The sequence below is a fragment of the Macrobrachium rosenbergii genome, chromosome 5 (assembly GCF_040412425.1).
Source record: "Macrobrachium rosenbergii isolate ZJJX-2024 chromosome 5, ASM4041242v1, whole genome shotgun sequence".
Taxonomy (NCBI): domain Eukaryota; kingdom Metazoa; phylum Arthropoda; class Malacostraca; order Decapoda; family Palaemonidae; genus Macrobrachium; species Macrobrachium rosenbergii.
In genome coordinates, this window is record NC_089745.1 from 53,859,289 (window position 1) to 53,931,377 (window position 72,089).

The window sequence follows — 72,089 nt, forward strand, 5'->3', positions numbered from 1 at the left end:
GCCTGGCGACTGCCAAGTTTCAACCATGACAGCTGCCCTGGGTGTTGGCCTGATCCCACATTGATTACATTAATTGAAATGAAGCATAGACTTATGCAGCCAGTTGCAATATTAGGATATTAATTCTTCATAATCCTGCATGTCAGATATTAATATCATTGAGAGATTAGGCCTCACGCGTCAATTTCTTATATTCTGAAACAATGACAGGATGTAAAGTCGCTCAACGTATTCTCTGTAGAGAACATCCCGTTTCTGTGGTGCCTTTTCATCGACCTAAGGTTGATTGGAATATATATTTATCATCATAGGGTTTCTCGCCTAGGCTAATATTTTATTTGCGCCCCAGGTCCACCAGCTAGGAGATCTGGGGTGAGCAGTAGTCAGTAACTCTCATTGGGTGACATTTCAGGTTGAAATGCATTATGAACACACAAACACACACACACACACACACACACATATTCATCATAATTGTAAACTGTATAGGCTATATGTTGTCTTTCTAAACAATCATGTTTTATGTACAACTAACGAGTTATTTATGTTATATGTCAGACATTGTTGATCACTATGTTCTCTGTGTGAACCTGTCCTGTTTTTGTAAGGAATTAGTTTGACCTCAGGTCATCTGTAAATCTTTGTACCAGCGGTCTCCGCGCGCTACGCAGACGTCTGCCTCCCGCTTTATTAGCAGCTCGTTTTCATCAATAAACCAGCAGTACTTTTCTTCCTGCTCATTATTATCAACTTCTTATTTTTATGGCAATGACATGGCTACACGTCATTTTCTTATCACTAATAGTTTTGTAAGGTGTCAAAGAAACGAGCAGGTAAAGGTGAGTCCGCTAATGGCTCCGGGATACTCCGGGGTCACCACTGTAAGGTGTTACAGATTTATATTGCGGCCGACTGACGCCGGGCCGTGAGAGACAATGGAATTGACTGTGATGTCGAAACAATAAACAATAATATGCAGTGAACGAGTACAAATTACAATACGAAATATACAGTTACAATATAGATACAGTCTTGATGCCTGTGGAATGAAGAAACAGGTGATACACATGTGTGACATTCGTATAAATACCATAAAGTAAAAATGATTAAAATGCGTGACCTGGCACGTTTTAGGCGTGACTAATCACCAAAGAAAACAAGCTTTTCTTATCACACTATCCTGGCGCCGAATTTGATTTTTACAGTTTTCTACCCACATCTGTTGGAAATAGTAGCTTTTAATTGATATAGTAATTTCAACTCCACGATATACAGTGTATGTGCATAAAGTGGAATGTACACGTATAAGCAAGTGCACATGCACATACATGCGTGGATGACCATAGTAATTGTAACGCCACTTATACCACAGAGAATAAAAGTAAAACTTGCGGGCACGTAGCCGATGGCTCGCAGATCAATCATAGGACTGTCTCAGCCTTACACACAACTATCGAACTGCTCTCAAATGCCTAACCCATGAAGGAGTTGAACAACAACATCCATATAAAGAGAACACGAATGAAATAGTTGGTCAGTTTTTATTCAGTGAAAATAATACTGAAATGGAAAAAAGAAATCTTATGTATGAAGACGAGACAACAAAATAAAAGAGGGAAATGTCCAAAACAGGGAAAAAACCACATGTGCTACTGAAACATCGTTGCAAAGGCAAAGCCTCAACTCTGACCATGAATCTAAGAATGGTCAATAAGCACAGAGGTTGTAGAAAGATGATGCAAAAGTAAAAGGTGGAGAAACTGGATGAGCAAAGTTATGAGTATGAATAAAAGCCATAAACATGGTGAAATTATTCGTATGAAAAAAATTAAAGAACCCGGGCTCCCAGAATAAGTCTGTTGGGAATGAGCCTAGTTGCTATAGAGGGTGGGCTTTGTTGTTGTAGATTGAGCCAGCTGACAGCCAGCAGCACGGGCACTTACTCCTGTAGCACCCAGGAACGGATGGTAAAGTAGATATGATGTGGGCATGGATTATCATCGTATGCGAAAAAGATGGGTCACAGTTTCCTCGAGTTGTTCCGCCTTGTAAAAGAACAAGATTCGAGAAAAATATGTTGGTCAAAACAGCAATAAAGTACAATAAAGGTGGTATTGATTTCACGATCGTAGTTATATAATAATTTCAAATTTAATGTGAACAGCTTGGCTTAAAATACATTAGTTACATGGACAAAAAATATGGTATTGTACACAAATTTCCGAAATAGTTGCCCAAATTAGGTTATACATATGTTCATATTTATACCTGGAGATCTAGTGCCATACATGACTAACAGTTGGGATCGTCCTCGGATGCAGCCTGGTGAATCATTTTCAGAAGAATCGAGAAAGTTCAAGAGGCATGAGATACAAAAGGCAGCCATATGCTGTAGAGGGACTATTGTTATCAACTCTGATTATTATCAAATTGTTGATCTGAAAAGCTTAAAAGCTGTTTATATTTAAATAAATTATACTAAAATAAATAAATTTAGTATTCTATGAACTGTTCTGTTATTAAAAATTCGATATGTTCGAACACATTTTTATACGATTATCACATTATGTAATTACGTAAGGTACTATTGGAAAAATACTTTTCTGTTTATTTTAAAAAGAATAAAAAATATACTTTATATTGCAGAAAAAATAATACAGATTAAAAACAATTTGTATAGATTTAAACATATAGCTGCCCTTCAAGTCTCTCCGAAAATTGTGGATACAGCTTTGTGTGCGTTCGCCTTCGCCCCCTGAACCGCATTGTTTTGACAGTAAAGGCGATTCGCCTCTTCGTATTAAAGTGACAAAATGGTGAGTATTTCTCTCATATTTGTCATGTTTTTGTAAAATCATGTAAATTTTATGTAGTTTCGACAAGAATCGGCGATTTTTTAATAATTTTATCCGTTAGTTGCCTAAATAAATGTAACCGAAATTACAGAATGCAAGAGCGCCGAACCACTGAACTGAAGTCTGCAGTCACGCGTTTTCATTTATTTTTAGGCTGTAGCGTAATGCCGTTTGGTTTACGAATAATTGAAAGTAAACATTGAATTAAACTCCTCGGAACTTAACCTGGGTAGATGACAGGAACGTCATCTCGATCGCTTGATTTCTTATCACCGTAAGCCGATTGCTCTAGCTTAGTCGAATGATGACCGGAAAACACCCAACCAGAGCTCGTAGTGCACCGCATGCATTAAACTAGGCCTATCTTTTCAAAGAAGGTATAACCCATACTATTGGTTTTATTATTGAATTTATCAGTTCACGTACAGGGATACATCCTAACCTAACAAAACCTACAAGAGGGAGCCGGGCTCTTACCTGATGGATCCCAAGAGAATTGGGAACGAATGCAGAGGAAGGTGTTAGGGCTACAATAGAAGCCATATCAGAGGGAATATAACCTAAGCCATATCAGAGGGAATATAACCTAAACTAACCTATTCCTTAGCGGGGTTAGTGCCATCAGTACACCTCACACGGTGCACTGTAGCCTAACTCCTTTTCATTCCTTTTACTTACCCTCCGTTTATAGTACCTTTCTTCCAACTTCCTTTCCACCCTCCCGTAATAGTTGTTTTATAGCGCACTGCGGGACTTTGCTCCTGTTACACCTTTAAAACCTCTTACTCTCAATTTCCCTTACAGCGCTGAATGAACTCATAGGTCCCAGCTTTGGCATTTGGCCTAAACTTCATATTCCATTTCTAACCTAACCTAATCTTGGATGCAGTGCCTTAACCTGGCTTGGGGGTGGGGGGGACAATCCCAAATAAGTCATGACCCCTTTCTCTGCATTCTACTTGAAAATTGGGACAAAACCGATTGAGAACCACTATAAAATAAACTACAAGGAGGCATGATTTGATTTTATGTATCGCACCATAGGGTATGTAAGTTATCAATTATTGGTAACTCTAAGTATTAGCTCCGCGCCTGTTTTTACCTTGGAAACTGGTTTTTTCTACACTTTTAGGGCTTCTGATACTGGCTGTGGGTTTCTTTGTTGTCAGCCAAATGGAATATCCCTTCGCCGTGTTTAGTACTGGCCCGGGGGGCAGGGTTACCCATACGCTAACAAATTATTGCACTTGCTGGACGGGATATGAACCGTTCGAAACAGACGTACCCGTGTTCTGTCTTATGAAGATCGCATATGGAAACCCCTTGTTGGACGGACTTCAGGGGTTAATTACAGGTTAATTACATTCGTCCAACAAAAATTGAAGGTAAATCCATAATTAGCAACCAAAAAACTATAGATAAAGTCAAGTTAGAAGGTAGTCGCCACCGCCGAGCTACTACTTACTTCTACCCAATTATTTTATTTTAGAGACATTTGGACAAGAAAATAGTATGCTAGAGAGTAGGGCAAAATGTTGGTTATGCTAGGCCGAGCCAAAGTTATAAAATCCATATGTTATAGAATTATGCCAGTGACTGTTGGTATGGACTCTTGGTCATAAAGCAGCCTTTTAAGTCCAAATGCCTCTCTTGTCTATACAAATTTAAATATGGATGCCAAGAGGAAAGCTAAATGATCAAGATGATTTATTTTCCACATCAAGTAAGATGAAGTACTGAACACTTGTTTGCAGCAATAGTTTAAATTAATTTAGCCCATATGATAGACACACTGTGCATCTAGAACCAAAACATGGTGGAAGGCATGAAATTCTCAGGAAACTAGTAGAAGAAATTCAATTAATAGAGAGCATAGTTTAAGATAAGATGACAATGTCCATAATACTGTATGTGAAATAAACCTGTTTTTAAGAGTTCTGGAGAACTACTGTATGCTGGTTATGGTGAGGTGAACATTCACCATTTTCTTTTAAAATTGGAGCAGAAAAGCTCAAGTTATGGGTAATCTAATTTTTACATTGTAACTTTCATGACTATTTCAGTTTATTTTTGAGGCAGTTGTGGTGTTTTGTAGATGACTCGGGTTTCCCCAACTCAGCTGTTTAGGGGAGCAATGCCGTCTGTGCACCTCACACGGTGCACTGTAGGCATTCCTTGAGGTTATTTGCAGTGTCCCTTTGGCCCCTAGCTGCAACCTCTTTCATTCCTTTCATCTTGCTATCCACCCTCTCTTATCAATTGTTTCATAGTGCAACTTGAGAACTTTTCCTCCTGTTACACCTTTCAAACTTTCTGCTCTCAATCTCATAGGTCCCAGCACTTGGCCTTTGGCCTAAATTCTATATTCTATTCTGTTCTATGCCATGGTTGCTTCACTGCTCCATGGCATGCCTCAAAATGGTGGTAAGTGTGGTGAAGTAACAGTTACAATTGAGGCATGTTTGGTTAAAGCATAAACAAAGTATATTATGCTATAAAATAACAAACATTTAGCCCATTCATACATACTAAAAAATAAGTTGTTAAGGTTTATTTGGGCTGTGAGATAACCATTGCCTCAAAAAATTGATAGGTGATTGTTTTTGTCATTTCCAAAAATTATGTATTTGAGCCAAAAAGCATTGATGTTCAGTCCATCACCCTTGTAAAGTTAAGTATACCGTAGTTTTACCAGACCACTGAGCTGATTAAGAGCTCTCCTAGGGCTGGCCCGAAGGATTAGACTTATTTTATATGGATAAGAACCAATTGGTTACTTAGGAACGGGACCTACAGCTTATTGTGGAATCTGAACCACATTATAGCAAGAAATGAATTTCTATCATCAGAAATAAATTCCTCTAACTCTTCAACAGCCGGCCGGGGAATTGAACTCCAGCCCATCGAGTTACAGTCCGCAGCTCTACCAACTGACCCAACAAAGAGCTATCACCCTTGTAACTAGGCACACTATACTGTTGGCTACGTGGCTAGTAAATTTCCTCATGAGGTTAAAATGACAATGATCTATTACATGATATAATAACAGTGATCAGTTACATGCTAAAGACATGAATCACAAAGCTGGTGTTGGAGGCTATTGCATTTTATATACTGTAAGTAACTTACCAAGTAACTATATAGCTATTAGTTTCACTTAACCTTGGCAGTTCTAAATTTTGAAGTTTGAGGTAATGTGCTATTGTTTTAGTGTAGGTAACTAGACCCTGCCCACTACCGGAAAGAATAGGTATAACAGTGCTGAAGAGCCCAATTTGTTTCTGCCGGATAACAAACGTACATGGTTGGTTGAGCAGTTCTGATTTGAATTTCGCAGGATGGTTGTATCTTTCTCCTTTGTTGAAGTATTCATTCATGTTGGTAGCTTGCCATTTATTAGTTTAGCTAGTATTTATTTAGACTTTTGACTTATTATGTCAGATTCTAGCGTGTCTAGTACAGTATTAGATATTGCAGCAAAGGCTAAATATTGCTCGCACACTTTTTGTTGCCATTGTAGAGGGCAAATTTGCTCGTTTGAACTTAAATAATACGAATGCAAAGATTGTGATCAGGGTAAATGGAAAGCTTTGGAAGCACATCTAAATAGACTCCTAAGAGACAGACAGAGAAAGACGGCTGCTAGAGCTGAGGCTAAAGGTTTAACTAGTCAGGTTTCTACTCTGAAATTGGATATTGCCTCTCAACCTGTGCCTTCTACACCTCTACCTGTGTTCCCCTATCACCAACCCTCTGACTTTTCTTCAAACTCCGTTGACCAAAAGTTTGGTCTGCTTGTTAACACTGTAGCCCAAAATGGGTTTTTGGTTAAGACCCTTATGGATCAGTCAAGCATAATTAGTATTGGTGCAAGTGCAGTACAAGTAGAGGAGGTGACTACTCGTCCACCGATGCTCCTAAACAAAGGTCTGGGAGGAAGCAAGCCGGAAGTCCAAGGGAGGTCAGTGGGGTTTGCCCACGGGTAGTTGCCCCCTCAACCGAGCCTTTTGATTGAACCCAGGACTCAGCAGATCGCCACTGAAAAGGTGTTCATACGGATGTGCATGCTCTGTTGCCCAGTGATTTGGACACCAGTGTGGACAGGGGGCTTAAACGATTTTCAAAAGTGTCAAGGCCATTGAAAAGGCATGTTCCTTCCTTTGAGCATGCTTCCCCACTCCCATGTAAGATTCCCAGGGAGCGAGCACAGTCCTCTTCCCTCCTCCAGATTTTGGGTTAGTCCCAAGCGGGTTGTGCATAACACTATGGTGACAAAGAGCCAGTCTTTGATGCAGCATTCCTCATCCAAGTTGTCCAATCGCCCAGTATCCAAACGTGCAGTGTTAAAGTGTTCTGTGTCCAAACACCCAGTGTCTAAATGCTTAACTTTCAGTCCTGATCACTTTGATGACAGTGAGCCGGTCTTTGACATGACATTCTTGGAGCCGGTCTTTGACGTGGCATTCCTCATCCAGGTTGTCCGAGCGTCCTGAGCGTCTGGTTTCCAAACATGTAGTGTCCGACCCTTCTGTGTCGAAGCGCCCAGTGTCTAAGCACCCAACTTCTGAATGCCCAACTTCCGAATGCACAGTATCTGAACACCCAATGTCCAAGCATATGGTGTCGGATCGCCCTGTGTCCAAGCGATTGGGTTACAAGCACTCAGTGTCCGTACGCCCAGTTTCTGAGCACCATGTCCTAGAATTCTCACCTTCGGTGTGCTTGGCACCAGAAGCCAAACATTTGGCGCCAATGCCTGCCATCATGAAACCTTCGTTGGAACCTATCCAAAGGCAGTTGGATAACATCCTTAGACTTTTACAAAAGCAACCTGCTGCTACATATAATCAGGCGGACTTAGCTCCATCTCCCATTACATTAAATGTGGAAGCCAACAAAGAAGCCACTGATCAAGAACATCCTACGTCAGCGTATTTGGCACTCTTGAGGTACTTCCTCTTCTGCTATCTAACTTTCTTCTCTCCACGGGGCCCTGTCGTCACCTGGTTCAGCCTTCATGATGACAGCCAGTAGAGGCCTCATAGTTGGTTGGCAGGAAAGAGGGAGCTTGGTAAAGCGGTTTTCAGTGCACCTCCCTCTTGTCTGTCGCCAAGGGGGTACTCGTCCTAATTTACTGGGGAAGTGCCTTCACTTCAAGTTTCTGCCGCACCCCAAGGGAACTCCTACTTCGGAGTATTCAGTTTCCTAGACTGGACATTTGGGGTGTTGGCCAAGAAAATAGAAGATTGTAGTACACTTCAAGACTTGCTTCGGACTGCCTGGGAGTACTCTTGTGCGGGGATAAGGCCATTAAGGATGGCTCCCAGGAGCTGGCCACCTTATTCTCCATGGGGTTTCTTAAGAAAAGGGAACTATGGTGTACCTTTACCTCCAAAGGTGTTAACAACTTTCAAAGATTGGCTCTCCTGTTTGTGCCTTTAGATCAGTCAGCTTTATTCCTAACAGCAACAGTAGAATAGATCACGTCGGACTTACAGAAGAAGTCGACACAGGATATTTTGTTGCAGACGACAAGGGGTGCCAAGGAACCAACCGGTGGCATTTCGGTCTCATTCAGCATGAGAACTATCTCCCTGTTGCATCAGCAGCCCTCTCGAGGGTAATTTATTGTTGACCATTGTTGTTGATGCAGACCACCAGTTTTTGTTTCCCTTATCCCCTAGATCTAGTGAGTATGGAAGGGAGACACCCCAGTGGGAAACAGGGTTCTTGAGTAGAGAAAACAAAAACCAGTCAATTACGATAGCCTAAATGGTGAAAAATGTATAGTCCAAGACCTATTTGCAAGATAACTTTTGTCTAAGCAGTTGAAAAGAATATATCGTTTGTGTGCGTAATCAGTAACGACATAAAAAAGCATGTAAAGGATGATGTGGCAACGTGGAGTTACAGTGACATCATAACCTAACCAAGCCTATAGCAGTAGGCTTAAATGATAATCTGTGCTTTCAGTTATTCAGTTACACTTTGCAGAGTCAGCATAATAGGTCATAGACTTGATCTTCAGCTTTTCAGATGAGTAAAAGGAATACACGTATATACAGTGTAACTAGACATCAGGTTTCAGATGAGTAGAAGGGGTTCACGTATAACTAGAAAGGTATTGGACCTCAGGTTTCAGATGACTAGAGAAGATTCATTTATAATTAGAGAGCTGTTAGTAAGTGGGTGAAGGTACTGTATTGCATTTTTATCAGTTTTACTATGTACATCACAAAGATAATCTCTTCATTTGCTGTATATCTTATTTCTTTTCAGCAACCACAAATCATCTTATTGAAGGAGGGGACAGACTCTTCCCAGGGAAAACCTCAGCTTATTTCAAACATCAATGCTTGTGCTGCAGTTGTGGATGCTATCCGTACCACTCTTGGCCCACGTGGTATGGACAAGTTGATTGTGGATTCTAAGGTAAAATCATTTTAGTGTCATAGATTATTGCTTTTCATGTGTAGCCAAGTTTGAGCATGAAATTATTTTTCTCTCAATATATTAAGTGATATTTCAAGATAAATTTTTCTTACAGATAATGCATTCTCTAGTAATCATTCAGACATATCAGTTAAAATTTTATTTTTAAAGTCCTACTGTAACTTTATTGTACACCGGTAAGTATTTGAGACTCAGGGTTCAAAGAGAGATATTTTAGCATATTTTATTTGGTTTGCAGGGACAGGCTACGATCAGTAATGATGGTGCTACAATATTGAAGCAGCTTGACATTGTCCATCCAGCTGCTAAGACATTGGTAGATATTGCCAAGTCTCAAGATGCTGAGGTAAAAATTACAGCTTTGGATTACTTTTAGTATTAAGCAGTAATTCAGTTCTGATTATACTGTATACAGTGGATTATGTATTTATTTCATGCCTATGGCCTTTGGAGGCTAGTAGAATAGAAAGTTTGGTTAATAAAATTGATTAGTACTGTTTGAAAGGTAAAATAAAAAGTTAAACTTAGGTTTTTTATAGAAAAGTGTATGGGAATTTTATGGGACGATTAAATGAAGTAGTTGTACTGTTTATGTCATTTCCATGTACTGTTTTTCAGGTTGGTGATGGGACAACAACAGTTGTGTTATTAGCAGGACAGTTTTTGCATGAATGCAAGAGATTGATTGAAGAAGGCGTTCACCCACATAATATTGTCAGGTCATTCAGAAAAGCTACTAGACTTGCAATAGAAAAAATTAATGAGATTTCGGTCAAGGTAAGTTATTTAGTATTGTTTAGGGGTTAAAACTTGTTAGTAATGTCTAGGGATTAAAATTTCTAAGTACTGTATAGGCTATAGGAAGTGGTTTTGTGGTCATAGAGCTCATTGGTTACATGTTTATGCTAAAGGAAGATTTTTAGTTTTTAATGATTTGGTAAGATAAGGTTTATTTGCTACTGTGTTACTCAGTAGAGATTTAATTATGATAAAGTACAATACTATATACATGTAAAGTAAATATAGCTGTTTGATGATCATATGAATTAATATAGTAATGTAATTTGTGCATCATTGTATGTAGATTTTTATATACTATACTGATTCGTGTTAGATGTGTTTTGATAGAATTCACATGGAGTTTTTGTAAATACTATATGTGACCATTAACTAGTTTTCTTTCATGTTTTAAGGTTAATAAACAAGACCCAAAAGAGCTTCGCTCCATTTTGGAGAAATGCGCTGGAACTTCAATGAATAGCAAGTTGATACATCAACAAAAAGATTTCTTTGCAAAGATGGTTGTGGATGCAGTTATGTCTCTTGACTCACTCCTGCCACTAGACATGATTGGTATTAAGAAAGTTCCTGGTGGCTCTCTTGAGGTGAGTTCGTGATGTCATTGGCAGAATTTTTATGTTAACTGCTCAGTCTTTGTTTTGGAAAGATTTTTATGGTAAAAGACTGTTGTTTATTGTAAATGTAAGTAGATATTTAATTTTATGTATTTTTAGCTCTGTTGGTTGGTTCTAGGTTGATGACTGTTGGTAGGATAACCATAGAATTATTAGCAGATGGGCCAAATTCTAGTTGAAAAGTTTTTTGGGTGGGGAGGAGGGAATTAGAGGACTAGAGTGGTTTAATGTTTATTGATACCAAGATAACAAGATGTTCAGCATTTGGGTTTTGCAGTATCTGTAATACCAGTGAGTGCTAAAAGAATTCACACACCATGACCTTTTTGTTTTTCTTCCCTTCCCTCTTCCTTCCATTTTGCGGTCAAACCTCTCTTAAAGCAGCCAGATTTTTTTTTATTGTTAGATCCTTGTACTTCATCTCTGTTTTTTTTATGCTTATCTTGCTGTCCATCCACCCCAACTCCCAACAGAGGTGAATGGCTTAAAATGCCCATTGCCTGAGGCCTAAATTTCATCAATTCATTACATTACCTTGGGTTATTTTAAAAAATGTCAAAGTCTTAGTCTTAAGTGTCCAGTTCTGGTAGTTTCTACTTTTTTCCTCTATCTGTTTAGAGTGGGATGTATTTATACTTTATTGGTGTTGTAGCTCATTATTCACCTTGATGTACAAGGGCTGTATGTATCTTGATGTCATATAGCCACATACTGACGTATTTGGTACTAGTTTTGGTGATCCCTTGTGTACCATCAGTGAAGTAAATTTTTCTTTTTATATGATTCCTATATTAATTCAATCCTTATAGAAATTGCATGGAAGTATGTGCTCTTGATGTATAATGGTATTTTCTGGAACTAGAGAAAATCCATACTTAAGTCAAGTAAAAAGGATCTTATGAAGGTTAGTTTAACAAGACTGCTTAGCTGTGACTTCATTCATATAACGCTGAAAGGAATATTTAAGCTGTAACTACATCCTTACCAACTTGGATATACAGTTCTAGTAGACTTATTCTTGCATACTTATCATAGAGATAGTGAAATTTGAATTTAGTAATTTTTTGTAATATTGGTCAGTTGTCTTGTGTTTTTGTTGGTTCGTCAAATTGCTTAGTTTTTCTGACTAGGCATGAAGACGTGTTTAATTTTGTTTGTTCCTACTGGGGTACAAACCTTTGCTTTTGTTGTATATTTTGTATGTCTTGCAGAACTTTATGATTTTTTTAGGATTTTATAGAGGATTTGTTGTAATAGAATATTCCCTTATAAAATCTTTATAAAATCTTTTTTACAAATTTTCGGTTATGGTATTGTGATCCAATATGTTAGGAATGTGTATGTATGTGTGTGGACCATAAACTGTTGCATGACATGAATATTGTTAGGTTTTTGGAAATACAGTTTTGGATTTTTTCAGATTTCAGAACTGAAACTTGCTCTGTAAATACACAAGCACAGTTTATTTCCAACATAAATATTCTGTGAAACTCAAAAATATACAGCATACAAAAGAACCATAATTTGTGCATGTACTCGTGTATCATCCAATCTCATGTATTATGCAATCATTCAAATTTTGTCCAAAAACTTTCTATTTCGTTGCATGCATCATGTATAGTACGAGAAGTATTTTCAATAGGTTAGGCTAGGCTTTCTATGCTTGTCTCAGTTTTGACATTGCATATTATATCTGAGTTAATTTTTAACTAATGAGTAGGCGTAGAAGCAACAGTTCTTTAGATTAAATGCAAATCTTCATACATTAAATCAGGCTTACCAACCTTGTGACCTGTCTAAGAATTCATTACTATTTCTTATAATTAACAACCACTTACTAATGCATGCATAAACAACAAGTAATGACGTGAACAGTTGAATCAAGAAACAGCTGTTTGCCAGTGACAGTTACTATAACAACACACATTCATTAAGGTTGCAGTTCAGTTTTTGACCTGTTAAAAGTATGCCAGTTTTTTAGTGGTGACTTCCATAAATAAAAATAAAATAAATCTTTATTCATCCTTCATGCAATGGAGAGGAAAGTGTTATGAAAGTATGCTACTAAATCTACGGATGTAGCTGTGGTTGAAGAAATGAATAATGTGCAGTCCACAAAAAACCTCTCTCTCTCTCTCTCTCTCTCTCTCTCTCTCTCTCTCTCTCTCTCTCTCTCTCTCTCTCTCTCTCACACACACACACACACACACACACACACACACACACACACACACACACACACACACACACACACACACGGTTATAAGAAGCAGAAGCGGCAGATTTTTAGCTTTTGCTGAAAACAGAACCCAGAAATATTTGAAGTGCCAGAAAACATTGATAGGTGCCAGGATAACTGAATTCAACAATGCGTTTATAAAGCTGGCAAGATGGTTTACATTGGGGGGCGGTTTAGGGTGATTTCTGTCATTTGACAGTGGCCTGGTATTAAAGAGGTTGGGCTGTACTTACTGTGTTTTAGACCTGCTGGGTTCAGAAACCAAATTTTAATGTGTGGATAAACTTTTTAGATATTTAATATATTATTTTGACAAAACAAATAGTGGCCTGAATTGAAAATAGAGCTGTTAATCAGCTCAGTGGTCTGGTAAAACTAAGCTATACTTACTTCTTGTTAATGTCAATGCAAATTAAATTAAATTAAGAATAATGTTCATAAATAACTTTTTTCTTTTTTTCTGTTTAGGAATCTCTCTTGATTGATGGTGTAGCCTTCAAGAAGACCTTCTCTTATGCTGGTTTTGAAATGCAGCCCAAACGTTATGATAATCCCAAGATAGCACTGTTGAATATTGAACTGGAGTTGAAAGCAGAACGTGACAATGCAGAAATCAGAGTAAATAATGTTGAGGTAAGATTGACTATTTCGTGTTAATGCTGTATGATTTCGTGTTAATGCTGTAAGATTTAGCTACTGTATGTTAAATGGTCTGTAGAGATATGTCATCAAGAAAGAATGTTTTCTTTTTGGTGTTAAAATCCAAGCTGCAGAACTTTAGCAGTTTATTATTTTATTTTCAGGAGTACCAGAAAATTGTTGATACTGAATGGAATATTTTATATGAAAAGTTGGATCTCATCCATAAGTCAGGTGCCAAGGTAGTTTTATCCAAGCTCCCCATTGGTGATGTCGCCACTCAGTACTTTGCAGACAGGTAAGAACCATCGAATAGCACTGATTTGTCTAGTGAATTAACTCACCAATTGGTTTCCAAGAACCATTGTACAGACACATCTACAGAAATTTATCCACTGAACACAATTAATGCCTCTCACTGTTTCACGTATTCTTTATATCCACTTGGGAAAATCCAGTCTAGAGCAGATGATGATGAAATCAAAGGTTTGCCTGGCCTGCACTCTTTTTTTTTTAACAAAAAATGGTGAGAGAGAGAGAGAGAGAGAGAGAGAGAGAGAGAGAGAGAGAGAGAGAGAGAGAGAGAGAGAGAGAGGCAGCTAATATAAAGTGATTATGGACTTTACACATTTTAATGGTGAGTGTTGAGGTGAAGACTTTGCTTGTGCAAAGTGTGAAGAACGTAAAATTTGAATTAGTTTTTAAAACCTTAAATGATTTCATATATACAGTAGATTAATTTTGTGATATCTTTTTTTTTGTTTGTGTAACACTTCATTTAACTCACTCATGCGTGATATCCTTGAATTATGGTTACATGCATTCATTTTGTCTGGTTTTATTGAATTCTGTCTTGGCTAAGTATTGGATTATTATCTGTTGCACAGTGTATTGTATGCTGAAGCATAACCATTTGTAGGTCACTTCCAAACAAAGCTGCTTTTTCTTGTCATGTCTTTGAAATGTAGGAGCCTTTTGTTTTGACTGCTGAAATTCATTATTATTTATTAAATTAATTTTCTTCACTTCTAAGGCACTGGTGTTGGTTACCATTTAGAAGAAAACTAATTTCATCTTATTACCTCTAGTGCCAAAAAGTTATTTACCCCGTAGGGACATAGTGCCGTTCAGTGCACCGCATGTAGGCATCACTCAGGTTCTATGCAGCGTGCCTTTGGCCCCTAGCTGCAACCCCTTAGTTCCTTTTGCTGTACCTCCTTTCATATTCTCTTCCTTCCATCTTACTTTCCACCCTCTCCTAACAATTGATTCATGGTGCAAATACGAGGTTTTCCTCCTGTTATACCTCTCAAACTTTTACTGTCAATTTCCGTTTCAATGATGAATGACCTCATTGATCCCAGTGCTTGGCCTTTGACCTAAATTCTATATTCAATTCAGCAATTGTGGCTCTGGCATACAAGGAATGGCATTCGTAGTGATGAGTGTAGTTCTACTTTGACATTTACCAAAAGAATCCCTATTTTGTGAATTTGGAGGTGTTGAATCATACTACAGTACTGCTTTAAGATCTGTTTTGTTTTTGAGAGTTTATAGTCACTTCATCAGCAAGGAAAGAAGCCTGTGTTTGGTGTTCTAATTTCCTTGAAATACATTCATTTAACCTCTTGATAGGTTTGAAATACAGATTAATATTATTTTGATATTAGCCACTGTGGGTCTGTTCTCTAATAGTATGAAGAGCCAGAATTAATTTTTATATATGAGTCTTGTGAATTATGAGATGCACCACATGTACTATACTGTAGTGCTTTCATATCAAAGTGCTGTATATCTTTTGTGTACAGTGATTTTTCTATTTTTAACTAAAAAATAATCAGTTTTCCACTTTTAGGAGGTTTAAACCATTAAATTAATCTGAAATCATTGTAATGCTAGAGAAGATGTTGAAGTTACTGTTTTGCCAAACTTTGCTCTATTCACCAGTTAACCCTTAAACGCCGAGCCTCTAATTACAAAAGTGTCTGTCGTATGCCGGCAGCGTTCGGGAGTTAGCGCCGAAGCGGAAAAAATTTTTTTCAAAAAATCACAGCACGCTTAGTTTTTAAGATTAAGAGTTCATTTTTGGCTCCCTATTTTGTCATTGCCTGAAGTTTAGTATGCAACCATCAGAAATTATAAAAATATTATCATATATAAATATTGGAATATATGACAGCGCAAAAAAAAAATTTCATATATAATTGTATACAAATCGCGCTGTGAGCAAAACGGTTAAAGCTAATGAGTTATTTTTTTTTTTTCGTTGTATTGTACACTAAATTGCAATGATTTTGGTATATAACAAATTGTAAAACGATTAAAGCAACACAGAGAAAATATTATCACAAAATGATGCATGAATTCGTAACCCGCGGATGTAAAAACAAGTTTTTTTCTAAAACTCACCATAAATCGAAATATTGTGCTAGAGACTTCCCGTTTATTGCAAAATGAAGGTAATTGATTGATATTACTAGACTGTAAGTGTTTTAGCTTACAATTGCAGTTTTTGACCATTTCGGTCGAGTTAAAGTTGACCGAAGGTCGAATTTTTTCTATTTATTGTGATTTATATGAAAATATTTCAAAACTGATAAAAGCTACAACCATGATATTGCACACATTTTCATGTATAACACTTATGTAAGGCCTAATATAAAGCGGTGCGAAAATTACGACAAGGTGACTAAAGAAGTTCTGAGATTTTCAGCCGAGTTAGCGTGCACGGATGTAATGAAAAAGATTTTTTCAAAAATTCACCATAAATCGAAGTATTGTGCTAGAGACTTCCCGTTTGTTGCAAAATGAAGGTAAATGATTGACTGTTGCTAGAATGTAAGAGTTTTAGCTTACAATTGCGTTTTTCGACCATTTCGGTCGAGTCAAAGTTGACCGAAGGTTGAAATTTTGGCACTTATCGTGATTTATATGAAAATATTTCAAAATTGATAAAAGCTACAACCATGAGTTATTTTTTGTTGTATTCTACATGAAATTGCACACATTTTCATATATTAAACATGATGTAACGGCTAATATAAAATGGTGCAAACATTACGACAATAGTGACGAAAGAATTTCTGAGGTTTTCGGCTGAGTTGCCGCGCACGGACGCAAGGAAAAAGTTTTTTCAAAAATTCACCATAAATCGAAATATTGTGCTAGAGACTTCCAATTTGTTGCAAAATGAAGGTAAGTGATTGAATATTACTAGAATGTAAGAGATTTAGCTTACAATTGCGTTTTTCGACCATTTCAGTCGAGTCAAAGTTGACCGAAGGTTGAAATTTTGGCACTTATTGTGATTTATATGAAAATATTTCAAAACTGATAAAAGCTACAACCATGGGTTGTGTTTTTTTGTATTTTACATGAAATTGCGCACATTTTCATATATAAAACTTTATGTAACTGGTAATATAAAACGGTGCAAACATTACGACAAAGTGACGAAAGAATACCTGAGATTTTCGGCTGAGTTACCGTGCATGGACGTAAGGAAAAAGTTTTTTCAAAAATTCACCATAAATCGAAATATTGTGCTAGAGATTTCCAATTTGTTTGCAAAATGAAGGTAAATGATTGAATATTACTAGAATGTAAGAGTTTTAGCTTACAATTCGATTTTTACCATTTCGATTCAGTCAAAGTTGACCGAAGGTTGAAATTTTGGCACTTATTGTGATTTATATGAAAATATTTCAAAACTGATAAAAGCTACAACCAGGGGTTATTTTTTTGTTGTATTTTACATGAAATTGCACACATTTTCATATATAAAACTTTATGTAACGGGTAATATAAAACGGTGCAAACATTACGACAAAGTGACTAAAGAATTTCTGAGATTTTCAGCCGAGTTACCGCGCATGGACGTAAGGAAAAATTTTTTTTTTTTTTCAAAAATTCACCATAAATCGAAATATTGTGCTAGAGACTTCCAATTTGTTGCAAAATGAAGGTAAATGATTGAATATTACTAGACTGTAAGAGTTTTAGCATACAATTGTGTTTTTCGACCATTTCGGTCGAGTCAAAGTTGACCGAAGGTTGAAATTTTGGCACTCATCGTGATTTATATGAAAATATTTCCAAACTGATAAAAGCTACAACCATGGGTGGTTTTTTGTTGTATTCTACATGAAATTACACACATTTTCATATATAAACTCTATGTAACGGCTAATATAAAACGGCGCAAAAACTACGACAAAGTGACGAAATAATTTCTGAGATGCGTCGCTGATGGTCTGTAGTGTGAGAAGAAAGAAATTCGCGCATGCGCGGCTGGGTAACGCTTGTAAACAAAACAACAGCGTGATCCGTGAACTCCCAGCATCCCTCAAGGCGTGTGATTTAAAATCTTTCGCAAACTAGTCCTATAACTATTTTTCCGCAAATATTTAAAAAAACTTTTTGTAGTCGACGTACCATACGTCCACTCGGCACCCGACAGATAATTTTAGTCGACGTACGATATGTCCAGTCGGCGTTTAAGGGTTAACAACGGCTGCCATGGCTTTCCGGTGCCCTTCCTTCATTGGCAAGGTAAATTAGGACAGCTAAGGAGTGGGTGTCACTTGCTTTTATTGGGCAGATTTGGAAACCTCTTTTGCCCAACTAACACATTAAAAAATGGGACTTTTCTTCCAAGGGGATTGATTGGTGAGGGAATAGGTCTCTAGCTTTAGATTAGTCTTCTACTACACCCAAGTAAGGGAGCTTTAGAGTTTGCTCACCTTGCCAAAGGGTGACCTGGAAATAGCTGCAGCTGCAGTACATGGTAACCTTATTCTGTCCTTTAGCCAAAGCTGTACAAACCAGGTAGTTTGTCCTCATCCCAGAGCAACTGAGAATGCATAATATGAAATGTCTTGAGTGAATTCTTTTAATTTCAAGAAATTGTATTTTCACGGTAAGGATGTTTATCTGGGTTATCTCTTAACATGTCCGAAAGCTTTTATCTCAAAAAATTGTCAATAAAATGAGTGTATGCTCAGTTTGATTTAATCTTTTAAAATTGTTCAGTGTCTGGTAAATTTGTATACTGTTTTTAACAAGAATATATTATGTGAAGTAGGGTTTAATATACTATGGAAACTTGAGGTAATTACTTTTGTTTCAGTTTTAATGTTTTTTATTGAAAATTTTGAAAGTACATCATTGATAAGATGATTATGCAGTTTTTAAACTAATGAATTGAAGAAAAGGTTAAAAGTCATTGGAAGCATTACCATCAATAGTATCTGAACTTGGAAGTAAGATATTGAAATTGTATGTTGTGACATTGTAAAGATCAGTTATATTTTATACTGTGAGTGTTATATTCTTGTTTATTAGATACTTTTAGTTTTGTTCATGAGACTTACCTGCCAGATATATATATAGCTGTATTTCCAAGGTCCGACAGAAATTAAATTTCTCAAGGCACACGCAGTGGCCGGTCAGGTGGTTAGCACTCCATTCCCGCCGCTGGGAGGCGGGTCAGAACCATTCCCATTTTCTATTCAGATTTTTCTGTCGCCGACTGTCAACACCTGTTGTCAGTTCCTCCGCCTCTTTGATTTCAAATTTATGTCACTTAAGTATTTTGGTTGTTTTTTGGTATTCGATCGATTCAGACTTGGCATACGCTCTTGTGGACCGGTTGATTTTGCTTTTTTGACTTTTCTTTATACCAAGATGTTCACTTAGCTATCGAGCTGTAGCTTGGTGAATGTAAGGTGAGGCTATCGAAGACTTTTGATAGTTCCTCACCTTTATGTATGATATGTAAGGGTGTTCAATGCTCTACATAATCGTAATGAATGTGGGATTGTCTGAGGGTGAGTGGAAGAGCTATGAAGCCTATATGCTTAAATTGGAGCGATAGGCTGAGAAATCTTTCCCAGAGTGCATCCTAGTTGACAGTCAGGTTTTCTCCCACTTTAGTAACCCCTGTAGTAAATTTATTACTAACCCTGTAGTTTGTTGCTGCAGAAGGTAATTCCTGGTTTCTGGTGGAGTCAATGCGTGCTCTTGAAACTAAAGTGAATGCAATTCAAACGTGATAGTGTTAGTGCTAGTGCCCTCAGTGTGTTGTGGGAGGGGGCGCCAGATCGCCCTATCGCCTCGCCTAGGCCTGGACCTCTGTCGAACTCCCAGGACCAGGGAGGGGGCATGTCGGAAGCCTATGAGGGTTACGGGGCTTCAATCGATTCAAGGCCCTTCCTCGCAGGCCTGATGACACTACTCAGGCTGCCAGGGATCGCGTTTCAGGCACGCATCCTGGAAGGATTGCTTCTCGGCCCTCCGACACGCCCTCCCCGCCTCGGCTGGAGCTCTCGGCTGACTTCTCGGCCTCTCTACATAGTGTTCAGAGGAGAGGACGCTTCACGCCCTCTTCCTCTAGACGCTTATACTCTTCCCAAAGGTGCGGATATTCCTCTGCAGAAGAGAATAAGTGTTTTCGAATGATCACTTACTGACTTCTGTCGCGCTAAGGCAAGGGCTAGAGTTTCTGTGGAAGGAAGTATACGCTTCTCGCTTCTTTCTCTTCTCTCAGGTTCAGCCCTTCTCCCGAGAGAGTGCTTCTCCAACGCTGCAGTAAGATTTTTGTTGGCTTGCAACAACAGCTGGATGTCATGAACCTTTCAAGATTCGACCTGTCGTTAAGAGGTACAGATTTTCACCTTTCGCTTCCGCTTCGAACGATACAGAGCGCCTGTCGCCTAGAGATAGTGTTTAGTGTGGCTTCCTATTCGCTCTTCCCCGAGTTGAGTGTGTTGGCTCTTTTTCTTCTTGTCTCGCAGCCAGGAGCGCTGCCTTGCTCTTCGGGGCGCTTTCTCACGTCACGCCTCACCTTGACGCCGGCGCTTTCAGCCATGACGCCGCCACAAGGCCACGCTGTGACTCTCTTCTAGTACTCCTGCCACGGAGCTCGCAGTCACGCCATGACGCTCCGCGCTGGCCGCCAGATAGCTTCGGCGTTCAGCGTTGACACCGCCCCAGTTGTTCATCATGTCGCACAACTACCCGCTTCACATCTGATGTCCTTCTAATTTAGCCAGTACTTGCTTCGCAGTACATATACTAATTGGAACGTATACAGAGTAAGATTAGCATGGTTTTAAGCAGCAAGGATGACACGCTTAATCGCGGAAGCTGCCCACATTTTTTATGTTTAATGGCACGACGAAGTTGACGACTTCTTCGCTCGCTGGAGTTCCCGCTACGACGTGGGCAATCGAACTACTTCTCACCACTCACCAAGACCCCACCAGCTGCGAAGAACATCCTCTTCACAGCCTTTGTACATGAAGAGAAACTTCTTTTCGCTCTCTTTCTCTTTCTTCCCTCTGATTATCAGACTCTGGCTTTTTCTTTAAGGATTCGTTTCCTGAGACTTTTCAACCGCCGGCTCCTCTCTCCACCTTCGTATTGTCTTTGTCTTAAGGGGAGCGCTTGACTAAAAAAATCGAAATAAAATTTTCTGGGATATTTTTATATGGCATCATACATATCCTGACTATCTTCTCAGAAAGTTTTATTTAAAAGTTCACACAGTTAGAAGTTATAAACAAAACAGTAACCTATCATAGTCAAATTCACATTTTTCATATAATGTAAATGATATTGTCAGTATATCGGGTGGTAATTTCCTCTTTAGCTATGAACAATATCTAATGCATCTATATAACCCTGTGGACATAGTACGCATCAGCGAAAGACAGGAATGCCGCAGGGCAGTCAGTGGCAGTCAGTCAGTAGCAGCTCAGAGCTTGACTAAGTAAAACGTCACGCTGGCCAACCTCAGCCGTGTTTTGACACTCGCTTCATTTAGCGGTTATACATTTTGCAGGTCTATTTTTGGCTTTTCATTATGTCATATAAAAGATCAAACTGTGTAACGCAAATAAATACACAGAGAAGCAAAAATATATAGTTTTTCTCAAACTAAAGTTATCGACATTCAAACTGCATCTCCTTCATAACGCTTGCACCGATCTCAGATACAAAAGTAAACGAAAAGCTAAATGTCAGATATCAAAGGGGCTTCCATGGGAAGCAACACGACCCGCACTAATGAGAGAGTTTTTTCTCAAGGAATGTCACTTCCAAGAGAGGTAGCAAGGACTCCCCTTCATCTCCAGACTCCTTTTGCAACCAGGCTTCTTAGTTTGCACAAGCCTGGAAAGAGTGAGGGGCAGACGCTTGGTCCCTCCTACTGTTAGGAGAGAGGTTACTTGATTCCCTTCCTGTCTCCTCTTTTGTTTTTTTGTTTCTTAACTGCCTTCCTGTCAAACAGAAAATTGTGGGCTTGACCTGCTCTAACAGAATGTCTGAGCTGGAGAACAGATCTTGGACTCGTGTTCCCCGGGATTTTACTACACAGATTGTTTCTAGTCCCCAAACTTTCAGTAGGTTGAGACCCGCCTTTTGGACGTGCCAACAGGTCGAATAACTTGGTCCGAAGGAAACAAGATGGAGACCTCGCAGTCAATACTAGGAGCCCTTCATCCCGGGATTGATGGTATCTTTGATCTCCAAGATACTTATCTTCACGCCCAATTCATCCACGCTCGTGAAGTATCTCAGGTTGTCTTGGGGGACTAGACGCATCAGTTCAGGCCTCTGCTGGACTCTGCACAACGCCATACCACTTGAAACACCGTCGTCCGATCAGCTTAACTACAACGCGGTTGGTCAGCATTTCTGGATGGTTGACCGCCTGGGACTCAGATGCCGTTACGCCACATTTTGCTCCGAGGTGTTTCTACATCGCCCCATGAAAAACGCAAGTGATGCAGCTGCATCTGTCGCACGCCAGATCTCACCTTACTTGACGACTGGTTGATTCGAAGCCGCCGCCGGGCCAAGGTATCTGGAGGACCTTCAGTTGACTCTGCAACTCGTGAAGTCCCTGGGACTTCTGGGTCTGTGGAGAAGTCGCAGCTGATCCCCTCACTGTCCATTGTGTCTGGGAATTCAGATCTATTCAGCGGCTTTTATAGCCTGGCCGCAAGAACGGCAACTTCTATGTACTCTAAAAGTTTCTGCCTCTTGGAAAAGGAAACATGCTAGGTGAAGGAAGGAATGAGTCTGCTGGGGACCATTTCCTCGCTGGAGAAGTTTGTTTTCTGGGGAGTCTGCATCTCAGGCCTCTTCAGTTCTTTTTGTTGGAGAACTGACAAAGCAAGGAAGACTTGAAAGAGGAATTGAGAATTCTTCCTTATATAAAGAGGATCTGTGGTGGTGGCTCGATCCAACGGAATTGCAGAAAGGGACTCAAAGCTTCTGAACCCCAACCTAGTGTTGTTTTTCCCGACGGGTCACAACAGGTTGGGGGGGCAACACTAGAGGGAGAGGGAAGGTTAGGAACCTGGAGAGGAACAGGTGTCCTGGCACATCGACTTCAAAGATTTGGCGCATCTTTTAGCCTGCCATTCTTCTCGAGGTCCAAGTTTGCAATCGTAGTTCTAGCAACCGACAATACTACTTGTTCCTGTTCAGCCTTGCAAGAGAGATTATTCTTGAGCCTATGTCAGCAACATTTCGATTCTCACAAGTTTTGTTGCAGGGCTTCAAAATGTTCGAAGACCTGCTCTGTTATGCCATCAACTCCTGCCGAAGGAATGGACCCTTCATCAGGAGGTTTACAAGATTTTTGGAAAATTTTGGGTCGCCATCTGTGGATATTTTCACGACCAAGAACAGCGAGGCTCCCTCTATAAAAAGCTCATCTGTACTGACCCTGGGGCAGTTGCTATAGTTGCTCTTCCCTGGGATTGACGGAATAGATGTTTACGCTTTTCCCCGCTCTAAATTCTGGGAGAAGTCATACGCAAAGTTCACTGTCTCTCACAAGGGACGGTGGATGACTCACTCACGTTTTTGGCCTTCAACCACTGGTTCTCTGGAGTTTCTCTTCTGGTTGGTAGACGCCCAGGACCCTTCCTATGAGAGCAGACCTGTTTCATACAAACTCACTTCACGCAGATATCTTTGAATCTCCCGCCTGAACCTGACTGCTTTCAGACTATCGAAACTTGGTCAGAGCGAAGGGGTTTTTCTGGCCAGGTGGCACGGGCCATCGCTAGAGCCAGAAGTTCTTCATCTAAAGGATATATCTAGCGAAGTGAGCAACCTTCAAAGGTTGGTGTAGAAAGAAGGGCTTTTCCTCTTCCTCTATCACTGTGAGCCAGGTTGCGGATTTTCTCCTTTACTTAAGAGAAAACTCGATATAGCAGTTCGACTAATGCGTTATCGAGCATGCTTTCGATTGTATTCAGACACAGAGGATTAGCTTTATTCATTAACAAGGACCTCCACGATCTTAACAGCAATGCAAGACGCTCCAAGGTTCCTCAGCTGATTTCCCCTGCTTGGAACTTGGACGTAATGCTCAAGTTTTTGATGTTTAGTCCTTTTGAGCCTCTCCACTCTGCATCTCTTAAGGATGTTACTCGGAAACGGCATTCCTCGCGGCGAAGAGAGTGAGAGAAGTTCGCAGGTCGCCATGTGGGCTTCAAGGGAACACAATGTTGTCATTCTTTAAGCCCTAAGTTCTTGGCTAAGAAATTATAGGTCTTCTAACCCTTGGCCTAGACACTTTGAAATTAAAGGTTTAGTAGACCTTATTGGACAGAAACCTGAGGGAGTTCTCTATGTCCAGTTAGAGCTCTCAAGTACTACCTTAAAGAACACAGGACACTGGTCCATTGGATGTTTTATGTTCTAGAGGCAACCAGTTGGGGTCTCTATGTCAAGAATGCACTGGCATTCTTCATTAGGGACGTCATTAAGGACGCACACTCTAGTTGTGACGACTCCAACTTCAAGTTGTTGAGAGTTAACGTCAATGCAGGTGAGGGCAGTTGCTACCTCCATATGCTCAAGAAAATAATATGGTACTCAGTGACATTTTTAGTGCCACATTTTGGCAGCGGTCAATTCGGTGTTTGCCTCACACCTTGGCAAGATGTTTAGGTAGCATACTAAAAATTGCTGGGCTGGGGACTACATTGGCTGCTTCAGCAACCTTGGGGACAGGGGGTAACTCTGATCCTATCCCCTTTTAATTGTGTTTTTGTGGTTGTTGGGTCTACTACTGAGGCAGTCTTCCCAATCCTTTGCAAACTAACGCTGTGTGTTGGTTAGGTGGTTAGTAATGCTCTTTTGTCCTTTGTATGGGCTATGATCTATCACATTGTGGTCACGCTGACAGATCATCTAGAAGTCGCCAGCCATATAGGTCACTACCTCGTCTGGGGTCTCTAGTAAAGCAGAAGCAGACTAGAAGTGACAGTAACCACTCAGTCAGCTACGCTTATCAGATAAGGAACCAAAATAATTCCTACCAATAATTGGTTTTTTTCCCCAATTTGGCTGTCTCTACCTCCAAAGGTATTCAGCTATATATCTGGCAGGTAAGTTCATGAACAAAATGACATTTTAATGATAAAATAAAGTTTGTTCATACTTACCTGGCAAGATATATTTATATTGCCCTCCTCCTCCCCTCAGGAGACAGTGGCATTAGAAAATCTGAATAGAAAATGGGAATGGTTCTCTGATACCGCCTCCCAGCGGCGAATGGGTACTAACCACCTGACCAGCCACTGCGCGGTGCCGCGAAATCTGAATTTCTGTCGACCTTCGGAGAATACAGCTATATATATATATCTGCCAGGTAAGTATGAACAAACTTTTTATTTTATCATTAAAATATCATTTTTTCTTAAAATAATATCCTGGTGATTTACAATATACTTATTCTGATACCATGTTGTAAACTTGGCAGAAAAGTTTAGTAACTGGTCATGATATACATTTATTCTTAGTTTTTTTTTTTATAAAACTTTTAGAACTACATCCTTTTTGCAGTTAGTAAGACGTAATAATTGTTTGGAATATTTTTTCTAAAACATGGAATTGCCCATTACCCTCTGGTTTTCATGATATATTAATCAGATTTGGTTAATGTAAATTATTGACCTGTTTTCATCCCTGGAAAATGTGTGGCTGATATTTTGAAGATAAAGGTATCACAAATACGGTACCATCATTTCCATTGGTTTTATTTTTTTTTAATGTCACTTTGATTTTTTTTTTTCTTATCCCATTAATAATCTCTCATATCACACCACTCTTCTTGCTATCTTTTTTATTTATCTTCATGGTGCTGAATGATTTAGGGTCTAGTGATGAGCCCTGGCTACAGTGTACCTTGTGCAATGCTCTGGAAACTGTTTTCAGTTGGACTCCTCCTGTCTGCCATAATTCTTTACTTGTAACAATTTTCTTCTCATTCAAGTACTTGGCAGATACTTTGTAGGTTTTCACCCGAATTGCCATCCAGCCCTCCTATATTTTTGTTCCTGACCTTCATTGTTGCTATTTTACTTTGTACATGATATATAAGATTTTTTCTTGAAGGCTACCAGGTTGTTTTCGTTTTATATAAATATTTTGTAATGGAAAAGACTTGCATATTTTAAATTTTTCCAATTTCTTTTTTATTTTGTAGACCATGTTTTAAGTGGTTTAGTTTGATATGGAATGTGTGGATTGATGAACTAATTTTTATCAGGGACATGTTTTGTGCTGGACGTGTGGTTGAGGAGGATTTGAAACGTACCATGAAGGCTTGTGGAGGTGCAATTATGACCACTGCTCATGATCTTAATGATTCAGTCCTAGGCACATGTGCAAAGTTTGAAGAAAGACAGATTGGTGCTGATAGGTAAGTATTTTTATTGGGAATTTACTTTTAGTTTTTTATTCGTGCTTTTGCTTTCAAGATTTTGTTTAAGGGTGATTTCTTTTATCATTAGGTATTTTAATGCTTATCTTGTAGTATATGGGCCACTCATTACATCTAGGGTTAATTTTTATTTATTTACCAAGATAGTGTAGAGAATGTGATTTTTTTTTTTATAATAACATATCTGAGAATCTGCTTGCTTTTTTTTTTAATATAATCTGTGAGAATTTATCAAGAATGCGTTACTTTGAATTTTTTTTTTTTAAGTCATATGAGGTGGTTTAGTCAAGGCCTATTTCAGTGTTGTTTGGCAAACTACTGTGCATTGAAGCTGATCTATCTATTTTCATATATATATCAGCATGCAGTCTATAATTGCATATCATGGACATATCAGATCTTTCCATATTGTGTAGATAAGATTGGTAATTAAAAAGAATTGCCCTTGGCTTAGGTTACATTTATATTAGAATTAAATATAGATTAAATTGATCATTTGGATCTAGAAGATGCTTTGATAGTGTAAGAAATTTATTTGCTTGAAGAAGGGAGGTTGGGATAAGATTATGGAATGCAATTTTGAACTTTTACAATAATTTATTCAGTGGTCAGTAAGTTAATTTAGAATTAATATTTTAGACTTGCGCTTCATAACTAATTTGAAAGAAATGGTTCTAACCATAAACTCTTGAGGTTGCTTCCATATCTTGACAGTCATCCAAGCATTATATCTGCTTGTTATTTTATTGACTGTGACATTTTTATGAACATGTGCTACATATGTTCTTATTGCAGCATCTTGTAAGTTGTAGTATTAGAATATGATTTAACACATACAACTTACCTGTTAGTTACATATAGCTTTAGTCTTTTGACGTCACGGCAAAATTTCAAAACGCGCGGCAGCGCCAGTCCGAATATCGGGTGATCGCCCTTACCTGCCCTCTGTTGGGGTACTAGGAACTATTCCAACATGCTTCAGAATAATTTTGCCCGACTTCCCGAGGAGCCTTCCAAACAGAGTAGATTTACTCAGACAGCCCCACTTCAGGAGATTTCACGAAAACCTGTCAAGTCTGCGGCTAACTGCGTTCAGACTATCGAACGTCTACTCAGAAGCAAAGGATTTTTTCAAGAAAGCGGCTCAATCCATCGCTAGAGCCAGAAGACCATCTTCGATCAAGGTCTATGAGTCCAAGTGGAATATGTTTCGTTCATGGTGCAAAGATCATGACATTTCCTCTTCCAGAACCTCGGTGACGAGATTGCGGATTTTCTTTTGTTCCTCGGGAATAAGAACCTTTCTGTATCCACACTTAAAGATTATCGTAGCATGCTGGCTACTGTTTTTCGTCACAGAGGTTTGGATATCTCTAATAACCAAGATATAACGGACCTTATTAAATCCTTGGTACCTCTAAGAGGTCAGATGCTAAAGTTGTTTCGTGGAATCTTGATGTAGTCCTGAAGTGGCTTATGTCTGAGAAATTTGAACCTATGGATTCTGCTTCTTTAAGAGATCTTACGAGGAAAACCCTCTTTTTAGTTTTGTTAGCTACAGCTAAGAGAATCAGTGAGATCCACGCCTTGGATAAGAGAGTAGGATTCTCTGCTTCAAAAGCAATTTGTTCTTTCAAACTGTTTTTTTATGGCCAAGAACGAGACCCCTTCGCACCCGTGGCCTCGCTCTTTTGAGATTCCGAGTCTGTCGGAATTGGTAGGTAAGGAGCAGGAGAGGTTCCTCTGCCCAGTCAGAGCCTTGAAATATTATTTGCGAAGGACTAAAGATATTAGGGTCCTTCAGATTCCTTATGGTGTTCGGTCAGGAACCCTCTTAGACCGATGTCCAAGAATGCCATGTCCTTTTTTATTAGAAATCTGATTTCTGAAGCTCACTCCAATATTTCAGAGAATGATTTGAAAATGTGTAAAGTGAAGGCTCACGAAGTGAGGGCTATCTCTACTTCTCTCGCTTATAAAAGGAACTCTCCCTTCAAGATATTGTGCAAGCAACCTACTGGAGATGTAAGTCTGTATTTGCTTTGCATTATCTCTCGCAAGTGCAGACAGTGTTTGATGAGTGCAGCACGTTAGGGCCCTTTGTTGTATCTGGCACGGTAATGGGTAAAGGGGTAAAGGAGGATTAACCTACCTTTACTTACTTGTTTTTGGAGTGTGAAGGTTTTTACGGTTGTCTGTGAGGGTAAGTGTTGGATAGTTTTACCCCACAGTTGGTTTTGGTTTTTATGGTTATGCTTTTTCTTTGGTGTTGGGTGACCCCTTTTGTAATTCATGATGTTTGTGCTGCGCCTGAGCAGGGGCATACTTGTGGTATTGTCACGGCCATGTCCTAGGTGACTGATACCCAGCTTAAGCAATCTCGACCAGGTCATTATACCCGCGGTTGCTCTAAGGATAGCAGGTTACTGAGGCAGTAACTGTGGAATCAGCTACCTTAGCAGGTGAGGAACTAAGAAATTTTCTACATTAATAACCTTAATGTTTCCAACAACTCTTTTAGCTGTCATTGCCCCACCTCCTTAAAGGTGTCAATCAGCTATATGTAACTAACAGGTAAGTTGTGTGTGTTAAAATGACATTTTTATTCTAAAATAATGTTTAACACATACTTACCTGTTAGTTACATATACTGAAAGCCCACCCTCCCCCCACGGGGACAGGTAGGCAAATTATTCTGAAGCATGTTGGAATAGTTCCTAGTACCCGACAGAGGGCAGGTAAGGGCGATCACCCGATATTCGGACTGGCGCTGCCTGCGTTTTGAAAATTTTGCCGTGGCGTCAAAAGACTAAAGCTATATGTAACTAACAGGTAAGTATGTGTTAAACATTATTTTAGAATAAAAATGTCATTTTTCAGTATAATTTGTTATATATTCTGATTCCCACAGGTATAACCTGTTTATGGGTTGTCCACAAGCAAAGACTTGTACCATTGTCCTACGTGGAGGAGCTGAGCAGTTCTTGGAAGAAACTGATAGATCCCTACACGATGCCATTATGATTGTCCGTAGAGCACTCAGACATGATGCTGTTGTGGCTGGTAATTGTTCAGCTTTTTTGTTGTGTATTCCATGTTGGAGACAGCATTACCAACTTGACATAGTATACCTTCAGTAATCTAGGTTTGTAGAAGTGTTTGTGAGTTTTTATTTGATCTTACTATCTCTTAGAATTAAGCGTGGGATTTCCTTTTGTTTTATTACAGGTGGTGGTGCAGTTGAACTGGAAGTCAGCAAGCACTTGAGAGAGTATTCTCGAAGCATTGCCAGCAAGGAACAGTTATTCATGGCTGCATTTGCCAAAGCCTTAGAAATCATCCCAAGACAGTTGTGTGATAATGCAGGTTTTGATTCCACTACCATCCTGAACAAACTTAGGGCACGACATGCAGAAGGTATGTGGAGCTTATGTTGCATGATCTAGAGATGGGTATTCATTTATGCAATATTAACTAGTGTCCAAGAAAACTTAAAAAATTTTGATAGAAAGTATTAAAATACATTTTGTTTTAAATATGATACAGCATATACATTTATTACATTGGCATAACCAGCTTAATAGGCATATTAGATTTTAAACACTAGATTATGTGTTAAGAGAGCTCTTATGGCCATAAATTTTTAAGTTTTGTTTTTTGAATTAGACCACTGAAGCTTTTGCGCTAATACAGAAAGAAGCTTATTTGTTTTATTTATAAGATAGGTTATGAGACTTTCTGAGACTCATTGAAACTGGTTAAAACTAGCAATTATGTAATACCATTATGATGGTCAAGGCCTTTCACCAACCACTTCAAATCACTTTACAGCCTCACTTTACAATCTGACAACATTCTCAAATTCCTACTTCCTTCCCTGTGTTAAGAGGTGATTACTATGAAAATAGGGCTGAATCCCTTTTTTCTCCTCTTTTGTCATCTCCCTCTTATCAATATTCTCCAGTGTGCCTAAGCCTAGTAAAGGGGATGTGGTAGCTGAGTAACAAACTACTTTTACGCAGTGTTCTTATTGTGGTCATATTTTTGGCAGCAGCTCGCAATAAGTAGGTTTAAGGTGCTCTTTAGGTGGTACAAATGGTTTTTTGCAGCATTTGGCTCTCAGCTCTGCCTTTTCCTTTTCATTTATTTTCCTTGATGTCTTCTCACTGAGTTTTTTCCTTTCACTCTAATTGTATACCCTGTTCTAATTTCAACCCCTTATTTATAAATCATCCTATTTGGGTTGTGTTTTTTTATACTGACTCAAGTCATTGCTGTAGCCAAGCCTCTTGAGTGATAAGTCAAGATTGATTTTATGTAAGAGTAATAAAACTGGATAAAAGAGACCAAAGGGAATGAATGGAAAGCAAAAGATGGAAAGATGTACTGCTGGGGTGAAAGGACACTGCAAAAAGCCTTTAGTATTATCAGTAGTGTTGTGCAAAAGGCACAGTGGGTGCAGTACTTGCCTGCAAGGTGAGTAGGGAGGGATTAATGACCACAGGAACTTTTTGTAATTCGTAAGAACAGGAGGAGGAGGTTGCTCTCAAATTGTGAAAATTTTCCACAAATACCCAAATAGGATAACATAAAGTAGCTCATGTATTGTGTATACTGTACTTCTAGTGAAAGGATTCCCAAGGGTTCTGCCTTGTTTTGTCTTCAAAGATTACCTCTTTTGGTCAAGAATGGTGCTATTTAAGTTAGCAATATATCTTTCCTTCCTTATCCTGTGAAGTATTTATTCTCCAGTGGCATCATAGCAGAGAGTGTGACTGTAGGTTGTTTTGGGTATGCATTTATTTAATTTTTGCCTTTGCTTTATTGGGTCTGTAGATTAATTAACTGAAATTGTTTTCCACAAGATCAGTTATTTGCTTAAATGATATCCATAAAAATCACATAAAAATGTGAACTTCAGAGGTTTCAGAAGCAATAGTGCTTTGCTGCTAGGCAGACATTGAATCAATGGGCAACAAGCTTGCCCAAGTCTTTGGCCTATGCAGTCATAATAAAAGCGGAAAAAATGTGATTATGATAAGTAAAATTATACATTTTCCATGTTGCTTGGCTATATTCAACATATCTAATAATGTTTTATCATTGACACAACCCTGGCCAATCCTGTGATAATCAGCTGTTTTAACTAATGATCTGGTTAAAGTTTGTAATAATAATAATAATAATAATATAATAATAATAATACAGGGGTACCCTCCTCCTATCCCTCTGATTGGAACACCTTAACTGAGTATTTGAGGCTGTAAAGTGATTTGAAGTGGTTGGTGAAAGGCCTTGACCATCATTAATTATAGCTTAGCTCATGTAAGTCCATAATCCATAATTGTTTTGGGTAAAAACTGAGAATCAAGGTTTGGGTGAAGTAGGAGATTTGTATGTATTGAACATGTTTTTTCAAAGGGCAAATTTTTATTTACTTAGCTTATAGGGAGACATTCATTTGAAATAAAATGGTAGGTTTTTAATTAATGCCAAAAATTCAAATTTTTATGTAATTTTATTCTTTTTTTCAACAGCTGATGGGAAATGGTATGGTGTTGATGTCTTGAATGAGGATATTACTGATAATTTTACAGCCTGCGTTTGGGAGCCAGCACTTGTGAAGATCAATGCCTTAACTGCAGCATCAGAAGCAGCTTGTCTTATTCTTTCAGTTGATGAAACTATCAAGTCACCACGTTCCTCATACGATGGACCTGCGCCAGGAGGCCCCATGGGAAGGGGACGTGGCAGACCTATGTAATGGTGTCATGCTAATCTGGCTCAGTGTTCTATTCTGCAAAGCCATTTTTCTTCAGACCGATACGCATAGACATAATTTTAAGTTCGTGGCACATGATGCGTTGTTAATTTTCATTAGTAACACACTTTTACTTCGGCAAGTCCCGTGGAATTATTTGATGCCCATGCATTAACTTTGCTAATATGAATCTTAACCAGTTTCACTGAACAAAGCTTGCTATTTATAATAATAAAGACGTGGAGAACAATTTTGTTTTTAATCTAGGATCGTAAGTGACCTTTCAAACATAAGATTTGTGTTAATGAAGCCATTTTGTTTGTAGTGATGCTTCTTTATTTGTTACTACAATTTCAGTGGTAATTTATGGCTACAATAGTTTTTTGTGGTGGTTTCAGTGTTAATTTATGGCTACAATAGTATTTTGTGGTGGGATTTTTAAAGTAATGAATGCTGCTTATCTGGGGAGTTAGTGTAAGGAAAATGTGCTCATTAAAAAATTACAGAAGCTTACAAAGAGGAGGAATGGAGGAATGATAGGTAAATATTTTGATATATACCACCAGCCAAGAATTTAAGAAGAAACTAGTAGTTGAATTACCTGCAAGTGCTAAGAAGAAACGACTTACCATAACTGCCATAATTGTTTAGTCTACCCATTATTCAAGTTTATAACTGTTGGCCAAGAAGCGTCTGAATGATAACCACAAAATCCGATTGTGTTCAACTGATTTTTAACTGGTTTTTGTATAGTTCTGAAATGCCAGGATGACCATCCATGTACCACAAGATCTTACCTTAGTAGAAGTGATGATTGCCAATCTTTCTGTTAAGATATTGGCTTGCAAAAGCTGAATTTTGGAGGGAAGCAATGAACCTTTTCCAGCAAACTGAGTAGCGAGTGGCTTCAACAAGTGTTCACTATTTGTTGTGGTGTTAGCTTGCAACTTAACCCAATAACCTCAACACCCATTGTTGCAAAAGCCTAGCAAAGATGTATGCAGACTTGTAGCAGCCATGGGATATTCACTCCCCTATAAAAGAACACTTCATCAAGAAGAAAAATTGGAGTAAAGAATGTGGTTATTGTACACTCTGCAGAGACAAGTTAGGAATATTCTTTACCCTCCCTGTGTATACAGAAGTGCTTTCTTTTTGTGAAACTGGTGGCTTTTAGCCATTGACTAAATAATGTAGCCTAAATAATGTAGCTGCTCCCTGGCTAGGAAGGCTTTCGGTATATGCACCTTTCCCAAAATGTGACCTAGAAGAAGATGCAGTGCAAGGTAATGTCTTTCTTACCTGTAGTCAAAGTTTTGCAAGCAGATACTCTTTATTCTCATGTGCCAGAACAGCATTTCTAGTAAAACTGGCAAGCTTCCCATTCTGATTGTAACTTGATTTCCAAGATAAACCTACTTAGTTTACAAGGGTAAACCTACGGATTTTAATGGAAGAGTTAGTATTTCTTATAGTTTTTTCTTAGGTTTTTAAGCGTGTGAAATATTTAGCACCTAGAGCTTAGAATTTGGCTCTCGACTAAGAGAACTGTGTGATGGAAGGCTGGAGATGAGTGGTGGATTTTCACAGAGGCATACAGGAACTGTTCAATTTTGTTAATATTTCTTTAGTAGCCCAGGCTTATTACATGTATTCTTTGAATTTCTAATCATCAAAGAGTTGCACTGTTCTTGACAAACCTTATATAAGAAATATTTAACAGGATTGATCATGAGTGCAATTTATGAAAAAGTTACAGGTTAATTTACTGCTCTTTGGAAGGATTTGCTCAACCTCTTGTGGCAGGTGTATGTATTTAATCTTTTATTAAAATATAATGCAGTTTTTGTTGTAAAAGGAAGGTGAAATTTCAAAGGAGTATTAATGCAAAGAAATATGTTAAAATGAAACTTTCCACTGTTAGGGACCTATTATTAATTACAACTACTAATCATTATCTTTGAGCTTCGTCATACGTGCTGAAAATTGCCATAAATTTTGCTGTTATTGGATATATGTTTTGAAATTACACTCGTCCTGCTCTGTTCTTTGGTCTCTTCTACTTTATTCTTTGCTGTCCCTCCAGCCTCGCTCTTGCTCTTAAGCTTTTCCCCCTCCCGGCTGCTTGGAGTGTACTCAAAGGTTTTTGCAGTATCCCTGTGACCTACCCAGCTGCATTGCTTGTTGCCTTCAGCTTTTCATCCATTCCCATTCGTCTCTTCCCACCTAGCTGTCAAATTTCAACATCACCATTTTTTGTTTTTATCTGAAATTCAAGAACAAAATTCTAGGTGCTCCATTTAAGTTTAGAAGTGTGGCTGTAGTTTCTTCCTTCTCTTACTTCAGTGTCCCATGTAGGTGTTGATCATCAGCACGTAACTTGGTGAACAACACTAATTCATTCTTGTATTTGGCTCACCCACTCTTGCTTGCATAAGCAGTGTTATGTTTTTAGGAGAAAGAGGATATGTAGGCTAGTGGAATCAGAAGGTAAGGACGACAAGGAAGAGGGTGTAGAGAAATAAGGTAAGGCTAGTTGAAGCCATGAAAGATATGTTGAACTAGAGAGATAGATAATGATTAGAAAAATTATGGAACCTGTTGGCTGTTTATTTCAGAGGAGAAAGTAGTTCAAAACATAGCTAAAACTATATGTAAGTAGAATCCTAGTGCATATGTAAGAAATCTGGAAGTGAGGAATAGAAAGGATGTTCAAGTTGCCAATCATAAGCTTATCTGCCTGCCAGAGAAAATTATTATAGTGGTGATTGTTAAAATTTGCCAACTACCACAGAAATACAAATAAGGAAAAGTTTAATATTTGTGGCTTTTGGTAAAGTTTTTGACATAGAGTATGAAGACTAGAATGTACATGAGCATTATGGAGAAAGAGGATATTTTAAAGGCACATCAAGCAAGTGATTTCAGTACATAACACAGGATGTAGAATGAAAGCTGCATCAAGTTTTCAGAAGAAACTCGAGGGGTAATGAAGCAGACAGAAGTTGATCCTGTGGGTGCCCAGTGTGAAATCTTGGGGTAAATACACTATGAGGCACAATGTAGGTTTCACAGGAGCTAAAGAATTTTCATTGTCTCATGGTAAAGAAGACCTAATAGTGAAACATTTTTTTTCATTCTTCACTTTACTGATGTACTGTACTGAACTGTGTAGTTGCTATTTAGAGGGTGGTAGAAAAATGGGGAGAAATGCCCTGAATAAAATAGAGATAGGACTATTGGGAAAAGAGAAAATAGTACCAATCAGTAAACAAGAGGAGAAAGTTTAATGGATATAACAGACCTATACAGAGACACAGACACACTTTTTTAACATAGATTTTGAAGAGGTGTAACTGCAAGATGTTGAGTCATGGTTGTAGTAACTTGTGGAAAATCATATTACAAATGAAGTAGCTGTGAAGGTGTTTTTCAAAGATGAGGAAATAGCATAAAGTTTCTGGGGCTAATAATAAGGGAAAGGAGCAATCTGTCAATGAGATAGTAGGTGTTGTCGTATTGGGATGTTGAATTGTGTGAAGACCCAGGAGATAATGGAGAATGGTAGTGGTAGTCGTAGATCAGTTGAGATCTCGGGCAGAAAGTTAAAGATGAGAGAGTACATTGTACAGAAAACAAATTTTAGTAGTTGTCTACTGTTGTAAGAAGAAGCCCAGGTTTAAAAATATTGATTGATTATTATGTATATTCTGATAACTTTGCAGAAATGCTCTCAAGGAATTTTATTAGAGAGCACAGTTGGAGTCGTGGGTGAAAGAAATAAAAAAAAATACTTGAAAGTTTAGATCATAAGAGCTGATCAGGTAACATATTCTTAGAAACTTGATATAAGAGACGTAACAGATGATGAGATGTTAACCAAATATTTGTCGTACTTGATTTTTTGTATAACTCCAGAGTGTGGAGTAACCAGATTAATTATTTATCCAAAACAGAAGCTTTGGCTGAGAGAGCGGTATGCCAGATGTTAGATGACCTAGGTGTTTTAGGAGTGAGCACAGATTCATTAGCCCTTCCAAGGTAATTATGCATTCATTCCATAAAAGACAGACTTCAGTTAATCTTAACATTTTGCAAATCATAAGGAAACCTGAAAAACGCAGTGGGGTTTAAATGTTTTGGGGATAGCTAAAGTTTTAAGCTCTAAGGTGGTAGTTAGAAAGGTTGAAGCAGTTACTTCTTCAGCCTAATAGGCTGAACCAGAGAATTGAAAACAGACTTAAAATGAGCTAAGTAAAGTGAATTGGAATTGCTTCGCCCACAAATTCCTTTGGAATCATGTAAGAACTTTCAACAAGAGGAGCACACAAGAGATATTAATGTGCATAAGTTGCTGTTTTATAAATGCATATGGACGATGTATGTTTCAGAATCAGAGGGCATGTAGACAAGTAGTGCCTAAGGAAGTAAGTCTTTTACGTGAAAAGGATGAGATTGTAAATTTTGAAATTTATCAATAAAAGTTCCAAAACTTCTTACGGGTATTAGAGAGTAACGGTTACCAAAGTGCATTTTAAGGATTACTGTTATTCATAGGAATGAAAGAAGTTGTTTTGATGGGGTCTTAAAAATTAACTTGAAAGGTGGGGCAGTTTCTGTAATTGGACAAATTGCCATTGACTGAACCTGATTGAGTCGGAAGACAATACATCAACTATACAAAACGTGAGAGTGAAGTACATGAATTAGCATGAAGAATAACTTTTATGTAAACATTACATCTAACATTTTAAAGGAAACCTCAGCAATTTGAACCATACCTCTCCAGGACAAGTTTGAATTAGCCCTAACATCCAAATATGTTTTTAAGAGATTAGAGAAGTTCAGTTATATTTTCACAGGAAAATGGAATTGGATGAGAGTGCCAAGAGGAATACTAGTAGTGATTAGTTGTGAAGTAATAGGTCTTGATTAAGTTATTGGATTCCCGTCCAGAAATAGCCTCAAGACCAGAGCTGACAGAGGTGGAAAAAGCATTACGAGAGCCAGTCCAAAAGTCAGGAAATTGTTGGAAGGTGAAGGAAGAAGGAATAGGTGGTTTAAATAATGAACAAGAGCATGTAGAATGGAAAAAGTAATTTGTAAAGAGATTTAACGAGTAGGCGCGAGCGTAAAACCTCTAGCGGTGCTTGTTAAAGGTAGGGAAGAGAGCAATGCTCTACCCTCAACAGTAGATTCAGTGAGAGATACATTACTGGTGATTTTGCAGAGGGAATTGATAGCTATGAGCAGTAAGTACTGACAACACCCTTATGATGGACTGCCTAAAACTTACAGATATCAAGAGCAATGACCATTAAGTCTCCAACAGCCCACAGAGAAAATGATATAGAAAGTCCTCAGTTAAATTTCTCATCATGGAAATGATACTGGTAATCCAAGACTAATGGATTCAGGATGTGTTAAGAAAATGAAAGTAGAGTTCAAATGCTTTAGACGGAAGCTGAAGCTGTATGGTGTTACCTTTTTTGGAGAAGGAGTAAATTAGAGTATGCTTATTAGAGGATGGGTAACTGCAGTATTTAACACTTATTCGAAAAGTGAGATAAAAACTCGAGCCAGTTTGTAAGGTAACCCCGGGGTGGTGTCTTAAGTTCTGTATGGAAGACCCCTACTGGTCTACAAAGCATTGTCAGAATAAAAGCGGTAGAATCGTCCAAGGAGAGGATAGTAAGAAGGTTTAGAGGTTTTTTTTTAGCTAAAGACCGGAAGTTCCCGTTAGAGGATGATAAGATCAGGTTATTCAGTTTGCTCTTAAGACGAGAAAATCTCGTACTTCGAAGTAGTGGGATTCTTAGCAGAGAATAGTAGAATTTGTAAATAGTGATACAAATGTTGCAAGGAGCGAAGTACACGAGCTTCATTGATTTGTATTTAAATACATTTTGTTTGACACAAACAAGACGGAGTTTCCTTAGTTGGGGTTTAAAACTGAGATAAGTCCTGATTACCCCTTCAAAGGGGTAATAAGGTGTACGTTAAGAAACAGATTTTAAAATATGTTTGGGAGAACTATTTAAAGATCTATTGGCAAGGTTATGTGGAAACTAATGAGTAAAATTTTATGAAAAATCTTGCAACTATCTCAAGTTTTTGAACATTTGGAAGTGAATGTATGATTTTGAGTTATCTAGCATCGTGGCAACTGGGTTATTGACGCCGATTGAACATTTGGGGAAGTGGTAAAAAAATTAAAGGGCAAGGTCATAGTTTTTCGAATGCTTAAGCCTTTGATACCAGCTATATTGTGGGATGTCCTTTTCATATTGATGAATCACAGCATGAATTACCTAATGATTAAGTTTTGTCAAGTGTGATCTCTAAGGTTGCTTTCCAGTATTAAGGCTGCATATTTATTGCATCCTTGTCCCCCATAGGGTGTAGTGCCGTTAGTGCACCCCACGCGGTGCACTGTAGGTATTACTTAAGGTTCTTTGCGGCGTCCCTTCGGCCCCTACCTGCAACCCCTTTCATTCCTTTTACTTGTCCTCCGTTCATATTCTCATTCTTCCATCTTGCTATCCACCCTTTCCTAAAATTGTTTTATAGTGCAACTGCAAGGTTTTCCTCTTGTTACGCCTTTCAAACCTTTCTACTGTCAATTTACCTTTCAGCGCCGAATGATTTTATAGGTCCCAGTGCTTGGCCTTTGGCATAAATTCTATATTCCCTTTATATGTTGCCAAATTAGAATGGTAATTTCCCAACCATGTTTTGTTTGTCAAGCTTGGCCCTTTATTGTTAATGGTTAGGGTCACAGATTGTTTTCTCTTGCTATGCTTACAAACAGGCAGCATATTTGTGGTATCCTTTTCATGAAAGTTCCAGTTGCAATTCACAATTGATTAAATAAAATTGATCCTTGAAAGGTCAGAATTCTAGGTTACAGAATTGCTGGCACTTGATTGCTTCCTACATGTTAGCGGTAATCTTTCCATATTGAAATACACGACTCTTTCCAAATCAGTCACTTACTATTACGTGCACCGGGTTCGATCCTTGGTTTAAGGCCAAGGTAAAAAATCTTTGCTGTTTATATTTGGTATCCTTTTCAGTTTGCGAATAATAATGTGTACAATATTCAACCTATGGATTTCGGTGGTGAGGGTCACAGCAGTTACAAATTTGAGCTTGCAAATATGTAATGGGATAAATTATTCACTGAAGAGTGCTCTGTATAGAAATATGTTTTCCACTGAATTCTTTTGTTTGAGTTGAATTTGGTTGAAGAATGACAATTTTTGTCGATATGATGTCAACTTTTACTTATTACATGACTTTTTCTTGAAATTAAATGATTTTTTTTAATGATATGCCTCTTGAATAACTTGGTTACATTTTCACATTTCTTCAGGACGTCAAAAAATATGCTCGTATGTCGTTGCCTTTGCTTCGGCAAAACTGGAAAGCCATGTTTTACCCAACATTCGAGGAAGGAGATTTTTTTCTCCAAGGAACTTCTATTGCCTTTGGAAAGAGGGTTCGTATGTGAGTATTGTTACGCTGTACGTATTATCTTTGATAGGTAAGTTGGAAGGAGTGTGTGTGTGTGTGCGCGTGTGTGTATGTGTGTGTTTAGCTTGATTTATCTCGAACAGTTCCACTGCTGTTCAGGAATCTTGTTGAAAACATTTAATAGCAGACCCGCTCGCTCTAAATGATTAGCTTTTTTCGGAAGTGATCATTTTAACTGGTCGTCATGTAAACCATCTTGGCCGTTACTCAATCCAACATAAAGTTTTACTAACCCAATAAGACAGACAACAAAGTATCATTGTAGAAAATAATAGTTAATAATATCGGAGGACTTGTAATGAAGCAGTTGATTCTCTCGGCAGATTATTCCTGTTTTTTTGTTTTTTTTGTCTTGCTTAGCCTGTGTGAAATTTTTATTTTTAGGTGCATTCTATCTTGCACAGTTAATGCATTCAGTTTCCATCGTATTTGCAGTTATCAAAGTGAGGTTCCAATGGGATAACTAGTAAAATTTGCATGTAGTTTAAGTAAAGGGGCGGGCGAATAAGATACTGAAAGAAAAGGTAGTGAGAATGAAATGTTATATATATATATATATATATATATATATATATATATATATATATATATATATATATATATATATATATATATATATATATATATTTAAGTAATGCAAATTTAACCTGTTCATTTGATTAGAAACTCTGCAAAGGCAATATTCAGCGCAGGTATCCAAATAGTTGAGAATTAATCTTCTAACCTAGTTGAATGTTTGAGTGAAGGCAGTGGTATTGTTATTGTTGTTATGGTTATTTATAAGAAAAAAATCAGAAAACGGTTTACCTTGGGATACACATATATTTTGTAGCTAGAAGTTCAGATTGAGGCAATAATAATAAGTGACGTATCGCTCAGAAAATTACAGGTACAAAAGTTTCGAATTTTACAGACAACCTTTGTTTGAAATGATTTAAATGTGAAAATAGCGTTATGATACAGTAACCCTCTCTGAAGATATTTCACAACTAAACTAGATTCGAATTTTGAAATGGGAAAATATAAAACGAGATTATTATAAAGATAAAAAATATAATTTTTTCCCCAGGCTATATATAAAATTGAAAGCATCTGTGAGTAAAGTCTACCTATATAAATGGATACACAATTCTTGATGAAGTTTGCCTTGGAATAAGGAATTACGTGAGTATGAATGCTCTAGCTCTTGAATCTTGGTTATATTTTAAGAACCGTTTCACTTAAGTCTAATGAGGCTGTTTTTTTTACTAGAATTACCCACAGTATGAAAAGGCTACTTTTAAAAGTAACTTGAAGTACTTCAGTGTATAGACGCATGTTATGTCACGGAATTCCAGTGCGAAAATCATAGCTGACGAAACAACTTACCGAATCGCATAAGAAAAGAAAAACGTTTGCTCAGGGTTATTGATTTTTGCCGGTACGTATATTAAGAATTTCATATGCAATCATTAGAGCATCTGCTAGTTATTCTGCCTGGCACTCTTTTATGAATTTTATATTGCCGCCCTAAGTTAATTAAAGATAACAGTTATCAGCGTAATGTTTTTGTTTTGAACGTTGCTTCTATTTTGTGACGTCACGCTCGAGTATTGACTGGGGCCCGACTTCCCATGCATTTCTTTCCTTCATTCGTATCTCGTTCAGAAAGTAAGCGAACGTATGTACTGTAGATAAGCAGCAAACGTATGTGTTTAAAATGCTTCATTTGGAAGATATGTGTATGACATTATCTCCCAACCGCACTTCATATAAATTCCACATCATGATAAACTCGCTTTAAGTGAAATCAATAATAATATATTATTTGGGAAATAAAATTCGTAGTCGTGTGCTTGAAATATATCAACAATGAGCTCCCAGCGTTATGATTTCGAATTCAGACTTTTTTTTTTTATTAAAGATCACAATTGTGGAGAATATTTCTCCATTGAAGATGCACGTTATTGTGAATCATTTTCGTATCAACATTATTATTACTTATTATATAAAGCACAAGAACAGGGCAAGTAGTCAGATGTATTTCATAAGTTTTATACGTGTGGATGTGGTTTTCTTTTCGCTCGTCTGGCTGTAATGCAATTACGTAGGCTTTATAATATCTTCTTTGTAAAATTGCTCCTATGGTAGCCAATAAAGAGCAGCTCAGCTCAGTAACAGTTTTTGTTATTTCTTTCAGAACTTGAGCCTTGAAGATAAGAGAACTTACAGGAAATGAAGAAAGTGTTTAAAAATAGTACTAACTAAAGTGCCTTAGCATTTGATTTAATGAGATTTGGTTATCAGAAGGGGATAACGTTGCAAGCCCCAAGCACCTTTTTCTTTACCCCAGTAGACACTGGTACCCATTCTTTTCCTTATTGAAGACATTGTCCCTGTTGTTCAGGAAGTAAATTGCTTCGATATTTCACTAGGAGTTTATACATTTTGATAGTATGAAAGAATCCAGGTTCAAATTCCGGGCAAGGAAAGAGTAATATGAGCATGTTCGAATTAGAGACATTAGTAAAGATATGGCCCAAACCGTATTACGCTGCTGAATTGATATTTTTTGGCATTAATTGCTTTAAAATCTAGATTTTTCTAAATTTCTAGCCGGAAATACCGGTCGTAGGTTAGTGTTCTGTGGTAACTTGGATGCAACTGGATAAATCGAGTAACTTCTGATTGACTAGCGCGAACTCCCTAGCGCAAACGGAGTTTCGTTTACAGTCTAGTCGATAGGATCTAGGTAAAACCAAGCGAATAAAATGTTTACATTAAGATACTAGATACACCTGAACTTGACACATAATGGTCTCCGCAGTCAGGGACAGTGATAAACAATAGCGCACAGAAATTCGCCTTTTACCGATAAGATTAGATTCAACTTGTAGCTATGTCGTAAATTTATTATACGTTTTGCCTTAAGTCGGGGAGAGAGTACGCATCAACAACAATGCAGGAAACGTGACTCAGTATGGTGCAATCATCGACTGCATATAACTACAGTTGTGACTGAGTGTCTGCAGAGTGCTACCATTGCTTCACCTGGCCTTTGAAAGTCTCCTACGACGGAAGTGTTGTTGCAGATCAGGGAGACATATCTCGTGAGTGTTTATATAGATTAAAAATTTGTCAGTTCAGGATTATTTAGGCAGTGCAGTGCTCAGTTCTTGTTTAGACGTGATAAGTAAAGACTTGACTCCTGAGTGTTATCGTGCAGTTTATATTGCCCAAGTCTGTTTGAAGAAATATAATAATAATAATGCTGAATATTTAGTACTTTCACTCCTTACGGGAATATATTATGGAAATTTATATATAGATGGCATGCATTTTTAAGTGCTCCACACCTTTGTGGTTAAGCAGTTTTATATGTGCACACACACACACACACACACACACACACACACACACACACATATATATATATATATATATATATATATATATATATATATATATATATATATATATATATATATGCAAATGAACATGTGATATTTACAACTTTATGGTTACATTTCCAGTATTTTTAGTATTTCCTTTAATCCTCAAAACTAAAGTCTTCAGGGACAAACGAAAACTAATGATTTTAAATTTATTCATTTCAAGGCCAACAGTTCTTTCAACCATTAACTGACGGCCTTCTTCAGGGAAACTGTTCATAGAGTAGAAATGTATGCAACAAATTTTTGTTTATCTGAGTCACATCTTTTATTGCTTCTATCTTTTTCCTTTACTTGTTTTGAACTTTGCTTTTAAAAACTGAATGGTCATTGAAGGTTTGTTAACAATAGAAAATTTCAGTGGCAGCATTCTGTAAATCAATAATTTTTCAGTTTCAGATCTGAAAATTGACAAGTCTTTAAGAATTATTATCTAAAATTTTAACTCCTGAGTTCACGATTTCTGAAAAGTATCTTTTCATAGGCATGGCTTGATATGTCACATGATTCAGGTTGATTGAAATTTAGTATCATAAAGTCAGTTTGCTACAGAATCACCTGCTCTGAACATTATCTTTTCTGAAATGACAAGGAATTTTATTTCTTGGAGTCAGAAAGATTCAGTTACTTAGTCTGAATATTGTAACTGGCGGGTTTTTAAGGCACCAAGTATAAAGAGGAAGGAAGACAAAACTTAACACGTATTCATCAGGTTCCCGATAAGGTGCCATTGGCGTATGGTTTTTATTAGGCTTCTATATTTTTTTCAGTTACCGTCATAACAGCACAGTGTGATTATTAATTTCGGGAGAAGATGGAAGAAGAGGAAAACTTCCAACTGTACTTCGCTGAGAGTGGCGGAGAGGGAGGTCGCCACTCTCTGTTGAAAGCACCCAAATATCTCCCAAAGAGTGACTATGAAGTGCCTAGTGACCAAGTCTTCAACATCCTCATGGCTGATGCGTCAGGTTCCATGCAGGAGAGATGGAAGAAAGTTGTTAGTGGGTGGCAGCGATACATTGTTGGAAATTTAACAGGTACATTTTCTGTTTAAAAAGTCTCTTAGCTTTCAGAAATTTTGTAGGATACGCTTACTATTACAATCATTGGATCAACGTGCAATATTTGCACGTTCTCTTATATGGATTTTTTTTTCGGTTTTGCCTTTCTTAATAAGCGTATTTTGAATTTTCAGGTCGTTCAAAAATTTACATATTTGACACCATTGTCAGGTTTCTTAGAAATGACAAAGTGCTCTTGGAAAAAGACTTCACAGGATACTCTACCAACCTCACAGCGGCATTTGAAACAATCAGGTTAGAAATATCCAACTGCAAGGAATCTCATGTCAATGTCTTCCTCATCACTGATGGCCAGCATAACTTTCATGAGAAGGTTGGACGGCCTGAATCTGAAATAATTCAGATGGCGCCACCTGCGGGGAAAACGGTGTGTGTGTATGTCCTTGGAATAGGGTGTGAGTTTCCAGTTAATTACAGTATTGATATTCGTTCTCACCTGCATAATGGGAATGCCAATGTCCCTACTTTGTTCTGGGCTAAGGAAGATGTTGAGATAGAGGATGTGATGTCTACTGTTGGTGCTGAATTGATCTCAACTTTTGCCGTTATCGATCTAAATGTCGAAGGATATATTATCCCTGGTGGAGATAAGACAAGTCGAATCCATCTCGGAGAGTGGTTGTATTTTCCTGTGCCTCCAGAACAGTTGCCAGCGATTAACGTCAAAGTTAATAATGAGGATTCAGATACTTTGACAATGGCGCCTCAAGAAGTTGAGATTCGACTTCTAATTGATGAGGTATTCAGACAGTGGAACTCGGTGATGCTTCAGTTGCATCGAAAAGGTTCCAGTGTTCCCTATGACACTTTCAGTCTGATGGAATCTATGTTCAGTTGTTCGTTGGAAAAGTTGAAAGCTAATATCGAAGGAAATGGTGTCAAGAGCAGGATTCATTCAAAGCTTGCCAAAACATGTGTCAGTGAATATGCAGCCCTTATGAACCAGAGTAAACAGATCATTGATCTGGATAATCAGTACGAAGATGAAATTCAGTTGGCTGAAGCAGTATTAAAAACTACTGTTACCAATAGAAAGTATGATATGAAGAACCTCCGATTAAAGGGCCATGGTAGTGATGAATTTGAAGCGGATGTTGAGGCTTTCAGAACAATATATGATGATATCAGGACAAACATACTTTCCCTTCCATCCCCATCAACAGATGAATGCTGCCAGTTGACCCATACTTCCACTCTCGCAGATCTGCAAGACCCTGACTTCCCAATGGTGTTGAAGCAGGACAAGTTTAATTTCTTAAAGACATTTTCAATGACTGGCATTCCAGCATACGCCCCCATCCGTGATGCTTCACAGATCAACCCGTGGACGATCACTATCAGACACTTGCTATCTTCTCCCTATGCTGTTTTAAGCCAGAAAGCCCTGGAAGCCTGTGCTGAGGAAGACCCAAGCCTCTTGGATGCAGAGGAAAAATTTGTTTTAGCTGATAAGAATGATCCCAAAACAAAGTTCAACATAATCATTCCATTGGTGCCTACAAGTGCAACAAAGATATTGAAGCCCGTTGTCTGTTCTAATTTGTACGCAATGCTTTCTACATTTTGTATATTGAAGAACCCTCATATCGTCGACTATAATGCTCACATTGCTTCCTTGGCTGCAGCTTGGGTTTCAACGATAAGAAATTTCCCCATCGATGGGAGACCACAGTTCATCTGTGACAGATTAGAAAGCATCATTGCAACAGCCAAACTGTACATAACTCGTCCATCCATAAAAACTTACATCGCTGCTCTCTTAATGGACCCCGATCAGGCACTCATGACGGAAAGCACACAGGAGTTCGAGGGCCACACCGTCAAGTCCGAGTCTCTTGTGAAACCAATGTTCTTCCTGTATATCATGAAGAAGAGGCTCAAAGAACGAGAAAAGGAATCCATGCTGGAGATGCTTATGGCAGAATTCATCGGTCGCTGTGTTCCACACTGCATAGAGTATGCAAAAACTTCTCCTTTCACCGAGTACTTTGCCCGAGATGTGAGCAGTCCCAAGAGGAAAGAAGCATGGATAGAGAATACCCTTCAGGTAAGGCGTACGCCTAATTTCATGGAAATGAACTTGGGAGAATTTGTAATGTTTATGTCAAATGGGTATTGCCTCTTATAAAATCATTATTTTAATTCTGAATCGATTTTTTTGTGCTAACTCCCAATTTTACATTATTTTTCCTACGTAGTGTTTCTTTGTTTGCTTGAGAGCGAATTCACATATTAATGCACATATAATACCACAGCAGTTCAGGTGGCTCTTGTAGTTAGTTATTTGCAGGAAAAAATAGTTAGTTTTCATTTTGTTCACGGTTCCAACAGTTTCAACAGACGTAATATTGCTTTATATATATATTGTAGTCTCTGCTGTGTCACCTTCGTGGAACTCGCCACTCTCTCTTGGAAGCCTTCTTCACACTGGATGACCTACGTTTAGCCATCAAGAAGTGGATGAAGGAAAAGATCAATACATCTGATCAAGTGCCATACGAAAACTTACTAAACATCGACATGGCAAAGGTATGCTAGAGGTGCACCTCCTTCCTTCCACTCCAACCCCATCCCCCTCCAGCTTCGAAATTTATTTCATTATGGTGATTGGTGTTCTCTATATTTCTATGATATTAACGAACTTCTGACATTTATTTGTATACATTAGGACACCCGGTCTCTTCTCTAAGTTTTTGTGCCGTTAGTTGTCCTTATGGAAGAATAAAAATTTTTGTTGTAGCGATTTTCATTGTTATTTCTTCTTCCTGCTCACCAGATCAAGGAGTTGAGGAACCTTGGAGGCTGCGGTGACGTAAGGACGAGTGATTTCAAGTGTTGGGCCGAAGAAATGAGCATTGCGAGGGCCAGTATCAAGAAAGCAGCGTCGCCAGAAATGGTACGAGTTCCCGGATGGTTGTCTGTTATTTAATTTCCTCTTAAGTAGGAGCATCGTTTTGGTGGAAACAGCCAGTGTTTGAAAGTTGATCGTTAATTGGAAATAATGCATCGTTTTCAAAATATTACTTTCTAGAAAAAGAAAATGAAATGCAATGACCTGACTGTAATGTACTGTGTATTTTATTTTTTAAGGAAGAAAGTACTTTTGTTTTCTTGGCTCCTATCCAGTTTATGTTATTGAAAATATTCATACTAATTTGAAAAGAAGTTTAGGTCTCTTAATACTTTGAATATTCTCATGTAATTAAGTATAATTTCAAACAGGTAACAGTGTACGTGTGTGAAGCTCTGCTGAATCCCAATTCGAGGGACCGGGTTTTGAAAGCAGCCATGACCAAAGAAGATGCCATGGCCATTGTTCATCACAGAGTGATGGCTGAGACATCTCTTTGGCTAAGATCAGAACTACTGCAGAAGGTTAGCTACAAAGATGAATATTTATACAGAGTACCTCTCTCTCTCTCTCTCTCTCTCTCTCTCTCTCTCTCTCTCTCTCTCTCTCTCTCTCTCTCTCTCTCTCTCTCTTTCTCTTTCCCATCATATATATATAAGTATGTATGTATATATGTAGACATATATACTGTACATATATGTGTATATTATATATATATGTATATATGTAAACATGTATTATATATGTATGTATGTATGCAGTTTACGGATAAGACTTAACTAAGATGAAGTGGTTTTTCGAGGCACGCAAAGCAGTTGCGTGTGAAACATACTGTATATTGTATGATTTTCCTTCTTATCTACCATGCAGCTATCGCTATAAATCGGTCATTATAAGTAACCCTTTCATTCCATCACAGTGAGCGTAACCATGAGGCGACAATTTATTTCTTGTTAGTTTATGGTCTATATAGCCTAAAAGGGTGAGATTTTAAACGTATGCAAAATAGTAGTTCAGTTTTCTCTAATTGTTGAATCCAAAGGACAGTTCATGAGCAGCTAGATTATATACTTTCAAATTAACGTCATAAACCTGCATAGAACACTCATCAGTAGTTTTGGTTTTCATAGAACCCACATAAAGAGCTTGAACCTCCGTAGAACCCATGTCAAAAGCTTGGTCTTCCACAAAATCCTTGTTCCACAAAATCCTTGTGAAGAGCATGAGCTCCTTCAGAGTTTTCATTAATGGCTTGGTCTCCCATTGAGTCTTTGTGAAGAGCTTGGGCTTTCATAGAACGGCTGTTGAGAGCTTGGCCTTCTGTAGAGCCCTCGTCAAGAGTTGGGCTTCTGTAGAGCCCTCATCAAGAGTTTGGGTTTCTGTAGGGCCCATATCAAATGCTTTGGCTTCAGTAGGACCTGGTCAAGAGCTTGGGCTTCAAAAAGGCCCTCGTCAAAAGTTCATTTTCCGTAGGAAGCTCATCTAGAGCTGGGGCTTCCTTAGAACCTTGTTAAGAGCATTGACTTCCATAAGGCCCTTGTCAAGAACTTGGCTTCCTTAGAGCTCTTATCAAGAGCTCTGGCTTCCATAGGCCGTTGCCAAGGCTTAGACTTCCTTAAGGGCTTCATCAAGAGCTTCGGCTTCCATAGGGTTGTCGTCAAGAACTTTGGCTTCCATCAGCTATTGTCAGGAACTTGGGCTTCCATAGGACCTTCGTCAAGAGCTGGGGTTTCCTTAGGGTCCTTATCAAGAGCTTGTGCTTCCTCTGACCCCTTTTCATGAACTTGTACTTCCAAGCTTGGGTTTCCGCAGGGCCCTTGTCACGATATTGTGTTTCCATAGAACTCATTATCAAGAGGTTTGGCTTCCACTGCATTCTCATCAAGAGCTTGAGCTTCCATAGGGCACTTGTCAAGAGCTTTGGCTTTCTTAGTGCCCCTGTCATGAGCTGGGCCTTTAGGGCTGTCATCAACAACTTGAGGTTCCATAGAACCATAATCAAGAGCTTGAGTTTCCTTATGTCCCTTATCATGAGCTTGGTCTTCCATAGAGCCTTCATCCCAAGCTTGGCTTTCCATCGGGTCCTTGTCATGAGGTTGGACTTCCATAAGGCCTTCATCACAAGCTTAGGTTTCGATAGGACTCTTGTCATGAAATCGGGCATCCATAGAACGTTTCTCAATAGTTTGGGCTTCCAAGAACCTTGCCAAGAGCTAAGCTTCCATTGTGTCTTCATCAAGAGCTTGGACTTCGATAAGGCCATCATAAAGAGCATTGGCTTCCTTAGTGCTCTCATCAAGAGTTTTGCCTCCAAAGGACTGTCTTCATAAAGATGTCATCAAGAGCTTGGGGTTTTCTTATGCCCTCATCAAGAGCTTGGGGTTCAACGGGGCTTTTGTCACGAGCTTGGGATGGGCCCACATCACAAGCTTGGATTTCCAAGGGCTTTTGCCATGATACTAGGCTTCTGTAGAACCTTGTCAGGAGCTTTGAGTTTCTTTGAACCCTCATCAAGAGCTTGAACTTCCATGGTCCCCTTGTCAAGAGCTTCAGCTTTCGTAGTACCCTTATCTAGAGCTTTGGCTTTCTTAGGGACCTTGTCAAGAGATTGGGCTTCATAAGGTAATATTCATGAACTTGGATTCCATATAGATGTCATCAAGAGCTTGACCTGCCGTAGGCCCCTCATCATAAGCTGTGGTTTTTGTAGGGCCCTTAGTATGATATTGGGCTTCTGTAGAACCCTTGCTAAGTGCTTGGGCTTCCATAATACCCTTATCAAGAGCTTTGTCTTCCGTAGAACTCTTATCAAAAGCATAAGCTTCCATAGTACCATCTTAAAGAGCTTTGGCTTCTATGGAACTTTCAACAAGAGATTTAGCCCTCGTCTTTCCTTTTCTCATGTACAGTGCACCATTCACTTCTTTCTTATGAGTCGAACATTTTCCTTTACTCCATTTTTTTAATAATTGTTGAGGTTTACTGATTAGAAAATACTGCTTCTAGATTGTGAAATAATTTAGATATGTTGTTTATTTCCTTTGGCTTCCTTCCGCAAGCATAAAATAACCACTTCATAAATAAAGGAACTCTGTTGACTTCTCACGCAGCCATCACAGAGCTGAATGATGCTTCTGTTGAAAATTGGAAATGATGTGCGTGTTTTGATTCGTTTGTGTATCTGTACAACTTAAGACTTATGTTCAGGAATATACCTGATGTCCTTGCATTTCATTATCCATAGGTTGATCCATACATGGAAGCTAGTTGGAAGGATGAATACTTCAAAGCTCATCAGGATATAGTGATGCCCATGACTCCAATTGAAGTGGTGGAGAAAGCCAGCGAAAAGGGCATCGATGTCTCTCTAAAGTCTTTCAATGAAATATATAAGTAAGTGAACTTTGTTTTGAGCGAAGTAATGTTTGATTTGCGCTTTCAAAATAGACTGGGCTCGAATCTATTTTCAACGTGAATGTCTATTTCCCCCAAGAGTTCCAACTCGGATGGCAGAAGCAGTAGGTGTTAGAATGTTATAAACACACATGTTTTTATTCAGTAATTTCAGAGTTAGTACGTTGTTTATCTTATTTTATATCGAATATATATCTTAATATCTCTAAAGCCAGTCATTGTAAACTGCTCTTTGACGCATCAGAAGAAAGGAAGAAAATATCTTTTTTAGTTTCGCTTGTCTGAATGATCCCATAGATAGGTTCCTTCCTTTCGCATTAGTTCGTCATCTGTAAATTTTCCATTCGCTGCTCTTGCAGGATTCAAAGCTCATCTGGTTGCTGACACAAATTCATATGAGGGATCAATAAGCATCAGCGTGTCAGAGATAATCGCATATATACAGCAATTGTATCTTGCAGGTACAACGACAAAGTGGGCTTATTGCGTAATGCATGTCAGCTTCCAAGTTGCCCTCATTATCTGCTACCCCGGAGGACCTTCAATCAGCATTTGTCAGTTGAGAGGGAACGAAAGGACTTCCCACACGCACTCCATCTGGTGAGTTGGATGAAAATTGAGTGAATATTATCCACTTCGTATCGGTCATATGAGTTTAACATTGTGGCCACTTTTCATGTAAGCTATTTGGACTGATTGTTTCAACCTCATTTACTCTCCTCAGGTGTCGAAGACTGTGGGACCTAAGGGTTGTGACCGCGTGGTTGAAGAGGTGTCAAAGGGAAACCACTCCGGCACGAACCACAGGAGACGTCCCGAGCCACCATCCGTCGACTCTCTGATGCCTTTGAAGGGTCAGATATCAAGGCTTATCGATCGCTACACCGAGGAAGGATAGAAGGCAAATTTAGATTAGCTCAGGATCCAGAGATCTGGATCCTGGATTAGCTCAGTTTTGGATATAGAAGGCTACCTCGTCGTCATTTGTTATAAGTTTGGGTGACGTAGAAACTTGTGCTGACATGCACAGTGCATGTATCTTGTCCGATCTCACGTATCTTAGCCATATGTGTATATAAGGAGTTAGTTCATGTTTTGAAAGTGTGAATTTTCAAAGCGTAGTGTGTACTTGCAACATACACACTTGAGTATGTTACAAGTTATATACAGATTAGACTGAATTGTAGCTAAATCTGACGATGTTAAATCTATTTTTATAGTCGCAGATTAAAAATAGCTAGTTTTGATGCACGCAGTATTGTACATTTGCTTGGAATAAATGATAATCATTTAGATACCAAATCAATATTGTAATATATTTTTATATCATACATCTGATAAGTCATGCAGTGTGTGTATTAGTAAAAAGTAGAATTAGGAACCTCTCATTTTTATGACGTCTCAATTTGCGACAATTGTCCATATTATATTGAAGCTGCTTTTTCTTGGTTGCGGCATTCGATATTTCGAGGAATAATGATGTGAGTCGACTGAGCTTTGAAAGGTATTGCCTTTATTCGATTTCTGTATATGTATATATATATATATATATATATATATATATATATATATATATATATATATATATATATATATATATATATATATATATATATATATATATATATATATATATATGTATGTATGTATGTAAAAATCTTAAGCCTAATGCAAATAGGAGGCCGGAAACGAGGTGATGCATGATATAAGTTTATTTCAGGGCTGACAAACAAAAGTTATCCAGATGAAAATCAATAAATATGACTCGGCACAAAGCAGTACAGTAATAAGAAATTTTAAATATATAAACTAAAAACAGAAACATGAGGCTAAAGCTAAAGCCAACCAAACGCCTCCATACTGAGCGGCAATCACAGATCTAAGAAACGTTTTAAGCAGAATACAGCTTAAGCTATAGCGTAATGTACAACAAAAGTACTCGTATCTATTCACTGAAGTATGTTATAATTGCTAAGTTTATCACCTGTATATTGTGACTGTGCATAAGAATGCATATGCAACTCAGTTTCTCTAGATAAAGCGTACAGGATTTTAATGAAAACCAAAAAAATTATTAATAAAACGGAAATGAAACAGAATCTATTGTTTTCCGATTGAATGAATTCATTACGAAAGTGGTAATGCATAGCCTCCAGTATCTTGAACATTCCCCTAATTCCTGTTCCCGTTGATGCACCAGTTTTAACCGACGCTTAATTATTTCCGTATTGCCCAAGTTGCGTTTCGCAATTACTCCTTTGGTGGCCTCACTGCAATCAAGAAAATGAATTTAACCGACCCGTCATGCCGCTGTTGAATTGAGTAATAATGGGGATTTATGAATGGGTTGCCTCATCGTCCATTAACCAAACGATTTTTTTAAATACGTGACTGTCCTGACCCTGTGTGAAAGGTCATAATTGCCACCAGGAAGCTCGACTGACTTTGATTAAATTAAGTTGCTTCCGGTTGTGGCCTTGGCATTGCGCCATGTCAAAAGGAAAATGTTTAGGAATACATAGAAGGATGTAATAGGGCCAAGGCTTGACTTGTGGATGAGATGGAACGATTTAGGCTTGTTCTATTAAGCCCCATTATGCTCTCAAGGACGTTGGGAGCTAAGTAAGTACTTAATAGTTAGTAGACTTTGGTGGGTCACAGCCAGGGTAGAGAAAGACACAGAGCTAACAGACTTATCGTAAAATACATGATGAAAAAGTGGAAGGATAGCACATTCTGGATAGCCTACAACTCTTTAAGGGAAAAAATTGAATTGAATACGTAATATATATATATATATATATATATATATATATATATATATATATATATATATATATATATATATATATATATATATATATATATATAATATATATTATAAATTTCTGACTGACATCGAGAACGAACCCCGGTCTCAGATGTCAGCCCAGGGCACGTCCACTTGATCCATTCACAAGTTTGATTCTGTAAAACACGTTTTCGTGTTCATTAGTTCAATACATACATATGTTATATATAAATATATATATCTATATAATATATATAATTATACAATATATATATATGTTCATATAATATATACATTATATATAATTATACATGTTATATATGCATATATATATATATATATATATATATATATATATATATATATATATATATATATATATATATATATATACATTGCTAATAAGTCTTTTTTTTCCTACTGTTGAGTTTATAATTATTATTTTACTTTTACTGTATAATATAATATATAGACAGTATATATATATACAGTATATATATACATATAAATATATATATATATATATATATATATATATATATATATATATATATATATATATATATATATATATATATATATATATATATATATATATATATATATATATATATATATATATATATATACATATATATATATATACACACACACTGCATGTATAATTTTAAAAGATATGTGCCTAAATAATCTACAAAGAAATGGAAATGTTTTCACATTCTGCTAACCATAAGTTCTTGGTAATTATGCATGAATGAGTTATATGTTATTTGCCTGACTACATTATTACATATACTATTCTCACTGAAAAAAATAGATCCAGGACTGCTAAAATATAAAAAAACATAATTGTTCCTATTTATGGCATGAAAAACCATTATTATTATCATTATTTATGACGTGGAAAAACGTATTATTATTATTATTATTATTATTATTATTATTATTATTATTATTATTATTAGTAGTAGTAGTAGTAGTAGTAGTAGTAGTAGTAGTAGTAGTAGTAGTAGTAGTTGTTGTAGTAGTAGTAGTATTTATGACATGGAAGATATGTATTTTTCACCAAGAATCAAATAGTGTATTATTAAGCCGAATAAGTGTCCATGAAGAGCAATTAGGGGATAGTTATTGCTACTTTTGAGCGAGTTCAATGCGATGATCTCTGGATGATGTGGCTGTGTGACGTAGCGCTTGGTCCACGTTCGCTAGGTTCGTGGATCGTTCCATGCTTATTAATCGTTAGTCCACCTCCTGCAAAGGATGTCAGCATATGCTAGGGTCAAGTAAAAGAGAGGGAGGTTAGCACCCTTAGCCATATATATATGTATATATGTATGTATATATATGTGTATAAAATATATATATAAGTGTGTATGTATAGATACTTACATACATATACACATAATAATAATACAGTATATAATATATATATATATATATATATATATATATATATATATATATATATATATATATTTATATATTATATTATATATATATATATATATATATATATATATATATATATATATATATATATATATATACACATATATATACACACATATATACCCTGTAGGGTAGGGCAGTCAGTGAACGTCATGCGGTGCACTGTAGGTATTACTTAAGGTTCTTTGCAACATGCCTTCGGCTCCTAGTTGCAATCCCTTTCGTTCCATTTATTGTACCTCCTTTCATATTCTCTCTCATCCATCTTACTTTCCACCCTCTCCTAACAAACCTTTTACTGTCAATTTCCGTTTCAGTGCTGAATGGCCTTAGGTCCCAGTGATTGGCCTAAATTCTATATTCGATTTAATTCAACCTTTATATATATGTATATACAGTATATATGTGTGTGTGTATGTATATTGGTACATATATATATATATATATATATATATATATACACAGTATATATATGTATATATATTTATATACCATATATATAATACATACACACATATATATACATATATATATATATATACACATACATACATAAATAAATAAATATATACAGTATGTATATATATATATATATATATATATATATATATATATATATATATATATATATATATATATATATATATATATATATATATGTATATGAACGTATGCCTTTGCAATTCACTTTCTTGTCTTCACAATATACGTGGTCCGATAACGCATAAATCGGAAGGCATTGTTCGTCTTCTTAATTCATTCTCGGTCTGATGTATTGTCTCTCACCATAAATATGGAAAATCTCAGGTAATTGGAATGAGGGTCTTCCTCGTCATTAATATCCTCATCTCTTCAATCGATATTTGCGTGATTTAGTTCGTCTGTTGCGATCGTCTGCATGTTGTTTAGCATCGGTTGCCATGGCAACGGTCGCCGTTGCTAAGGTTACCTTTTCATGGCCCGGTGCCATGAACAACCGCAGCCAGGGTTTTGTTGTGAAATTGTTTACATCCGGGCTTCCGTGTGTGTTGTGGGCGTGGCCTGTTAACGATGGTCGTTCGAACGGAGACGTTCCCGGAACGGTCGAACTAACCGGAGATCTCAAGGGAAATGAAACCGAACGGAACTTTGTGAAAAGCATCTTCCAAGACGGGTCATTGTGTCACGAACCGACGAAACCGACTCACGCCACCCCGCGGATGAAGGAGGAGAATAGAAGGCATTTTTATACTCTCTCTCTCTCTCTCTCTCTCTCTCTCTCTCTCTCTCTCTCTCTCTCTCTCTCTCTCTGCCTAGATTATTCGATACGTGCTTAGTTATGAAACATTGTTCTTTGCTGCATTCAAGGTTGACGATTAACGCTGTTTAATTACCTGATGACTATTCTGACGGAAAAATGTCACGGCATTTTCAATCTGGAAACTAGAGACTGTGATGACAAGATAATTACCTTAGTGAGATGAAAGGCTGTGGTACATTCTACGTTGTAGGAGCGAGAATGTCACGCTTTTCCTTTCTGTTTAAACTTTAATGGTGGGGCATTGTGCTGATTCCTGTCCTTCCTGTAGTCCTGTAGACACCTGGGTATCGAGACTTACAAAGACAGCTGTATGCAGGTGTAGATTATAAAATTTAGCAGTCTATATTACTCAAGTATGAATAGATTACTAGAACGAACGGGGAGTCCACTGACGAACTTAGGCTGGAAAATATCTAATTTTTTAAGTTTGTTATAAATAATGTATCATTTCAGAAAAAATGAAGTAGTGAGATAGTGTACAAAGATATCTGTACAAATTCTTATGTACATGATGCTTCGATTCTTTAAAAAGCAGCACCAGTCGCCTTTATCTTGCGTGCCTTCTCATGCATCCTAAATGCAGAGCCCCTTTTATAAAATCCTTAGCCTTTTGATCCTCCAAAGGTCGAGTCTCTTGTTCGCCTCGCCCTCTAATTTGGCTTATTTATTACAGCCTGGTTTATACCATGCTTCCATAACACTTCATTTTTAGGTCTTTAAATTTTTTTTTTCCTCAATAGATTGCTTGTATAAGTCCTCTTCACTCCTTTGGTCCCTGAATTTCTCAGCTAAGCCTAGTAACCACATTCTGTATAGCAGTGGCTTAAGGGTTCCCCTAGGAAGCACCAGAATAGGGCCTCTTTGCCAAGCTGGAGACCCTAGGCTACATCTAGAATTCCTGGAAGGGCGCCTATGATAATACTTTTGATTTGGTTTAATAGTGAAAAAAGACACACAGCTTGGCTTCTGTATCCTGAGATTCCTAGAAGACACTAGGTCTGTCCCGCCAACTGTTCTGTCACGTTTTAGAGACTAAAGCTGAAATTGGAACGAACTCCAAATCCCTGGAGCCATGAAAATCCAAAATGGATTCCCAGTTTCATCTGGGAATTAAGAAATTGGGTATCACATAAAGTAGGAGTTGGATTGTGCGTCTTTTTACATTATTATAGTAAATCAGTTTTAATATTATTAGCATTCCTCCAGGAATTCTGGAAGGAGCCTTGGTTCACCTGTCTGATGCTTCTTAGGGGAGCCCTGATTCCATTCATCTACAGAAGCGGTCTTTTCCTTGGATTACCTGGGGAACCAAGAGACCCAAATTTGACTGAGGGCCGATTCTCTGGAGTTTCTGCAGAAGCCAGGCAAACTCCAGGGGCTGGGAAACAATGATGTGTATCATTGGCATCCTGAATAATAAGAACTAGTTGCAAAGTAGTAATTCACCATGACGATAAATTCCAGAACGTAGGTAAGAGACTAAAAATCCCCGCCTTGTAGAGACCTAGAAAAGAGTTTAAGCAAAGGAAGTATGTAAACTTCCAGATCACTTAGAACATTCAGACTGAGACCGAGACCACCTAATCGTGACTATGGGAGGTCCTGTCGAACTGATTGTCCTCTCCCCGGCACCTGAGGATGAGGATGAGCATGAGAACAGTTCAGAAGTCAGGACTCGAGAACAGGAACTCTGGCGAAGAGCCAGGATTGTGCCTGTTGCCACTCGACTTCTCCAGAGGCGGTTTTCGCAAGGGACAGGTAAAATGTTCAGAATATATGTTTGTGTTAACTTTAGTTATTGTTAGGGATACATAGCAAATTGGAAACAAACTCTTAGGAAACTAGTTATTTCTTTAACCATTTGGAAGATTATTTTTTATTGGAACTGGGATGCAGCTTAGAGTAAGATTTTTAGAGCTATTTAATAACAAAATTTTGTACTAATAAGTTCCTTTAATATCGCACTGACAGAGTTTATGAATACATATACGTTTTATAAGTTTATACGTATGTATGTCTGTGAATTATTTCCCATGTGAGGAAATTCAACAGACTGAAGTTGTTCTACCGATGACTGTAGAGTCATTACGATGGAAGACGAAAATCTGCCATTTGATACAGTTCAGGATATAAGGTAACGTAATTTCCAAGGTTTCTTCAGTGGCCGAAAGGTAGAAGTGAGCAAAGTCTACATTAACTCAAATGATGACAAGTCTATGTACGCAAGTGTTCATATCACCTACTCATCACTTGTATAGAAGTGAATTGTGTCATGGAGTCTTTTAGGGAAGCAGTAACATGTCCCAGAACACTGAAATGGTAGGATTTTTTCATTTGTATTAAAAATGCATCTGATGATATATAAATCATCCCCCCAAATAATATTGGACAACTGCAGAACTTTCTGAGACAATGCTTAAGTTACCTGAACAGTAGCCATTCCACTGTAGGGGCTGCCATTGTCAGAAATGTGTAGAGAGAACATTACCCCTAATCTTCAGAGGTTCTGCAGATCTAGACTAGGATTTGGCCTTCACTTGGTAGCAAAGCTTGTTGGTTAAACTTTAGAAATGATTTAAAAGTTTTTCCTTCATGATAGTGTTCTTGATTCTGCACCTCTTCGTTAGTAGTTTATCCAGAGAAAGTGGGTTTATGCAGAGTTTTTCCCATTCGCGGTCATGTAAATATAACTGCTGTTTCGTCATTTAAGAGGCTTCTAGGGTATAGAGTTTATCCACATTCACACGAGCATCCAGACCATTACCCAAGCGTTTTGGGGGGAGAACTGAAAAGAAAACATTACAATTGTCAAAATATTGTAAAATAGGTAAAAAATAGAGCTAAAGTAATATTCTAAGGTATTTGAAAGTTTATTGCAAAATTGAGCTTTCATGTTTTTATATTTTGTCTGGCACTTAATAAGTAGTCAGTTAGAAAAGAATGCCTTTCAAATTTTTATGGAAACTAAAAATCACAGGGAGGTATGTTTACCACGCTACGCGCCGTTGGCGTGCAAAAGTTTTGTCTGCACTTTGAATTAGGTAATAAATAGAGCGGAATTGTAATGCATTAGGGGTATATGATAAAAATATAGGCAGAAAAATTTAATTGCTTATTTATTGGCACTGTCAACGGGGGGGGCGGTGTTAGTGCCGTCAGTGCACTGCAGGCATTACTAAAGGTTCTTGCAGTGTCCCTTCGTACCCTAGCTGCAACCCCTTTCGTTTCTTTTACTGTACCTCCATTCAAATTATCTTGCTATCCACCTTTTCCTAACAATGATTTCATAGTGAAACAGGTTTTCCTCCTGTTACACTTTTCAAACCTACCTACTCTCAATTTCCTTTCCAGCGCTGAATGACCTCATAGGTCCCAGTGCTTGGCCTTTGGCCTAAACTCTATGTTCCATTCCATTCCAATCCGTACAGCAAATGTGGTTTTCCTAATCTGGAGACGTTGTTCAGAAAGTCAAAAACTGCTGCCAGCGTAGTTAAAAGTCTGAGAAACATGTAACACGAAAAGGAAGATTTGTCATCGCTGGAATCTTCCGCGTGATTCGTGTGTTAAAGGGGTATCTGTACAGATCACAGATGTAGAGATGAGAAATTAAGAGAAAGGTTAGGTGCAGAGGAGAAAAATTAATTGCGCAGAAACAGCAGATACATAGAAGTAAGGTATTGAAATCTAAATCTAAAACAGAGTTGTCAGTATGTTGGATCAACGGGAAAGAGTGAAAGCTACCAAAGGCTACTGGCAGATCCTTTCAGGGCTAAGGTATTTCTGGAACAACTATTTTACCCAAAGAGGACAAACAGGTAATGGTAAATAGGATGGAAGTAAGGCTGTCACTTTTCAAAGACCTAAGTAGTGATCAGTAATAATGCCAGATCAAAACATGAACATAGACTTGACTAGCTGAACTTGGCAAGGTAAAGGTGAAGAATAGTAGGCATTTATTCAGGGTAAGAATTAAGTAAGTTTCAGTATTCCTCCGTGTTTTAGATTATCTCGCCAATTTGCCCATCATTTGTGGACTGAGATGTCAGCTGCCAGCCATTATCATTCAAGCTTTTGAACTACCAGAATACGCTAGGCATTTTTAGGTCGTGATATTTTCTTGCTGCCGCTGAATTTGATGATTACCGCGCCTATCCTTTCGTCAACTTCTGTCAACTTGAAATATCTACTTTGTTGTATTTACGCATCTTATTCACGGTTTCTTTGGGTACTGAGCCCAGCTATATGTAACTTATATTCATATATTTTTCCTTGTGCCATGATAAGGCATGTTCTTATGTACATCAAACTTTTTATGTTATTTATGATAAACAGAAGTTTTATGGAACACATCTACGTCCATGTTTGGGAAAATGCGAGATTACTTCCTTTGCAAGACCAGGAAAAGACAGCTTGTTGGCTTCTTGCTATCGTCCTGTAGCTGTCTTTGTAAGGTAACAAAAGATGGCTAATTATGTTGTACTTGGAGTGTAACAGTGATTGTGGATTTTTTGGCAGTTCACTGTGACTTCAGGGCAGAGCATTTCACCCATGATTCTCGTAGGGAGGTGGCGCCGTCGGTGCAGCTCATGCGGTGCACTGTAGACATTACTTAGGGTTCTTTGCAGCGTCCCTTAGGCCCCTAGCGGCAACCCCTTTCATTCCTTTTGCTGTACCTCCGTTCATATTCTCTTTCTTCCACCTTACTCTCCACCCTCTCCTAACAATTGTTTCATAGTGAAAATGCGAGGTTTTCCTCCTGTTACACCTTTCAGTCCTTTCAACTGTCAATTTCCTTTTCAGCGCTGAATGGCCTCATAGGTCCCAACACTTGGCCTTTTGGTCAGAATTCTGTCCCATTCCATATTCTTTTGGTCAGAATTCTGTGTCCCATTCCATATTCTTTTGGTCAGAATTCTGTGTCCCATTCCATATTCTTTTGGTCAGAATTCTGTGTCCCATTCCATGTTCTTTTGGTCAGAATTCTGTGTCCCATTCCATATTCCATTCACCCGTGATGGTTTAGTCCAAGAAGAGTCCTCTTTCTGTGAAGTATTTGCAACCAAGCATCATGTTAGTGTCTTTTTAAATTTGTGAGATTAGCTTGCTTCCTTTAACTGTGAGGCATCTGCTTGTTGAATGCCCTTGTTGTGGGAAATTAAATTAAGAGCGCGTTTTCTCTCAGGGTGCCGGGACAGGATGGTAACTATCTTCTTTCCAAATAACTGTACTTGGAGAGGGAGGCATTTGCAATCTTAGTTGTATGTTTGATTTATTGAAGAAACTGACTTTCCTCATCAAGTTGAATTATTTATGTATTTTCAGTATATTGTAAGACTCTTGTTAGTATTCTTTTTCTTTTTTCAGTTATATATGGTTTTACAGGTGGGGTGTAAAAGTATTTGTTATGCAAGTGTGGAGTGAAGGTCACATGTTAATTTTATAGTTTTTCTCAATATATATATATATATATATATATATATATATATATATATATATATATATATATATATATATATGGCTCAGTCGGTTACAGCATACGGACTTCGTAGAGGTCTGTGGCGCGGGTTCAAAACCCGCAGCCGACTGGTCAGAGAGGCAGACACTTTGCTATCCGTGTAGACATCCCGGGATTATATATGTAATCAACGGATAGGTTTGTAAAAGCAAATGGATGTTACGGACTAAATACACACACAAAACAAAGCCACTACAACACCTTCTAAAAAAACATAACAAACATCTCACACGTCTCGAACTCTCGCCATACCCGCGCAATAACTTCTCGCTGCTGGGAAGAAAGGGCGTTGGGTCGGGTATGATACATGAAACATACGTACCGGGGTCTAAGCGATGTCAGGCAGGGCAGCCGATCGAGACCACAGGTCTACCCCAAAGCCAAATCAAAAAGTCCTTCAAAAAAGGCATCGTTTACAAAAATGGGAATAAAAGCACGTTAAAAGAAGAAAGAAGAAGAAGAAGATACATACGGAATATATACGAGCATATGCATGTATGCATGTGTGAATGTATGTATGCACATACGAATGTATATATATATATTTTTTCTTTCAGGCTTCGATGACCATAGTTATTTGACGCTATTCTTCATAAATTAGTCAATTGATCATTCGGTTGTAGAGAGATCTTTTCAGACAAAGCAATGTAGGAGGGGTCAGGGAGCACAGAGGAAGGTAAGAAATTCAGGTTCCAGTTCACTGAAACCGTGCATTTCTTTACTTTCCAGTAAGTCGCAGCTACTTCCGGGTACCCTGCGTTATTTATAGTTTCAAATTACTCTGAAGGAAATATTTTCCCCGCACTAAGTAACTTCTTCTTTTGCTATTTTTGGCAAGTTAATAACGGCAGCCCGTTATTAACCGACTGATGGGCTGTTATGGCATGCAATTAAGCCATTAGTGATTTCCTCTCCCGTCGTTGGCCTTCACCTCAATTTCGGTGATCAGGGTTCAGGAGTTAAGGTCGGTGGTCGTCGAAGAGTGAGAAGAGTGATTGGCGATTATTGCTATAATAAATATTATCATTCTCATTCGTAGTATTAGCAGTATAAACAGTGGTAATATATATCTGATTGCTCAGTTAACCGTGAACTAAAATACCACAAAATCTTTCCTCCTGCGTTAAAAACCAGAGTTTGCCACTTAGAGAAATATGACACTTGGTCCTCGATGACGTATTCCTGTTTTGCCCCAATTGAGTCGCAGATCATCGATCAGGTCACCGTTGTGGCACTCGCGCGTTGACTGGGTGTTCCGAGATCGGGGACCAGGTTTATCAGATGAAAGTGGGCGGGATTAAGGAAAAAGGTGGGCGGAGCCTGTCGGGGAAACACAACCAGTGGCAAGGTCGCAAGGTTCATTATAATCTCAGTCTTGATTCAAATGTGATCGTGGGAACCTGTCTTGGAAATTGGTGTCTGCTCATTAGGCGAGGTATTGCCCTCATTAACTTCTTGCTCTGGTGTTCTTGACGTGGAATTAATAGGATTAATTCTGTTTTGTACAAAAAGAGCGAACTGGAAAAAGAAATCTTTTGTAAATAGTTCAAGAACTTCAAGTTCTTGATTTAGCTCTTTCAGGTGATATAATGAAGTTTGAATGGAGCATTTAACACAGAAATATAGTAGCTTAATTAGAATTTATTATTTTTTGGATATCAAAATAATAAATCACTTGTTTGACTCTCTCTCTCTCTCTCTCTCTCTCTCTCTCTCTCTCTCTCTCTCTCTCTCTCTCTCTCTCTCTCTCTCATTTATTGTATTTTCTGAAATATACGTTCCGGGCTTTTTCAAGGATGTCAGTGTTTCAATTTCTGGTAGAAATTGCAGATACTGGGAAAGTTGGTGCCGTCATTGTTTCTGAACTAAAGCAGCGTGTACACACACACAAACACACACACATATATATTGTATTATTTATGTATATGTATACTTATGCTCATGTGTTGTAAATCCTCTGTTTTGAACATCTATAATCAGAAATCCTTAATTTTATCCAAATCTCCTGTGAAAGGAATCTATCACATTTTCCTAATTCCGCCATCGTACCTCTTAGGTGATGGAATAGAAAATTAGTTGTTGCGTATTCCGCTTTTCATAAGTCTTGACTGCATGGCGTAGTATTAAACACAAACTTAATCGATAGTTTCAGTCACTCATTACGTATGCTAGGTGTGTCACTGCTGGGAGTCGTTACCTACCTAAATATCAAGGTGTTCGTCTTATTCTTGTCAAATGCATTTCGTTAAACGCATCATTTTCGACCTCATTCGCTCTGTTATTTCCTTCGTTCGTGTTCAGAGGGTCTGTGCACAGCTGCTCATCCAGTTCTTCAGTTAAGATACTCATCCTGTCTTTTGTCTCCAAAGTAATCAACTTGATTCATCATGAAAGGCTAACAGGGCTTGTGGCCCAAATGGCGGGTTGTCTTTGAAGGCGGTTCCCTGTTTAACGTCAATTTATCTTTGTTGTGGCTACGTTTGTCTGTCCCTCACACTGGTGGCTACGTCTATTAGGTCGCTTCCCAAACTACGGTAGTAACATGTAAATTCTTATCACAAAAATAGCTGAAATCTTGGAGTTGCTTCTTAATTGTGGGTTACATTCAAGCTTTCGTGTTTGTATGTCGTAGATTAAGAATGAGTCTGAATTATGGGCGTCCCGTTAAATTTCAAGAACAGTAATTAATGTCGTAGTGGGATTTTGAATTAAAGTTGCACGACATACGAGTAGTGCAATACGAAATATTGCCGACTTTTCCGTTTTTTATTTTTTTTTGCCAGCAAAGTTAGAGGGTTCGGCTGTAAGGAATATTGCACATATATTACACACGGTGTGTTACTTGTACTTTACTACATGCAATAAATAAATAGAAGCTTCTAGTTTTTTTTTATATTTACAGCATAGTTTCCCGAGTTCAGTATTTCTTTTGATTTACTCTAGCTCAGTTTTTAAGTCATTTGAGTGAATGGTACATTAGGAATATTCATAGCGTTATATTATAATTAGAAAATCAGTAGGATTTGCAATAGTTTATAGTTAAAAGAATCTGTTCTTTGCATTACCTTCAAGGACTTATAATAATAATAATAATAATAATAATAATAATAATAATAATAATAATAATAATAATAATAATAATAATAATAATAATAATAATAATAACACGCACGATTGTAGCTTATACACTTCTGCCTTCTTGCAAACAACGAACGCAATGCTATAATATGACTTTAGAATATTTTATAGGCGATAAGTTACTCGGTGACCGTGCTTTACAAAGTCGATTATTATACTTCTTGACCTTTTTCTTCACTTTAACAACAAGTAAGTCACAACAAATCTCTGGCTATTTTTGGCAAGTGGCAGTATTAGTTATTTTTGCGGGCGTGCTGTCAAGGGAGCGGTCTGTCCAAGGAACCCTTGTGTACTAAATTGTCCAAGTTAGGTTAGGACTAATTTGAGGAGAATATATCCATGAAAAAATATGCCAGGGTTCATAACAACCTAGAAAAGAAATAAAAAATAAGAAAAGAAGAACTGAGCAAGTAGAACATATTAGGAAAAACTCTAAATAGTGCAGACAGAAACACATTTTGATATAATTGGAACTTTTGTAAGGAAGAATACGAAGGCATCTGTTCTTGTCACGGTATATCTTGGAAGAACTGTTATTTATTCGTACACAGAAACGTACTTAAGTGCTGTTATGCACTTACATACATATTTACATATGTTTGTTTTGTCCTATTTTTCACTCTGTTTTGTTTTTATCTTCAAAGAAAGAAAGATAGTAGGGCTTGAAAGAATGTAAAGCAGGCAAGCAAGTTGTGACAAGTCTTTTAAATTACATAGGACTTGTTTAGGGTCAGGTGTAATGACGAGTAAATACCAGCCACATATGCCCCTCTTCGAAACTGAAAATGACCACCCATACTTCTCATTTTCAGAAAGCTCACTCACTTCCTCCCAGCATCAGAACTTGAGAAGGTGTCGACCGAAAAGCAACAGCAGCGGGGACATCGGAACAGCGCTCCTTGGCCACAGGAAATCCAGAAGCAAAATCCCCAACGCCCGCCAGTTGAGAAGAAGCAACAGCAGCGGCGACTTCGTTTACCAGGCTCCTCCACAGAGGAGCGACTCTGTTCAAGAAACCAGCGCCTGCAGACCCAAGATCTGCAAACGCCTTTTGAAGTCCCAGGAGGGGGCGCATGTTGATAAGCTAGAGCCCTTGCGAAGGACCAAGAAGGGCGACGCCAGGAGTGGTGGTATCCCGCCTATCAAAACACCTGAATCGAAAATGAGTGAAACCTTAGCACCTCCGGATGCGGGATCAAGAGCAGCTTCGCCTGAGCCTGGTGGCAGAGGGTGAGATGTGCGGACGATTTTAGTCCAGAATAACTGTGATTATCTAGATTTAATTATGGAACCTTTTGTAGAGAAACTGAGACGTTACGAGATGAGGCATTGTGAGAAATTTATCTTAAGGACTGTAGACCAATGTTGATAATATGATACGCAATAGTATTTGTCTTGAATATTTGTTTAGCAGTTTTTTACATTTATCTCTTGAACGACTTCAGATCGCCCGGGAGCGGCAGAGCGTCGCCAAGTGCTGCTGTGGACGAAAAGGCTAAGTCTATTATTAATAAAACGTCTGATACTGATAAAGTAAGTAATTGGCTAACTTGTTCATTTTTCTGAGTCTTCTCATTTGGATATCGCTTTTCTATTATGAAATTTGGTTAGTAAGAGTGAAAGAAATATGACAATTACAATTGAATGTACTATCCTGGGAAATAAGTTGTTTTCTTTTTAAACAGCAACTTTGCAAATTAGAAGAAAGTTGTGATTTAGAAAAAATGTAATTCCATTTTATAAGGGAATTATACATTCATGACTTTTAAAAAGATATGCTACGTCGTAGATAAATATTCCTTCCCTTTTTAAAAGAAAGTCTGCTTTAATGAGATTTTTCCCACAGGAGATTCTGCTCGCTGAAACATTTTTGCCCTCTTTTTTTTTTTTTTATCCTGCTTTCAAGTAATTACCCCAAAGTTCCTTCCATTTTAAGACAGAAAATTTCCTTTGCGCTGAAAAATATTACTCTAAATATATTGCTCTTACAAGGAACCCTTCTCTTAATTTGAGAAATCTGGCCTCATGAAAATTTCCCCCTTCATGACAAACTTAATTATTGACTATTAATGGCAACGGCTCACCATAGTGTCCCCTCTATAACCCTCGTCTATTTCGCCCCTCTCCTAATCACAGGTCATGGAACAGTATCTGGGACAGGACAATGAGGACAGCGGGAAGAGCAAGTCCGGAGGGGGAGGAGGAGGAGGAGGAGGTGGGGGTGGAGGTGGGGAGCCCTCCGCCCCTCCCTCCCACTCCCGACCCAAACCCATGATAGAGGACCGTGCCCTGCAGGCGCTGCTCGCATCCCGAAGGAGGAGTCTGGAAAATGCTGGCAAACCAGAACCGGTTGGTGGTACCCTGTGTGTGTGTGTGTGTGTGTGTGTGTGTGTTTGTCTGTGAGAGAGAGTGTGTATGAGAAGGAGCTTGCATATTTGTGCGTGCGTGGAAGTTGCGTGCATGTGAGTTTCTGTATGAAGAAATTGATCTTTGCAATGCTGTTGTTGACGTGATTGGATGATGGGCTGGTTTCATGTTTGTTTTTGTTAAGGCAAGATCTTGTGTTGCAGATGATGTTGAATGTGTATTGTACTGTATGTTTTAGCGATGTGTTGTTTGTGAATGTGTTCTTTTCCTTCAAGATACTTTTGTTGGTGACGGAAATTTTTTAGTCTGCAGTTAATGTACGTCTAAAATCCTTCAGTATATATCTGCTGACGAAAGTTTTCAATGTTTTCTGTGATTCTGGAGTAAAATTTAGCCCTTGCGGAATATCTAAAACAGTTATTTTTACGTAAAAAAATAAAGCATCACATGAATTAATGCCTGTGAATTTGAAGATATATCTTAAATTAAGGGTAAATGAGACTCCTATTGAATAATGTCTTACGAAGGTAGTTCTTGGATTAGGTTGTTTGTCAGAGATCCCTTGAACTGGTTGTAGGTACCCCTTTAAATAGGCCGTTACCGAGGTGCCAGTCTCATTAGGAATTATACATATTCATATCAAATTACAAGCCTTGAATTAGGAATTTTATGATGTGATTATATTTTATTTGGGGTCCTCATGTAGTTTTTATTTTTAATTTTTTGGTAATTTGAGATTATCAATAAATGGGTCTGACCTGCAAAGTGCCACAGAGTTATTGTATATTGTATGTGTATTAATTTTCATTTACAGAGGTGCATATTTAGAGTGTGTAAAAAGGACTATATTTATATATATATATATATATATATATATATATATATATATATATATATATATATATATATATATATATGTATATATAAGTGTGTGTGTATGTATGTATGTATGTGTGTTTGTGAAGGGAATGGTCGACAATAAGTGTATAATTCGTATATTGGCAGGGAAGATTAGGAAACCTAGGAAATGCTTCGTGGATGGAGTGGAACAGGTATTGGAACAGAAGGGCCCTGATATTTGGCAAACGATTGAGTGTATTAAGATAGAGGTCACTGGTGTAGTATGCATGAAGTGGCTAATGTTGCGAAAGGTTACGCACAGGGTTCATTCTTAATTCATCAATCAAACGACCAATGTGGCAGTGACTAAGGTCTCGTTTTTCCATCTTGTATAACGTACATATGTTTGTGTGTTACATGTGTGTGTGAGTGTGTGTGTATGCGTTTGTCTTGGACAGCGAATCTGTGAAAGCCTTTGAGGAAAGGTGAATTGATTGCTTGACTTCATTTCTTGACTAAGGAAGCGAACGAAGAAGAAAATCAATGTTCCATTCATGATTAGATAAAGTGAAAAGTTATTTTTGATTTCATAACCAGTACATAAATGTAACAGCTTTGTTTAAACAAATTTCCAAACGTTTATTGTGGACAAGAGTTTCTATTTGTAGTTTAGAATGTGTACGTTTTTATGCCGGTTTTGTTTTATTGCTTTAAGAATTCAAAGTATGTTCCCGATGAAGAGAATTTTGTAAGAGTGTTTCTGTCTCATAAAGAGAAAAATACGAATCAGTGAGGTGGATGATGAAGCTTAGTTGTGTTTTTAGGTGAACTTGATGACGTCAGGTTGGTGACTGCAGCTTTAATACTAATTGTAAATGAAACTTCATTTTGGAGTACGAGTCAGCCGCATTCTTTTGCAGAAAGACCGAAAATATTCGTATGAAAAAGTAGTTTAAAAGTCAGACGACCTTGATTTTTGATTCAGAATAGAAACGAGATTTTTAAGATTCTTTAAAAAATCGACCATTCCATGACTACCACTTACAGTGATTTCACGAAGGAATCGCTCTCGCTGTGATTTTTTTTGTTTGTTTGTTGCAGTTTTGCAGTTTTGTAAATAATCGAAAGCTGCACCTGTCTATACACATCAATATTTTTCCCCATAGCTAGAATCGACATGTGTTAGTGTTATGCATCCACGATAAAAGAAACCATCTATAGTTCTCATTTATATATATCTTGAAGGATTGCTGGCTAGTTTTATTATTCATATACAGAAGAAAAATTTGAAGGTTTTAGGATATATTGTGCCATTTTATTAATCATGAAATTTTCATTCCTAGTTTTTTTTGTGTGTATGCTTTCGAGGAGCTTGAAAATCAAATCCTTAAGACGATTGGTGTAGAAACCCAAGTTTTCAAAATGTTTGGCTAATGATTAGGCAATCCTACATCCCTTTGTTTAATGTTAGTCTTTATAGTAAAAAGACTGGAAGTTATTGCAATTTTATTTCTTAAGCTTTTCAGGATTTGTTTACTCAGTAATGTAAGTTGAATGCCTAGACTATATATATATATATATATATATATATATATATATATATATATATATATATATATATATATATATATATATATATATATATATATATATTTACACAGTATATAATGCCGTGAAGTTTTTTTAAGTAATTACATCAGTTTCAAGATGGATGTCCTATACGGAGTGCGAATAATCAGCTTGAGTACTGAAACTTGCACCATATTGAATAAGCTTACGCGTGAAGAACCTGGCTGCCTAAGTAATTATTTCTTGGGTGTTTTCAGGCATCACATAAAAAACACCAGGTCTTAACAGTGTCACGTGAGTGGCTGCGAGCAAGAAAGTTGACATGGCTAAAGTTAAAGAGGTCAAAGTCTGGTTAGGTTAGCAAAAATGACCGAATTAGGATCAACACGCATACTTGAATGACAGAAAGAAAAATGAACGTACTTGAAACAACACGCAGGACTGTGAAAGTAACACAATCTCAATTACCCTTTTAGCGAAGAAAGAAAGGACAGGAGAAAAACGGAGAGGGAGAAGAGGAAGAAACGAAAAAGCATGTTTCCGAAGAAGCGGCGTGCATGGCGCAGCAGCCCAACGATCCCCCTCCCTGGATGAAATTCGAGGTGGTGCGTGGCGGGGCTTGATACTGAGAGGAGGGGGAGGGTAGGGGGACCTGGGCCTGTCCATTATAAAAAGAAAGGGGGGAAGGAGGGAAAGAGGGAATCCACCAGTGCAATGGACTGAGTGACACTCCCCAAATGGAGTCTTTTCATTATCTAAATATATTCTGGAATAAATAGATGATGTTGGTTGGATAAAAATGAGCTATTACAGACGGGAGATGGGCGTCCAGTCCGCCATAAGGCTACGGCGCTGTTTCATCGGATCGTTTGTTTCGTTCACAAATCTTATTCGTTCCCTGCCTCCGTCGTTGTGTCAGCCATTGCCTGTTTAGTCAATTGTACTTCTATCTCTGTACCTTCATCTTTTATCTTTTTTTCTTTTTTGGTGTGTGTGTCAGTCTGCTGCCTGCAAAATTATTTTACATTAGAGTTTGTCGATGGATGTCTTTCTTTTTCTACCACACATGCACGTCTGTCCCCCTATTTTTCTTTTGTTGATCGTGCACTGATCTCTCACACCATGTATCAGTAGTTTCTCTCTCTCTCTCTCTCTCTCTCTCTCTCTCTCTCTCTCTCTCTCAGCGTTTTGCCTGTAACTTCACTATAGCGACTACACTTAGCGTTTTGAAGTCATAAAGATTTTTGGCTGATTACGTTTTGTAAATATAAATTATGAAGTAACATAGGGATAGTCAAATGAATGAATAATTTTATCATTATCTAGAAAGTTAATTGGCTCCTCATGTTTATTGATTAGCCAACGAAATAGGAACGATTAAACACTGCCTGCATTTCGGAAAATGCCCCGACTGGAACCATCTCCCCGTGGGGTTTCTTTTCTGCCAAAATGATACTCGGCTTTGTTATGGCGGAGTTTATGACAGCATAAACTCCCGTGACGCGTCAAAGACTTCCTGGAAACTTTCCTTTCGTTCGTTATGAGGTAGAATGCTGACTTATTTTGGCAGGAAGTTAGCCGCATGCAAAAAAAAAAAAAAAAAAAAGCGTTCGTCATTTATTTTTTTTGCAGTCTGTAATCTCTCGTTTTTGTGGATGAAATAACTAACTCTTTGATAACGCTAACTGACGTAGTGGGTATTGTCCATTAAAAGCAAGATCTTTGCCCCTATGCCTCATGCTTCACGTGTTCAATGTCTGCATGGTAAAGCAATGGTAATATGTTGGCGAACTAGGTAGAGAAAGATAGGGGATGGCAACTTTGGTCACCCGTAGTTCAGATCCGTTAAGATATTTTATTTCACTGAATATCGCAGGACGATTCTAAGGCATCAGAATATATATATATATATATATATATATATATATATATATATATATATATATATATATATATATATATATATATATATATATATATATACACACACAGTATATACCACCTTTGTGTTCATTTCGCGAAGCGATCGATAAGCAACAACGCCGTTTGTGTGGCTGACTTTCCTCTTCTCTTCTTCATCTTTTCACTCTTTCCTTTTTTTTTATTTCTTTCGTGAGTGACACGACGCCATTTATCCGTCGGAATATCCATGACGTGCGAAGGTGGTTTGAGTCTGTTCAAATGATTCGTGGAATTTCCTGGCCATTTGCGGCTTAAAGGAATTCCATCACGAATACTTCCCTCTACGATGTTTGTCCAGAGCGAGAATTTCGTGACCTGCAAGTTTCTTTTCGTTCTTGAATTACAGGTTGCGATTTATCAGTAAGTTTCGTATACACAGTCTTGTGTATGTGTTGTGTGTTGTGTGTGTGTGTGTGTGTGTGGTGTCTTTCTGGTCGCTCCTTCCCTCCCAGTTCTTAAATCCATAATGCTTTTTCTTCCTCAATGTTCCCAGGTACCTGTAAACGACTTAGAGCCGAATCTTCCATCAGCTGTAATGTGCAAATGAATTTAATGACTTTGCCTGTAAGCTAGATTTAAGATGCTGCTGTATATTTTAGTGTGTTTATATGAACGTGCGCGGATATCCTTAAAAACCATTTCCCGAGATGGTAGCTTTTGTAAATGAAATTTTCTGAACATCATCCAATGACGCATTGCCTAGTATGTTTGTATGTATGTCGTCAGGTGGA

The 72,089-nt window shown here is 37.9% G+C and overlaps 3 protein-coding genes and 1 non-coding gene across 5 annotated transcripts in view; all 4 read left to right on the forward strand.

The window, feature by feature from the left end:
* The first annotated feature begins 2,645 nt into the window (after positions 1–2,645).
* Positions 2,646–32,360, forward strand: CCT7 (chaperonin containing TCP1 subunit 7). The gene is made up of 11 exons (XM_067104378.1): positions 2,646–2,816; positions 9,135–9,287; positions 9,547–9,654; positions 9,927–10,085; positions 10,502–10,693; positions 13,431–13,595; positions 13,766–13,899; positions 26,176–26,328; positions 29,261–29,412; positions 29,578–29,766; positions 31,887–32,360. The coding sequence occupies exons 1-11, from the start codon at positions 2,814–2,816 to the stop codon at positions 32,111–32,113; spliced, it is 1,635 nt and encodes a 544-aa protein (XP_066960479.1). The 5' UTR covers positions 2,646–2,813; the 3' UTR covers positions 32,114–32,360.
* LOC136839090 (U6 spliceosomal RNA) lies at positions 20,653–20,761 on the forward strand. Its single transcript, XR_010853207.1, has one exon. It is a non-coding gene; the product is annotated as a U6 spliceosomal RNA (small nuclear RNA).
* Positions 32,361–39,506: 7,146 nt separating the features above from the next.
* LOC136838801 (uncharacterized) lies at positions 39,507–51,805 on the forward strand. 2 transcript variants are annotated; one of them, XM_067104377.1, is made up of 9 exons: positions 39,507–39,619; positions 43,848–44,114; positions 44,273–46,206; positions 46,530–46,688; positions 46,936–47,055; positions 47,382–47,534; positions 50,255–50,403; positions 50,886–51,024; positions 51,149–51,805. In XM_067104377.1, exons 2-9 carry the CDS (start codon positions 43,892–43,894, stop codon positions 51,320–51,322), a joined length of 3,051 nt encoding a protein of 1,016 aa, XP_066960478.1. In that variant the 5' UTR covers positions 39,507–39,619; positions 43,848–43,891; the 3' UTR covers positions 51,323–51,805. The 2 variants fall into 2 exon arrangements, with proteins under 2 accessions (XP_066960478.1, XP_066960477.1); XM_067104376.1 differs by lacking the exon at positions 39,507–39,619 and adding an exon at positions 42,555–42,735.
* A 13,554-nt stretch (positions 51,806–65,359) lies between these two features.
* Positions 65,360–72,089, forward strand: part of LOC136838935 (outer dynein arm-docking complex subunit 4) — a 41,821-nt gene continuing 35,091 nt past the window's right edge. Inside the window, exons 1-3 of the mRNA XM_067104629.1 lie at positions 65,360–65,850; positions 66,066–66,153; positions 66,757–66,969. Of these exons, the coding sequence (XP_066960730.1) occupies positions 65,360–65,850; positions 66,066–66,153; positions 66,757–66,969 (792 nt within the window). The remainder of the gene's footprint in view (positions 65,851–66,065; positions 66,154–66,756; positions 66,970–72,089) is intronic.

Bases quoted from the DNA above. Each gene is read 5' to 3' on its own strand.
- CCT7 (XM_067104378.1), top strand. The intron at 10,086-10,501 runs GTAAGTTATTTA...TCATGTTTTAAG, and splicing joins TTAATGAGATTTCGGTCAAG to GTTAATAAACAAGACCCAAA. The intron at 13,596-13,765 runs GTAAGATTGACT...TTTTATTTTCAG, and splicing joins TCAGAGTAAATAATGTTGAG to GAGTACCAGAAAATTGTTGA.
- LOC136838801 (XM_067104377.1), top strand. From the start codon at position 43,892: ATGGAAGAAGAGGAAAACTTCCAACTGTACTTCGCTGAGAGTGGCGGA. The intron at 47,056-47,381 runs GTACGAGTTCCC...AATTTCAAACAG, and splicing joins AAGCAGCGTCGCCAGAAATG to GTAACAGTGTACGTGTGTGA. The intron at 47,535-50,254 runs GTTAGCTACAAA...CATTATCCATAG, and splicing joins GATCAGAACTACTGCAGAAG to GTTGATCCATACATGGAAGC.